Source organism: Lampetra planeri, chromosome 47, assembly GCF_965212315.1.
Source record: "Lampetra planeri chromosome 47, kcLamPlan1.2.h2, whole genome shotgun sequence".
NCBI lineage: Eukaryota > Metazoa > Chordata > Hyperoartia > Petromyzontiformes > Petromyzontidae > Lampetra > Lampetra planeri.
Window position 1 is genome coordinate 9,316,991 of NC_136153.1, and position 72,089 is coordinate 9,389,079.

The window sequence follows — 72,089 nt, forward strand, 5'->3', positions numbered from 1 at the left end:
ATTCTAAATGTGGAGGGAAAAACTGGAGGACCTGGAGAAAAATCCACGCGACCACCGAGAAAGAGAGACACACAAACTCCAAATATACAGCAGCAGGTGTCAGGGTGGGTATCGAACCCACGACCTCCTGTAGACCAGGCGAGGTAGTCAACATCTCATAGCCACCGTGATGGTGATGAGAGAGAGAGACACAAACTCCAAATATACAGCAGCAGGTGTCAGGGTGGGTATCGAACCCACGACCTCCTGTAGACCAGGCGAGGTAGTCAACATGTCATAGCCACCGTGATGGTGATGAGAGAGAGAGAGAGACACACACTCTAAATATACAGCAGCAGGTGTCAGGGTGGGTATCGAACCCACGACCTCCTGTAGGCCAGGCGAAGTGGTCAACATCTCATAGCCACCGTGGCGCCCTTTAGAGTGGACCATAAGCTTCGTGGAATATCAAACCCAGGGGAGTTGAGCAGTTACATAAGTTATATATTTTACTCTTTGGTTCTTTCGGTAAAGTCACGTAGGTAGAAAAATAAAATACAAATAAATCACGACGTTTCGATCGCAACACAAGCGATCGTCCTCATGCGAAACAAAACTACATAGAACTGCTGAACAGCAACCCCTTGTTGTAGCAGCTCTCCCACTATGCTGTCCAGCAGTTATACTGCTGGATTTTTGTTTCGCCTTGTGTTGCGATCGAAACGTCGTGATTTATTTGTATTTTGTTTTATTTTTCTACCTACGTGACTTTACCGAAATAACCAAAGAGTATTGATTCCTGCAGTCACGAAAGCTTCAAATCAAGATTGAAGTTATATATATGTTATATAAGTTATATAACTGCTATACGGGGGATATTTAATACACCGTATTAAGTAACGTGGCAGCTCAACTCGTTATGGGGGCGTGGACGGTGAAGTGGCCCCGCCCAGGGACCGCAGGGGGAGGGGCGCGAGGCAGGGTGAGGGGGGGTAGTTGGCATGGCGACCCCGAGTCACAGCGAGAGGGAAGCAGCGGCAGGTGACGCACGCAGCCCCACACAGACACTCTCCTCTCTACACAGACACACAGACAGACACACAGACACACACACAGACAATCTCTACACACACACATACACTCTCCTCTCTACACAGACACACAGACAGACACACACACAGACAATCTCTACACACACACATACGCTCTCCTCTCTACACAGACACACACACAGACAATCTCTACACACACACAGACATTCTCCTCTTTACATACACAGCGCACACATACAACACTGCACACACACACACATAGCACGCGTTATATACACACAGCATACACAAACAGCACGCTATACACACACACACACAGCGCACACATAAAACACTGCACACACACACATAGCACGCGTTATAAACTCGGGACCAGGGCCCGATTCAGGCCTAAGCAGCGGTGAGGAGACAATGTTAACTCCCTTGCCAGGTCTACAGGAGGTCGTGGGTTCGATCCCGACCCTGACGCCTGCTGCTGCTGTGTATTTAGAGTTTGCGTGTCTCTCTCTCCGTGGTCGAGTGGATTTTTCTCCGGGTCCTCCGGGTTTTCCCACCACGTTTAGAATCAGGCATTTAGAGTATTTGGCTGCTGGCTTACATGATAAGCCACTTCGTTGAGCTATCATTTGTTACCAGGTCGCTTCTGAAAAAGAGCTGTATAGCTCAGTGGGCCTTACCTGGTAAAATAAAAATATACTTTCGTTTTAAAGTTCCTGTTCACCATTGTGCATCTGTACACGTGTAGAGTTCGTACAGGTACACGGTTAGGATTGAGTGATGTGGGGGGATCACGAAGGGGGGCAAGGGAACACGTCCATAGATATTATTAGAGAGGGTTGCTGTCAAGGAAGGCGATACATAGAGGGGATAGGGGATTGGGGGAAACCCCCAGACAGAAACAACATTAATTCCCCAGGTGGCGTTTCAGATGCGCTTCTGCGGCCGTCTGGAACGCTCTTCCATCTGATATGAAGCAACCACTGGAAGCTATGCACTTTTAAATCATCCAGATTGGAAACTCATTGGTATAGAACTTTTTTGTGTTTAGTTTGTTGTCCTTCCACTCCCCCCACCCTCGCACCTCAGATTAGTATGGTTGGCTACGTACGGTGCGAAAAAAGTTCAACATACATACGAGAGGGCGCGACGTAAATCAAAGCGATTTACGATGGGGTAGGTGGAGGCGAGTGGTGAGAGGCGACGGATAACGAGGAAGGACGGGCGATGCTGTCAGCGACGTGAGTGTGGGGTGGAGGCTGACGGCTGCATGAAAAACGAAGCGACGACGTCTATCTGCGAAACGACGTCAACGAGGGAGACGTAAATCGGATGAGAGAAGAGGAGAGAGGGTACAGAAGGGGGTGGGATACAAAGCGAAGCGGCTCCAGGGAAGACAAAGGTTAGTCGCTACCAACAGTGCCCTGCGCAGTGCCCGTGTGGGTGCTATTTGAAACAATAACGTTGCCTTCCCGGCTGGGCGACTCGCGTGTACTCATGGGTATAACGTCGTGCAGGCCAACGACTGATCAACTCCATATACAGCAGTGTGGTATACAGTAGGGTGGGTAGAATAATACATAGTGTAATATTACAATGTATAGTCTAAGGTGGTGTATAGTAATGCAGTATATAATTTTATGTTGGGTTTGTCTATGGCAGTGTATAGTACGGGGTAGATCCGTGTGATGTAAGGAGAAAGTTTAGCTGGAGGCATTTTATATTTTTGCGACGTAGAATTGTAATGTATGACTTACTGTTAGTAGCTCAGCTTATTGGAGAGTATATTTAGTATATTGACGATATTGATGTAGTTTATATTTTAGTTTTTTTTTTTACGTGGTGATTTGGCTGCTGCAATCTCCTTACTATTAAAATTCCTTCCCTTTATTACTGCTAACCCTACTTCCTCCCTTTGTTGCTGCTAATCCTACATAATGCACGGGCATAATATGACTTTGAGACCCGCCCACCTCCTACGCATTTCACAAGTAGTGACTAATCCCATATTTGCATTTTCCATAAATATGCTAAATTCCTGTTGATATGCGAATTCCTTTGTCAAGGCTCCCTCCTCTAACCCAGCTTAAATATACGCTGCCAAGCTTGGTGGTGTTCATTCAGACGCTGTCTTTCCGACAGACCTGTTCTTCACCTGAGGACGGCTGCTTGCGTTGTGGCCGAAACGTCGTGAGAATTGTATTTTATTGTTTTATTTTTATTATTTTATTATTTCCCTTCTACGTGACTTTACCGAAAGAACCAAGAAGATGAATCCCTGCAGTCACGAAAGCTTTACATCGCAATTTTTTATTTAATACATATTTTTTTCAAGTTGCGCATTTTGATGTGACGTCACATTTCTCAAACCCCCCCTCCCCCCCTCGTCACACATCGTCACAGATGTCTAACCCCCCTTCCCCCCCTAGGTGCGTGACGTCATTTATGGACGGCCCCTTATGAAAACACGTGCTAAGGGGGAACAGACTGTACGCGTACAACAATATAGCGTGAGTGTTGAGGTGCACACACTTGCAGCCCTTAGTCGAGCCATTGCCTTCCCAATGCCGTGCAGCTCATGGGTGTTATTTGACCATACTTCACCTCGCTGGCCATCACGTCATTGTTGATGTCTGTATAATACACTAGCGGGAAGTACCCGGCATTGCCCGGGTCTTAAAAACATTTCAAAACTACTATTAAAAATCTAACAGCAGTGCGTACTGACTGTGGTGGCACCTGCTATGATTACAGCAGTGCATACTGTGGTGGTACCTGCTATGATTACAGCAGTGCATACTGTGGTGGTACCTGCGTCACTGCAGCAGTGCATACTGTGGTGGTACCTGCTATGATTACAGCAGTGCATACCGACTGTGGTGGTACCTGCTATCACTACAGTAGTACATGCTGACTCTATAGCAGTATTTATCGACTGTATAGCACGAAGTACTCACCTGACAAAGTGGCGTGGTGAGGCCTAGTCTCGTGCAGAGCCTCCGGCCTCGCCTAGATTGTCCAGCCGGCCGAGGTGGCACCTTGGCAGGCTGGGCTGCTATCCCTGACCCGCCCCCCCTCAGCCACGATTTCCCTGGCCGCTGTGCAGTAATATCTATGGCCTATAGTGGTAGCATCTAGCGACTATATAGTAGTAATAACTGCACGCATCGGTTGGGGGGGGGGGGCATCACACAGTGAAGAATTAACGTCAGTGTTTAGTGTATTTTTATAGCATTTTTTACGCGAAAGAAAATGTCTCCCACCGAGGGCGTGCGACTTGGCATGGGCCGTCCACCCCACCAAAGGCGCGTGAGTTGTTATGGTCGTGCACGCTTCACAAATAAATAAATAAAAGGGAAGCGCACAAAAATCGCACAAAATCGCTAATTAAACAAATTTAAAGTTGACGGATGTGAAAAAGGAATAGCGCTTGCTTACGACGGGGCTTACGGCGTGGTACCTGGCTATTTTTATTTACGTCAACCCCACCGTTGGAGAGCCAAGCACATGACCACACACAAACCCACACACAAACCCCGACACAAACCTACACGCAAATTTTGACTTATATATATAGAAAATAGCGTGCACCACTCCATGTGCACTGCAGAGTGCGTGACCATACATGTATACTATAGAGCAGTGGTTCTCAACCTGAGACCTTTTTGCCAGTATCAAAGTCTGGTCTGACACTGGTGTGACTAGGCCCTAAAGAAGGCTGTCTCTAGTGTAGGCCAATCAGTTTCAAAGACAATGCATATGTAGTCCCATTGTTAGGCTGTATGTATATTCACCATTGACCCTTACCTGCAGTAGCAGACATATGTCAACAGGGGGTGGTAGACAGGCTAGGTGGGATGAGTCGGGCCCTTGGGCCACCAGGGACCCCAGACCCCAAGAGGGGGGCTGGGGGGATGCCGTCATGTTCCAGGGCTCCCCAGAGAGTTCCAGAAGGAAGGTGTGGCTAGGGGCGGAGAGATTCTGGAGTGAGTATAAAAGCCGGACCCCTGAACGGGTCCGGCAGTCCTCGTCCACCTGAAGACCCGAAGAGCCCAGTGGGCAGAACCCGAACCCCTGGCTAGGGTCGGGTTCAGAACATAACCAGTGTAGGGTTACCGCTATAACCAGAGTGAGGGCACGTTAGTCCAGAGGGGCTACTTCCTTAGGGTGTAAGGGGCCGTTACCCCTTTGTGTTATGTACCTGTAGTTACAATAAACGTGTTGCCTCTAAAGAACCGTCTCTCCTCGTATTGGACCCACTACACATGTATTATGATCAGAGCATGTTTGTTTGTGTGTTCACCGCAAGTACGTGTGGTTAATGCAGACATGATTCCTTGCAAAGGTTTATATATTTTTTTAACATTTTTAACACCTGTTTTATTGCCAGAAAGTGTAAAACCTATTCTTATTTTATCATGGTTCTCAACCTGTTTCGGCTACTAATGTGTTACCCCTCTTTTCGATTTAAAGCTTTCGTGACTGCAGGGATTCATCTTCTTGGTTCTTTCGGCAAAGTCACGTAGAAGGGAAGTAATAAAATAATAAAAATAAAACATAATAAAATACTTCTTACGACGTTTCGGCCACTTCCCTTCTACGTGACTTTACCAAAAGAACCAATAAGATGTTACCCCTCTTGTTAAATATTGTTTGAACCGAGTAACCCCCCTTGCCTGACCCAACGTGGTTCTGAGAAATAAATATATGAATAATGAACATCAATATTTTAACCAATTGTCCATTTTGTGAGGTATCCTAACTAGCTGCTAGTAACTGCAAGGTAATAAACAAAAAATACACGCTTGCTGGTTACTTGAATAGAGGGTTATTTTTGCTGGTTACTCTTAGAAACTGAATTGTTTACGATCACTGAGTTCAGAAAGGTATTCTATATCGTTCTAGGTTATCATGTAGTTATTTTATATCGAAAGATTCGTACATGATTATTCACCAAGGACTCATGATATTAATTTCACGCATGTACAAATCACCTCACCTACCCCCTGGGACATTGCTACGTACCTCCAGGGGTCCGCGTTACCCCCGGTTGAGAACCACCGTTTTAGTGCGTATGACGAATAAACGAAAGTCTCCATAGATGTACATTCCACTACATCTATAACAACCTCCTTGCTCTCTCCTAGGTCGACTCAGCCACACAACAAACCCTCTCTTTGTGGGTTTCAGATGCACGGACGGGCGCCGCGCGTGACGTCACTCCCCGCGGGGGGCACGGCCCCCACCCTCGGGCCCGGCAGCTATGACATCACAAAGGGGTGCCCTTCACGTGGTGAGGATGTGTGGGGGGGGTGGCGACGTTCGTCAAGTTGCTGTTCCTACGATCGATCGGCGGTGTCTGCTTCGTGTTTTCTTTTCAAGCCCCCGAAATCGTGGCTCTGAGTTGCCTCATAGCAGGCAGCTGTGTCCGTTGGTTGATGTCGTCCAGACATGACTATTTTGGCGGTTGTTGTGAAGTGTGTTTTGTAGAAGTGATTGAAATACACAACTTGAAACGTTAAGCTATAAATTAAATAAAAACATGTTTAATTGTAGTTTAATAGAATGTGTGGTGGCCGATCTAGTTGGCCGTTATAGTTGTTGATTTGTCCTCGAATCAAGAGTCCCAGTTCTGTAGTTGTGAGTGATTAGAGTGATTGTTGTTTTGTCTGTGGGGCAATGTGGTTGTGCCCACGTTTCTCGTTTTCTGTCTCACAGGGGAAGAGAGAAAGGAAAATTGGGGCAATTCAGAGAATGGCTGAACCTCGCTAAGGCTCTTATCTATAGAAATTGATTCTAAGCGTAGCCACGGTTAACGAGGTGACCTGACACGCATCATTTAAATTGGACCCAAGGTGAAAAGCAGAGTCTGTTTTACAGCGACTGTGCTACGAACCTTGCAACCCGAGTTCGATTCCCGCCCGCGGCCACCAATGCCCGTGATTATTATCTGAACCGGTCCTGGTCCTCTCCTAGGTTTAATCAGCCACAAATGAGTATCCTGGGCAGTGTGCAAACATCACCGCTAGGGAGACAAAGGTGGCCGGGCGTGGTGCTTGCCGCCCACCTCCTCGTGTGCCCTTCCGACCTTCATAGGTGCTCGCTAACAGTACTTGCCCCAATAGTTTGTGAAGGCTATATGGGGGATCTTTGTATTTGTTTGTTGTAGAGGGTGTATTTGTTGTTGTAAAGGTGTGGTTATTGTTGAAGAAGGTGTAGCCGTTTTTTGTTGTTTTCTTATCAGATCCGGGATTTGCTCCATTCCTGTCTCTGACATCACGTGACCCCTTGACCCCACGTGATCTGCTCTCCCGACCTGGGCCTGGACACTACGACCTCCACTGTGCTCAGGTCGTGCGGTTAAGGTTTTAAGGTTTAATCCAACAATTCATGGGTAGAGACGAATGTTATACTGTACTTGGAATTAAACTGCCATGTGTGATATGTTGCAGTATGGTTTGTTTGATGCTCAGATAGAGCCAGTGCCGTTTGTGTTGGGTAGTACAATGCCACATTGGTAGTTTTTAAGTTATCTCCGACATTGACTCCCTATGTGTTTGTCATCACGCGGTAATTAAGTAAAAGTTAGCAGAGTTCCAGACTGTTAACACATGACAATGGGTTCTTTTTTAGATTAAATAAAGTTACGAATTCATGACTTGCACGGGACTCAGGTCACAAACATGCTCACGAGCACAAAAGTGGTTGTGGAAATGCAGCACCATAGAGGATGCATGGACTGCCATAGTACCAATGTACCTACCCAGGTACCATAGATTCAATCATTGAGGACACTATCATTAGGTCACTAATAAGGCTGTTTCAAAAAATGTCAGCGTGATATGATCATTGTCATGGTGTCTTTAGTTTTTACATTTACATTGCCACACATTGTCTGGACAGGGCAGGTCATGAATCCGCAGATGGTAAATATTAATAGGTGAATCGATCAGGGCATTCATGAGTTCAATGGATCATGTGTGTGTGTGCAGAAGTGGCAGGGTCGGGGAGACGGAGCCTTCGGGAGCCATTCAGAGCGCTTTATTCATCAAGTCAGCGATGGACCTGGGCCAGGACAATATGAGGTCACGACCCAAGATCCTGATCACGTGACCAAGCCGGTGAGGAGGAGGGAGACGTGGGGAGGAGGAGGAAAACACACGGGGGAGAAAGATGGAGACATAAGCAGGACAGAAACATTGGGTGGAGGGAAACAAAGAGGAGGACAGAAATACAGGGATAAGGGAGACATGGAGTGGAGGACATGACACAGGAGGAAGAGGAGTGGGAGAAGGATAGAAGCACAGACATGGTGCGGTGGAGGGGGGTGAGGGGGGAGGAGACACAGGGAGGAGGCACGAAGACATGGGGGACTGGAAGGGGAGGGAGGCATTGTTCATGTTGTGTGATCGGTGATGTACGTATGTGTGGTGAACTTCTTTCGCACAGTACGTAGCCAACCATGCTAATTGGAGGCGATGTCGTTATGGTTGTAGGTGGTGGGTGCAGCCCCCCATCCCCCCCGCCCCCCTGCCCCTCCCTCCATTCCCTGCCCCTTTCAGAGTCACGGCTACCGGGAGTCAAACACTGGCAGGGGACTCAAAGCGATTGCGGCACCAGAGACCGATAGCAGTCTGGGACCGGCCTTCTACTGCCCTCAAGTAAACAGCAACAACAAAAACAATGACAAGTATCTCTCAAAAGCCAAACTTCACGTCCAGCTATTCTGATATTACTTTGGTCCCTTTCCTCTTACCCACTCATCATTGCTAATGATATTATTAGCTTCTGTATTTACCTTTTCCTGTTTCTTCAGAAAAATTTAACAAAATATAAAATAAAATCCGAGGCTCCCACAAAGCCATGCAGGAGGGCTTGTGGCACAGTTTGGTGCCAGCTATATTCGCGTGCGGTCGTGTCACTGCTGTTCTATTCCACGAGTACAATGTCTTTAAAAACAACGGCACTATGCCTCTCTAAATTAAATTAATGCTGAGCCGCTTGCCCGTTCCGAGACTCAGCGATGAAGGGAACACCCACCCAGCAACTTGCAGACGTCTTGGGATGGGAAAAATGTAAGAATCCATTGATTCTCCTCTTCTCGATTCTCCAATCACTGCTCCATTCATTGTTTCATCACCCACCCCTTTGGTGACAAAAATGTAAGAATCCATTGAATTTCCTCTTCTCGATTCTCCAATCACTGCTCCATTCATTGTTTCATCAACCACCCCTTTGGTAACAGACAATATCCAATTCATCACTCTCAACACCATTTTACCTGCCACTTTTAGCACCCATCATCTCTCATAATTCCGTTTCTCCCTACCAACCCAACTCCTTCCAGGTCCCCACACCTCCTTCGTATGTATGGATGTTAAACTTCTTTCGCACCGTATGTAGCCAACAGTGTTAATTTTCCCCGTGGTCGGGTTTATTTTTTTCCGGGTCCCCTGTTTTTTTCTGTCCACAATTAGAATGAACATGTATTTAAATATATTTCCACGTGATAAACAACTTCGTTGAGCTAGCATTTGTGGCCAGGTTGCTTCTGATAAAGAGCTACGTAGCTCAGTGGGCCTTACCTCGTGAAAAAAAAAATAGTTTAACAGTTTCTGGAAAACTTTTCAACCAACTTACTGTCAATAGGAGTACATTCCTGCCGCTGCCCTTGTGCCCCGGAATTCCTTCTTCCCACGAATGTTAAACTGTTGTTGTTGCTGCTGCTCCATAATATAGTTTTTTGGGTTAGAGTATGTAGCTGTCTGCCTGATGATGCTGGTTGTAATTACTGCTGAAACGTCATACTTGAATTGTAAATGTTGTGGGTTTAATCTCCAACACCACCGGTGTGGTGAATTAGTAACGAACTGGCATGTTCTTTTAAGTGAAAAACCTTACTAATTGGCTGTGTCGGGTGCTGGTGGGCTTAACGGTACATTTATATTTACACGATCTAACCCAAAAACCTATATTATGTATAATATTGGTCGCGACAGCCTACGTGTTGCCGCTGATGCTGTTTTTGTTATTGCAGGTAGTGGAGGCCATTCGTGGTTGTGCCCCATTTGCCCGGTCTTGTTCGGCACGATTCTCTTTCAAGGCAAGGGAAGGGCCTGGGCCTGGACAATATGAGCCCCACAGGTGCCACCAAACTTACAGTCATTCAGAACGAACCGGTCAAACCAGCAATCACAATGGCAAAAAACACACCATAAAAAAACACAAAAAATATACGCATTCGACTTACAAACTCGAACATTCGATTTACAAACTTTCAGAGATACAAACAAACCTGTCCGTATGGTCCAGTTGCCTGTTCGGACTGAGAGTCATAAGTTGAACCACCGTGCAATAGATGGCGGTGGTGGAATCTACATCTGCAGAATGCACATAACCAGTGGCATCTACATCTACAGGAGATTATACAACTTTTACAGCAATTCCCTGTGTTTAGTATACATGCTGTACAACATATTTGGAATCGACAAGAGTAAAGTTGGACTTACGAACATATCGACTTACGACCAGACCTCTGGAACTGAACTCGTTCGTAAGTAGAGGAGTCCTATATTCACAACTTACAAAAACAATTACAACAACGAAACAACCACAACAATTAACACCACAGCTAAATAACGTAAACATAAATGTATGTTGAACTTTTTTCGCACCGTACGTAGCCAACTGTGATAATCAGAAGTGTGGGAAATAAATATGACCTTATGACTTGCAATAGGTATCTATTTGGTGTTTGAACCTCTTTGCACCTCCTGTTTGATTTCCGGAAGGGGTAAAGCCGATTAAATTTTTTCAGCATTTGCTACTAGTAAAAAGGGTACCATATATCGTATAAATTAGAAATGCATGTAAAGTAAAACCCCAGCTAGCTGGACGTGGCATACCAGAAATCTGCATTGAGCTGCACTGGGATTGGTTAATCAAAAATATTCACCGCTGAATCTCGGAACTCGAACGCGGTTAGGGTTAATTTGATTTAGAGAGGCATCACGCCGTTGTTTTAAAAGACGTTGTAGTCACCGCAGAGAACCGTAGCGACACGACCGCCACACTCTATGATAGCTGGCACCAAACTGTGCTACACACCCTCCTGCATGGCCTTGTGGGAGCCTGGGTACCAATGAAGTTATTTCATTTCAGTGTACGTACACGTACGTACACGTACGTCATCTGAATTGGAAAGGGTTAAGCTGCCTGATGTGATTCTGGCTGCCACCTGATGATGCTGGTTGTACTTATTGGTGAAACGTCATATTCGGATAGTAAATATTGTGGGTTTACTCTCCAACACCCCGGCGTGCTGAACTAGTAACGAACTGGCATGTCTTTGTTTAAGTGACAAATCTTACTAATTGGTTGTGTCGGGTGCTGGCGGGTTTAACGACACATTTATATTTACGCGATCTAACCCCAAAAATAAACCTGTTATGCCTTACGTGACTCCGCTGGTCCCAGGGTGCAGGTGCCAAGGCCTCTGAACGTGAATGTCATAAATCAGGTGGGCGAAGGGAGACGAGTTCTCTTTGTGAATCAGCAGCAGCAGAAGAGTCTGCAGCAAGTCATGCAGGTAAGGAACTCTATTTGGGTTCATGTTGGCCAGGTGGCGCTTTCCTCTGTACTGTGATTGTGTCTCTTTTTTGTTTCACTTATATGGTTTTCTAATGTATTTTGTCTCATGTTTCTGTCTCAGTTATACTTTTTTTGTATGTTTTTAGGTCTTGTGTGTAATATCATGAGTTATGTCCCTTGCTGTACTGTCTTTATTGTTCTGTTTTGTTTGTGTTTCTAGGTCTTAATGGTTTTATTACCTTGTTTCTCACTGATTCTGTATCATTTGTACCATCTCTTGCTTCCACTATGAATCATATTTGCTGTAAAATACTACGTGTTAAGTGTTCACAACGAATGCGAGTTTATCTTTATTTGCACCCTCCCACCTCCGATTAGCACGGTTGGCTACGTATGGTGCGAAAGAAGTTCAACATACATATATTTGTACTATAAGACTGATTCATAATGTTCGACTCTTTGTTTACTTAATGTGCATGGGCCTGAGTACAGGAAAAGCAAATTAAACCTATGTAGCGGGCTGCCTGCTCAACCACTGGACCCTAATAACCAAGCATTTATTTTTTGGTTTGGACGTGAAGTTCGGGTGAGAACTCATTTCTTGAGAAGTGCTTTTTGTGTTTAGTTTGTTGTCCTTCCCCCGCACCTCCGATTAGCGCGGATGGCTACGTACGGTGCGAAAGAACTTCGACATATGTACACAGAAACCTCCCACACGCAGAAACTCATTTTAAAACGTTATTTTTAATTAAAAAGTTAACAAAAATGTAACCTCACCAATAATATAACCTAACGCTGTGCTATTAATGCATGTGCTCGCCAGAGGACATGATGTTACCATACATCAGTGGTTCTTTACAAATGTTCAGAGGGGGGCCACTTTCGTCTATAAGACATCATCAGTGTGAGGGCCGCCACACATTTTAAGCCATTGGGGGTTTGACAGCACGATGATGGTGGGGGGTGTTCTCACCATTTGTGTATTGTTGAGTGTCCGCACGTCAGGAGCCGCACTTAAGGCCACCAGGGGCCGCTAGTGGCCCGCGGGGCCTTGCAATGAAGAACGCCGATTTGATGAGGGGAATTTGATCTCGTGTGGGAGAGAGGTAGGGATATCTTGAGCGAGTTTTGCACAGGTGGCTGGCTACCAGCTTTGAGTAAGTCGTTCAGCACACGGGCCCCAAGGTTGTGCGTATGACGGACAGGCCTTAATCGTGACCGCTGCGCTTCGGTTAATCGTGGATGTTGTTTTGTGCGCTTACGCAGCGGCATTCCCCAGGACCCGGAAGCTATGACATATGCGAGGATTTCTATCGGAGCAGATCTAGTGGTGGGACGGCATCTTTCCTCTCTCACACCAAGGTGAGGACAGAAAAAAAAAATATTCGTGACCAAACAACGACTTTGTAAAAATACCTTCAACGGGTAACACTTGCGCAGTTAAAACTACAACCACACCGGGTGAAGTAAGACGATGGAAAACGTACGGTTTCTGTTGAGTTGTGTTGTTGAGCTGTGCTTTGGTGTTTCTTTCGGTAGTTGTAGTCGTGCAGCGCTTGGCGGTGGTGGTTGTTCAAGTTGTGGTTGTGGTTCTAATGGTTGTGCTGGAATACCTCGATATGTGAAGTTTAAGTATAATGAACTTTGGATTTATTACCGTTATTTTAATGGGAAAAAAGGTAAAATAATAAATAACTTTCATCAATAAATATTCAATTTGTCAGTCTCTAGTGGAATATAAATGAGAATAAAAGTACGTTTTTTTTACTAAGTTTATTTTATCAATGTCTGTTTTTTATTTGATACCATACAGTATAAAAAACATGTTATTTTCAATCTAAATTGTCTTTGTTTTCAATATGAATGGTAAGTTCTAAAATGTTTATTCGTGTAGTTTTAAATATAAATGTATGAAGGCTGGGAACACATCATCATCCTACTAATGTTATACATTACTCAATATATGTATATGAATTTCGATTTAAAGCTTTCGTGACTGCAGGGATTCATCTTCTTGGTTCTTTCGGTAAAGTCACGTAGAAGGGAAGTAATAAAATAATAAAAATAAAACATAATAAAACAATTCTCACGACGTTTCGGCCACAACGCAAGCAGCCGTCCTCAGGCGAAGAATGAGACATTATCAAGCTAGGAGCTTATATAGGTGTAGCGAGGAGGAGCGCCTTAACAAATGAATGTGCATATGAAGAGGAATTTAGCATACCAATGGGCAATGCGTAGGAGGTGGGCGGAGGGGTTTCAAAGTCCCATTATGCCCATGCATTATGCAGGATCAACAGCACCACGGGGGGGCGCAAGGAACAGCGTTAATAAAGGAAAGGAATGTTAATGATATGTAGCTGCATCTACGTGGTTGTTTGGTAAATGCAGCTACATATCATTAACATTCCTTTCCTTTATTAACGCTGTTCCTTGCGCCCCCCCGTGGTGCTGTTGATCCTGCATAATGCATGGGCATAATGGGACTTTGAAACCCCTCCGCCCACCTCCTACGCATTGCCCATTGGTATGCTAAATTCCTCTTCATATGCACATTCTTTTGTTAAGGCGCTTCTCCTCGCTACACCTATATAAGCTCCTAGCTTGATAATGTCTCATTCTTCGCCTGAGGACGGCTGCTTGCGTTGTGGCCGAAACGTCGTGAGAATTGTTTTATTATGTTTTATTTGTATTATTTTATTACTTCCCGTCTACGTGACTTTACCGAAAGAACCAAGAATATGTATATGAAGTTTCAAAATACGAATGAAGCTCCAGGAACGCATTTACTTCATATATCGAGGTATTACTGTCATTGTTGTGGTTGTGGCTTTTGTTGTAATTGATGTCTGTGTAATGACAGGGTGCCACCTATTGGCCAGGAGGGGTAATCAAGGGTATAGGCGTGTTATATAATGACCAACTAGAAGGGGGCGTATCTGGGTTAAAGATAAAAGGAAGGGTCAGTCAGGAAGCTCTGGGAACCTCCAAGGTTCTAGAAGGGGGCGTGGCCGGAGGCGGGGCCTGGCCACGCCGGTAAGTGTATAGGGGGGACGGAACCGAAGGTTCGGGGCTGTTGCGGGGTCCCGGGTCGTGGCTGCGTCGCTGCTCGCCGTCATCTCTCTTCGTCGTCCGGTCGCATGGCCGATCTTCTGCACGGCTCCCATCGTCGTCATTGCTACATCGTCAGCCAGCTATGTAGTTAGACGCCGACGATGGGGCTGTGTAGAAAGGTCGGCTGTGTGTAGCTATGTAGATACGTTTCTATATATTGCCCAGTGTTGGTGCTCAAGTGTGAGAAATAAATAAGAAGCCCTTTACACGTTGTGTCTAGGAAGTCGCTCCTTATATATGTATGTACAGTATGTTGAACTTTTTTCGCACCGTACGTAGAAAACCGTGCTAATCGGAGGTGCGGGGGAAGGACAACAAACTAAGCACAAAAAGCAGTTCCAAGCAAATGCGTTTTCAATCTCGATGATGTCAAAGTGCACAGGTCCAGTGGCTCCCTAATATCGGAAAGGAAGAGCATTCCAGACAAGCGTAGATGCTCATCTGAAAGCGCGCGATGCAGTGACCATCTTTGTTCGATGGTTGGCCAAAAGTCACCTCTGCGTGGATGACGGGAGTTCACACGATGGTTGTTGAGGTAGTTGTGGTTAATGCCGTAGGGGTTGATGTCATGTTAGTTGTTCGAGGTTGTTGCTGTCGTTTTTATAAATGGTCCTTGTCATGTTTGTAGCTGTGGTAGTAGGCATGGTTGTGGTTGATGTTGTTGCGATAGTTGTCATGTCAGTTGTTTTAATTGTAGGTCTTGTAGAAGTTGTGGTAGTTGCTACAAGTAGTGATTGCTTTTGTTGTAGTCATTGTGGTTGTAGGGAAAGGGAGGTCTGTACCGCCCTACTCAACACACTGCCGCCGCGACCCTCACCAGGACAAGCTGAGAAACGAACGAACAAAATTGTCGTCGTGTTTATTGGAGTTGCTGTGGTTGTTGTAGTTATCACCATTATAGTTGTTGCGCTTGTATTTGCAGTAGCAATGGTTGTTGCAGTTGTTACAGTGGTTGTGGTGCTGTGGTTGTGGATGTAGTAGTTGCTGTAGTTGTGATCGCTGGTGTGGGTGCTGTAGGTGTTGTTGTTGTAGTAGTGGTAGTTATCATTGCAGTGGTAGTTGTCGTAATAGTGTTTGTACTTGTCGCAGCTATTGTTGCAGTGGTGTGGGTAGTTGTTGGAGTTGTGTTTATGTTGTGGTTTTTGTGGATGCATAAATATGTATTGCAGCGGTTGTGGTAGTTGTTATGGTTGTAATCGTGGTTGTTTGTTGTGGTTATGGTAGTTTTAGTCAAGGTTGCATTGTGGTCAGAGTAAATTGTAATGGTTGTGGCAGTTGTTCTGGTAGTTGTGCTTGTATGAGTTGTGGATGTTGGGTTAAAATCCCGCTCACAGCCAACACCAGTGACGATTTTCTGAACTGGTCCTGGGCCTCCCCCAGGTCGACTCAGTCTCAAATGAGTGCGCTGAGTAAACATCACCACTCGGGAGACAAAGGCGGCCGGGGTGGTTTTGGCCACCCACCCCTCGTTTGCTGTGCTGGCCTTCATCGGTGCCCCCTAACAGTACTTGCCCCAACAGTCTGTTAAAGCTATATGGGGGATTTTTTGTCTTTGTCTTGTAGTGGTTGTGGGGAGCGGTGGTGTAGCGGTTATCACGTTGCGCTACGAACCAGGCGACTCGAGTTCGATTCCCGCTCATGGCCAACACCAGTGACTATTATCTGAACTGGTTCTAGGCCTCCCCTAGGTCGACTCAGGCTGAAATAAGTACCTGGTGTGGTGTGTAAACATCGCCACTGGGGAGACAAAGGCGGTCGGGGGTGGTGCTCGCCATCCATCCCCTCGTGTGCCATGCAGGCCTTCATTGGTGCTCGTGAACAGCACTGGGCTATACTGCAGATCTTTGTCTCTTGTTGTTGCAGTTGCTGTGGTTATAATTGTTATAGAAATGTCTGTAGTAATTGTAACGGTCGCAGTAGTTGTAGTAGTTGTAGTAGTGGTGTATATTGTTATTGTTGTTGCAGTGGTTGTGGTTGTTGTGGTTGTTGTAGAGGTTCACAAGTCGCATGAGCTCCACCCCCAGCCCTGCCTCCTACTCCGTCATCACGGAAACCAGAGCTGTCACTGCAGCAACCAAGTCGGCCCCGTTTAGCCAATCGGGGGCGAGGTTCCAACAACCACAGCAACAAACACCAGGTAACAAAAACGACCAGACAGCCACAACAATACCGAATCAAAACACTAAAACGCCACAACTGTAACACTCAAACATGAATGATGCCACAGCAGCAACACGCAACACCATGACACTGCAAGCACAACAGAGACCAAACAGCAACATTCGTTCAGTCGTGGCCTTTAAAATAGAGGTATCAATCTTGACTTAAAGCTTTCATGATTGCAGGAATTCATATTCTTTGGGTCTTTTGGTAAAGTCACGTAGATAGTTTTTTTTACCTATTTACGTGACTTTACCGAAAGACCCAAAGAATAGAGGTATCACTCAATGACACATTTAGGAACCACCTCGACGTTAATTATGCAGAAACAAAATCCTCAGACACCTGCTCAATGCAATTCACCCACAATAACAAGAGGCACTAACCCATGCAGGCACCAACCCATGCAATCGGCGAAGATGCAACATGCATACCTTCACTTCAACCGATACACAGATCAAAACGTCCATCTTATGTGACGCACCATATGTACGTATGTTGAACTTCTTTCGCACCGTACATAGCCAACAGTGCTAATCGGAGGTACGGCGAAAGGACAACAAACTAAACACAACCCCCACCTCCGCCTCTGATCTCGAATCCTGATGGGGTTCAACAATGATGACGCCATCCTGCACGGGAGCTGGTGGATGCCTTCACTAGTCTGGCAAATCGCCCGTAGATGCTGAATGTAATTACTAGCGAAACGTCGTACTCAAATTGTAAATGTTGTGGATCCAGTCTTCAACACACCGGTGGGCTAAAGTAGTGAACTATTTGTCTTTTGTCAACGTGACACATTTTTTACTGATTGGCCGTGTCGGGTCGTGGAGGGTTCCGACACATTGATGAACAACGCGATCTAACCCAAAAACCTTTATTATGAATAAACGCAAACAACTATAGGTCTATTTGAACCTCCACAAATCTGGTTTATTGCAGTGCGTGCCTCGGCGCTAGATTTGTCTAACATTTTTCTGTCAACTCTGCGGCGTAAATTATGTCCAAATCAGTGGCTCGTCACTTCAAGAGCGTCGGCCATAGCCCCAGTGGATGTTGGCGAGTGACCTTGGTAATGTTCCATGGAATGATGTGGTTCGAGAGGATACAGAGCTGAGTGGACTTGGCAATGATGACCAGTACCAGCAGTGTCAAGATCGGCCTCTGGATAGTCGCCTCATGAAGGATGCTCCTAGGCATTTGGAGGCAGTCTCCCTCCAGCAACAATGGAAGGCAGAGGAGCAACGCTCACTACAACGAGTGGAGCGCCGGGCGGCTAAAACACAGAAAGTTGGCACAGTAGAGGGCACAGGTGGTGCATTTGTCAGTCATCTCAGTTAGTCAACCCATGGCACCTGGGTCTGTCCCGTGACCTGCCAGCAGGCATTCGATGCTTCACGTGGCCTTAAAGTGCACATAGCCTGGCACAAGCGCCGTGGTCGTGTCACTGCCACGTAGTGGCGAATTACAGTTGTTAGTAATGTACGACTGGTGGCAGGTGTGTATATATCTAACCGTGTGTGTTATGACAAGCGTGTATGTAGCCCATACGATGCTCGTGACGTCACTCCACATCGACCAGCCCCCCTCATTAATATTCATGAGCAGGTGACGTCCTCCAAATGGACACCCCCCCACCCCTCATTAATAATCATGAGTGGGTAACGCCACTCAATATGGAGTACTCCCCCCCCAGTGGGGTGATGGCTTAGCGGTCGTTGCACACTTGAAAATTAAAGAACTCTATCTACCGATGGCTCCCGCCACCTTCGAGGTCCAGTCCGTATCCCTCACTACTAACAACGAGTGCTTTTCCATCATTTCCATCTATCGCCCTCCAGATGGCAGCATCAATACCTTCTTAAACGAGCTTCGGAATTCCTATATCTGATTCCTAACCCATCTCACAGGCTCGTGCTTACAGGTGAATTTAATTGCTGGTTCTGGAACTTGACCAGCATCGACGCATCACTGCACTGGGAGTTTTCCAAACTGGTTACTCCGACCACCGCCTCATACTTTGTTCCCTCCAAATTCTCAAGCCAATCACCATCAAATTCACCCGCAACTCACGTAATTTCAAAGGTATCGAGTTTTCTGCTTTACGCCACCTCCTTGCAAACTCGCCTTCAATGTTATCCCCATCATCGGATCCAACCGTCTGCGCTCTCCAACTAGAAGCTGACATGAGGGCGGTGCTGGACAAACTAGCTCCATTAAAATCACAAACCGCTAGGCAGTCTTCCCACGACACTCACTGGCTCTCAAGAGACGCCATCATTGCTAAGCGAACCAGGAGGCGCCTTGAAAGTATCGCATCCCGCAGTGGTCTACCTGCTGACCGACTTGCTTACAGAGTCAACTGCAGGAAAACTAACAAACTGATCCTAGTCTCACGTTCCTCCTACATTGAAGAACGCATCAAAAAAGCAACCGGAAAACCGGGCATTCTATTGAAAACCCTCAAAGATCTTCTACATCCTGGTAGCACCATGGTCACTCACCTTAGCGATCCCCTTGCCTCACTGAAACTTGCCACCTCTTTTAATACTTACTTCACTAACAAGCTAATCACCGTCGCAAACTCGTGCATGTCTATTCACACATCCATTGTACCCCGCTAAAGTTACCTAAAATTGTAAGCACTCACTCAGTCACTCTTCTAATTACGCTAAAGCCGGTGTCTACAAAAGACGTTTTCTGTTTAATTGAATCACTTCAATTGAAGTCATCTCCACTCGACGTGCTCCCAGGTTCCTTGTTCAAGCAATGTGCTCCGGAACTCGCCATCATGATCAGGAACATCGCAAATGCCTCATTATCTATGGGGTGTTTTCCATCCAACCTCAAATCTGGCCTGGTTTCTCCCTTGTTAAAGAAACCAAGTCTCGACCCGGATGACCCATCTAGTTATCGTCCCATCACTAATCTCTTGAACCTCTCTAAACTCCTTGAACGACTAGCCCTCGCCCAGCTAAAACCACACATCACCTCCTCCGCAAACTACTGCTGCTTCCAGTCAGCTTACGGTCAAAACTACTCCACAGAAACAGCACTCACTAGAGTGCTCGATGACATTTTAACGATCATTGATTCCAGCTCAACTGTTGCACTTGTAAGTCTGGACATTTCGTCAGCCTTCGACACCATCAACCACTCGCTCCTTACTTCTCTTCTGAAATCCGACTTCGGTATTTGTGGCTCAGCAGTCAAGTGGATAGCTTCGTACCTTTTTGACCGGCAATCTTCAGTCAGGGTGGGCATGTCCACATCGCCTGAAACAATAGCATTATGTGGGGTTCCCCAGGGCTCTGTACTAGGTCCCCTGCTCTTCACAGCCTACACTTCCCCGATTGGCCGGCTCATCGCAAGCTTCGGTGTTAAGCATCACTCATATGCAGATGACACTATTCTATTCACCGCCATCGATTCTAGCAATGCATCTGGATTCGAGAGGCTCTCAGAATGTACCACCGCCTTGCAACAATGGTTCACTGCACACAACCTAGCCCTTAATCCAAAAAGTCAGTGGCCATCATGTTAGGTACCAAGCAACGTCTCAACTCAGCAGCACTCCCAACACACATACACATCTTCGGTCACAGCATCAGGTTCACCGACCACTTCAGCTACCTCGGTGTCATCCTAGATTCAACTTTATCCTTCGACCGTCAAACCAACCATATCATCGGTTCATGTAACTTTCACCTGAAGGCTCTCAGATACCTACGTCCTCTCATCTCCACTGAAATTGCCAACACATTGGCATGTTGCATAGTTGGGTCTCGCCTTGACTATTGCAACTCCGTCCTAGTCCGGACCTCCGCTGGCAACCTAAATAAACTTCAAAGACTACAAAACAACCTAGCACGCGTCGTCATTGGCCACACTCATCCCCGTCTCGACTCACTAGCCTATCTCCGTGCTCTCAACTGGCTACCCATCGCCAGTAGGGTCATATCAGAGGTCGCAATCGGGTACTCGATACCCATACCCTACCCGATACCCGGCTACCCGTACCCGACTGGGTACGGGTAGCCAGGTACCCGTTTGCGACCCTGGTGCGGCCGGGTATGGGTACGGGTAGACCGTGAGTCACTGGTGAGTAACCGTTTGTCACTCATTTCTCAACGTCTTGTCTCTTCTCACAATTCAAGTTCCTAGAATCAACCCACCCGCGCCTGTGTAGTGGGTTCGAATTAGGTGCACACACACGCAGCTTGGAGGCAACACTATTTATTAAACGGTAGGTAACATAACGCTGTACATGAGGTGGTGACCACCTTCCTCAACTCACTAACACTCTGGAACGCGACACAGACTGGACCAGGCAGGCAACGGCCTGCCTGGCCCAGGACGACGACCCATGATGTCTTCACTTCGGAGTACAGTACAACAGTCTCGCTCTGCGTTCACACCACGCTTATATCTGGTTTGGCGTGGCTGGCTCCGCCCCGGCATGGCTGGCTCTCTTCAGGCCACGCCTCCCTTCCCAGGACACGCCTCACTTCCCCCACCTCTGGGAAGGTCCGGATCCCTCCACCACGTGACCCCCAGGCACCCCCTTGGGGCCCCCAGCCTTCGTACAGGCCGACACAGTAGTGACCATTCTATGTCACTACATCACCCCCCCCTGTATAAACACACAGCCATCCCCGGCTGTAACACAACTGTGAAACATCGAAAAGGTGTGCCTCCGAACCAGCAACATCAATAAATGACCGGCGACCGATAAGAAATACAATCACGTAATATATACAGAATCGACGAGGGTAAAAGGGAACCGCACAGAAAACGGGGAATCAACAACAAATATACATGAAAACTGGCTAACCCACTTATGCTCCAGCACAGCCCCCCCCGTGAGAATCACGCATGCACTGACATGTGAATGTGGCCATTGGAACGACGGCGTAGGCAATGAGCAAGGAGTCTGAGAGGCATGTAGAGCAGCCAGTCTTCAACGAGTCCATGTGGCCAGGCCTGGGGAACCAGAAGTGGCCCAAAGGGCACAGCCCCTACCCCCAGGAGGAGCAGGAGTAGCTGACGCATGCTCCACTCCCCCCCCCAGTCCATAGCCGGTCGGCATAACCGGCGACTCCAAGGTGCCAGGTAGATACTGCCTCCTGTGACGAGAACCAAACCCTCCTGAGGCATCACTCAACGAACACTCGCCTTCGCTCTTCGGACATGACAGTCACCCGTTAGCACCCCCCCGCCTTTCCGACGTGGCGTCACAACCAGTAGCACGCGTCGGCCATATCGGGGGGGGAATTTCCATCTTACCACCCCACCGCCTTTCCGACGCGGCATCACAACCAGTAGCACGCGTCGGCCATATCGGGGGGATTTTAACCCAGTCTCTCTCCAAGACTCGCATCGCAGCATATAGCTGTACCGACCGAGCTGAGACGACCCAGTCTCTCTCCAAGACTCGCATCGCAGCATATAGCTGTACCGACCGAGCTGAGACGACCCAGTCTCTCTCCAAGACTCGCATCGCAGCATATAGCTGTACTGACCGAGCTGAGACGACCCATCGTTCACTCACTGCACAACATGCACCCTAACAACTGAGGGATACAGTCCCAACGTAACAAGACAACTCCACCTGAACCTTACGAATCCCCAGCCCACTGTTTCAACGCGCCTCGGAGGGTCTCAACCTCCGGGCCGTCAGGTCAAGCCATCAGACACAGCATGATGGGACCACACTCTCTGAGCCATGTGAGCGCACAGCCCACTAGGCTAGACAAGCCACGGAGTGTCTCAATCTCCGGGCTGTCAGGTCAAGCTGTCAGACACAGCATGACGGGACCACACTCTCTGAGCCATGTGAGCGCACAGCCCACTAGGCTAGACAAACCACGGAGTGTCTCGATCTCCGGGCTGTCAGGTCAAGCCGTCAGACACAGCATGACGGGACCACAATGTTCGTGTTAGACACGCAACTCTCACTGGGCCATCTTGGTCAGGATCTGCGCCCCAAGATAAGTGACAGCCAGCACCACAATTCCAAATCCCTGGCAGCATGTCACCATCGCAATTTAACACCATCACAACACATACAATTTGAATTATGATCCCCCACAGAACTGATCCAATGCCGAACAGGTACGCACAATTTGTGACGATCCCGAATATTCAATGGTCACAACAATACACCTCACATCCCGTATCCGTACACATCATCTCCGAGACTCGCATTGCAGCATGCAGCTGTACCAAGCAAGTGGAGAGAGCAACGCAATTTGACAGCAATTAACGGAAACGCACCCCCGATCGTTGTAGAACACAAGGGGCATTCCCGCACAAAAGACATCATCTGTGCAACAACGGACAGGAGCCAACCAGTGAGGTAGAAACACACCGAACCTGTCATTTCAAAAACCCCTTCAACATTAACCATGGGACTCAGGGCATTCGAATTTTGAGAGCAAAAAAACTATACACAAACCCCAAGAATCGCCGAATTGATTAATACAGTATATGCAGTATATGAAATTCGTACAGTCAATCATTTGCTCCATCCAGTCCCCACATGGCAACACACACAATCAATACTCCAGACAATCCGTACATAGTAAATAATCACAAGCAAGTACCCAACAGTCCATACACTGTTAACAATTCCAAGCAAAGCTCCATACGGTCTGTACCTTGGCAACAATGACGATCAAAGTTTCTTACAGTTACACGTGACAATCACGAGCGAAACTCCATACAGTATACACAATAACAATGGCAATTTCGCAACAAAACGATGTAACAACACGAGTCATTAACACGGCAACCTACAGGATATCAACAGAGCTCGGGACACCCGACAACGAATTAATCATTAACTACACCCAGAAGATACCGATCTCGATGCAGTAATTAACAACAACACTTGTTACAAGCAGACACCCGCATGGAAGCTGCGTCAATTTATCACGCACACAACCGGACGAACACGCTCCGCAAACCAGCGAGTAAAAAAAAAACCCGCGATCGCAACCCGGCACACGCAAGATGGGTGAAGTTATTATTATTTTTCTTGGGGACGGGTGCTTGTCATGTCACGACTCGCCTGGCAAACTGTGAATAGCGGAGGGCGGCAAGGTGGAGCACTGGGACGGCCCGAAGAATCTTGCATGGTGAATATGGCCTGCTCTTGCGAACCCATCCACCCTCGCGCTCGAGCAGAAGACGGGGGCGCCACCCGAACGTGTGGAACTCCACCTCCGCAGGCGTTGATGTCGGTGGGAGCGGCATTTTGGCAGCAGGAGCGGCGTTTTGGCGGGAACAGCGCCCCGACCCGCCGCCGAAATGGCGGGAGCGGCGTTTTGGCGGGAACCGCGCCCCGACCAGCCGCCGAAATGGCGGGCCCACCGCGTGGTCCGCATGCCCGGGCCTCCCCCGCCAGCCCCCGCAGAGACGACGGTGTCCTCTCCCCGCGGCTCCATCGCTCCGTTCCCGATGGCGGCGAAGCAGCGGTGCGATGCCAGTCCCGCCGCTCCGCGTGCAGCGCCATCTCTCTCTCTCTGTCACCGGGGCTGCCATCCCCGGGGCTGTCCGAAGGATGGTCGTCACACCATCCCCGTCGTACGAAGGCGTCCAGATGAGTTTTGTATTTGTTTTTCGTGTGCCCATTTTGCTTCCCTAGGATAACACCTAGCAATATTTATATTTCCACAACTTCTGACGCCAAATGTAGTGGGTTCGAATTAGGTGCACACACACGCAGCTTGGAGGCAACACTATTTATTAAACGGTAGGTAACATAACGCTGTACATGAGGTGGTGACCACCTTCCTCAACTCACTAACACTCTGGAACGCGACACAGACTGGACCAGGCAGGCAACGGCCTGCCTGGCCCAGGATGACGACCCATGATGTCTTCACTTCGGAGTACAGTACAACAGCCTCGCTCTGCGTTCACACCACGCTTATATCTGGTTTGGCGTGGCTGGCTCCGCCCCGGCATGGCTGGCTCTCTTCAGGCCACGCCTCCCTTCCCAGGACACGCCTCACTTCCCCCACCTCTGGGAAGGTCCGGATCCCTCCACCACGTGACCCCCAGGCACCCCCTTGGGGCCCCCAGCCTTCGTACAGGCCGACACAGTAGTGACCATTCTATGTCACTACACCTGCAACATCGCTTCATCCCAGAGGTCGCAATCGGGTACCTGATACCCGTACCCTTCCCGATACCCGGCTACCCGTAACCGGCCGGGTATCGGGTACTAGTACCTGTACCCGATACCCAGCCAGGTACGGGTAGCCGTTTGCAACCCTGGTGCGGCCGGGTACGGGTAAGGAATCAAAACCCGTTTGCGACCTCTCGGTCATATACAAGATCGCCTGCCTCTGCCACAATACCTTCATATCTGCCTGTCCGCCGTACCTTTCTTCATTATTGACAACTTGCAGCTCAGCACACGGCAGATGCCTACGCAGCGCGACTCACGACCTCCTCTTGATACCAAGATCCAGGATGGTCATGTCTATGCGCCGCTTCTCGGTGGCAGCTCCAACAGTCTGGAACGATATCCCGCTGCACATTCACAGCATCACCTCAATCGCCTCCTTCAAGAGAGACTTAAAAACTCACCTCTACAATCATGCTTTCGAGCGACTCTGAGTTTGGCTCAGCGCCTCTGAGTTGCGGCCATTACGTCTGCAAATTTGCTCACGTTATAAATGTAATTATTATTATTAAAGATCTACATTTTTTTCAAGATATCATAGTTACTAAAAGTTAATTTTAAATGTTGAAAAAAAATCCTAAAAAAATATTTTGTTAAATCTATGAAGGATTCTACAAATATCCAAAAATATAGCTAATAGATCACGATACATATATGGAAAGATTTGGAAAACATAACTGTGAATGTGCAAACGATCTAGTTAAATTTCGATTTAAAGCTTACGTGACTGCAGGGCTTCATCTTCTTGTTTTTTTTCGGTAAAGTCACGTAGAAGGGAAGTAATAAAATAATAAAAATAAAATAAAACATAATAAAATAATTCTCACGATGTTTCGGCTACAACGCAAGCAGCCATCTTCAGGTGAAGAATGAGACACTGCCAAGCTAGGAGCTTATATATAAGCTGAGTTGGGGGTGTAAGAAGAGCGCCTTAACAAAAGAATGTGCATATCAAGAGGAATTTAGCATATTCATGGGAAATGCGTAGGAGGTGGGTGGGGGGGTTTCAAAGTCATATTATGCCCATGCATTATGCAGGATCAGCAGCACCAAAGGGAGGGGGCAGGGGGTAGCATTAACAAAGGGAGGGAATGTTAATAGTATGTAGAAGCAATGAAACATGTGAATGGGAGAGCGGTGGTAGGAGACCCGCAGCGGAGCAAATAATGCATTCCCTGTGGAGAACACAAGATACACAGTTAATGCCAGTGAGTGGACTGCGGTCTGAAAGTCACCGTAAACGTGAACAACAATCAGTTAAGATCCGAAATGGTTTATTACGTCCTTCCAATGATTGCTGAGCCAGAATCCATCTTCTTGGTTGAAATTGTCTCTGTGTTTGTATATGTGGATCGCCTCATGAACGAATCTCTCATGGTAGCCAGATGGCTTGCAGAGAACCTCTGTCTTGGAGAAGTCAATGTCATGTGAGCCCACTGCATTGTAACAGTGATCTGCCACGGCTGAGGTGTTTGTCCTACCGTGTTTCAGGTCTGATATGTTCACGGATGCGGTCTGAGACATGTCGTTTGGTTTCTCCAATGTAACTGCTACCACAGAGGCAACTTAGTTTGTAGACGCCAGGGTACTGTATGTCTGGAACCACGTCTTTTACAGACAGGACCAGATCACGGATTTTATGTACTGTGTTGAATCGGACCTGAATCTTGTGTTTAATCAGGATTTTGGAGATCTTTTTTTGTGACCCCAGCAATGTAGGGTAAGGTGATGGTTTTGAAAGGCTCCTCAACAGGATCCTTCTTGATGGTTGGAGTGATGGCTTTACGGATTGTGTAGTCGGAGTAACCATTAGCCTTAAGAGCTTGGCGTACGTGTTTGAGTTCACTGGCAATGTGTTCCTAGTCGGAGATGCATTGGGCTCTATGGTATAGAGTCTTGATGAGGGAGTTCTTCTGGGATGGATGGTGGTGGGAATCCGGTTTTAGGTAGGCATCCATATGGGTGGCTTTCCTGTAGACAGAATGGCTCATTGAACCATTAGGTCTCCTTTTAATTAGGACATCCAAAAAGGGTAGCTTGCCATCTTTTTCGACTTCCATGGTGAATCTGATGGCTGGGTGTATGGAATTGATGTGGTCGAGAAATTGGTCTAGAGCAGGCCGGCCATGTGGCCAGAGGTACGTAGACGACACTTTTGTCATCTGGCCACATGGCCGGCCTGCTCTAGACCAATTTCTCGACCACATCAATTCCATACACCCAGCCATCAGATTCACCATGGAAGTCGAAAAAGATGGCAAGCTACCCTTTTTGGATGTCCTAATTAAAAGGAGACCTGATGGTTCAATGAGCCATTCTGTCTACAGGAAAGCCACCCATACGGATGCCTACCTAAAACCGGATTGCAACCACCATCCATCCCAGAAGAACTCCCTCATCAAGACTCTATACCATAGAGCCCAATGCATCTCCGACCAGGAACACATTGCCAGTGAACTCAAACACGTACGCCAAGCTCTTAAGGCTAATGGTTACTCCGACTACACAATCCGTAAAGCCATCACTCCAACCATCAAGAAGGATCCTGTTGAGGAGCCTTTCAAAACCATCACCTTACCCTACATTGCTGGGGTCACAAAAAAGATCTCCAAAATTCTGATTAAACACAAGATTCAGGTCCGATTCAACACAGTACATAAAATCCGTGATCTGGTCCCGTCTGTAAAATACGTGGTTCCAGACATACAATACCCTGGTGTCTACAAACTAAGTTGCCTCTGTGGTAGCAGTTACATTGGAGAAACCAAACGACATGTCTCGGACCGCATCCGTGAACATAAAGCAGACCTGAAACACGGTAGGACAAACACCTCAGCCGTGGAAGATCACTGTTACAATTCAGTGGGCTCACATGACATTGACTTCTCCAAGACAGAGGTTCTCTGCAAGCCATCTGGCTACCATGAGAGATTCGTTCATGAGGCGATCCACATATACAAACACAGAGACAATTTCAACCGAGAAGATGGATTCTGGCTCAGCAATCATTGGAAGGACGTAATAAACCATTTCGGATCTTAACTGATTGTTGTTCACGTTTACGGTGACTTTCAGACCGCAGTCCACTCACTGGCATTAACTGTGTATCTTGTGTTCTCCACAGGGAGTGCATTATTTGCTCCGCTGCAGGTCTCCTACCACCGCTCTCCCATTCACATGTTTCATTGCTTCTACATACTATTAACATTCCCTCCCTTTGTTAATGCTACCCCCTGCCCCCTCCCTTTGGTGCTGCTGATCCTGCATAATGCATGGGCATAATATGACTTTGAAACCCCCCCGCCCACCTCCTACGCATTTCCCATGAATATGCTAAATTCCTCTTGATATGCACATTCTTTTGTTAAGGCGCTTTTCTTACACCCCCAACTCAGCTTATATATAAGCTCCTAGCTTGGCAGTGTCTCATTCTTCACCTGAAGACGGCTGCTTGCGTTGTAGCCGAAACGTCGTGAGAATTATTTTATTATGTTTTATTTTATTTGTATTATTTTATTACTTCCCTTCTACGTGACTTTACCGAAAAAAACAAGAAAACGATCTAGTTGTTCCAGCAGTAGTTGTTCCTCTGCAGTTGTTCCTGCAGAGGAACAACTGCAGAGGAACAACTACAATTTCACATTCAGGTGGTCAAGCCAGATAACCGCGTCAGGAGTAGCGGAGTGTATATTGAGGCATTGCATCGTTATACGTTGTACGGTGTGTTCTAGATGACCACAGTCGCACACTACTGGAGAGTTTTTAATTTTAAATTTGTGCATCAGGTGACTGCATCTGTTGCTGTTGCAGTCACTGATCCATTGAGTTCATGGGTTGTTTCAAAATCACAATATTTACTTAAGACGGAAGGAATCCGATGAGCTATGAAGCAATTTTTCACAGATGTCCAGTAGGGGGCGGGTCAGAAAGTTATAACAACAAACAATATAAACACCGATAGGAGTGCAAAATATAGCAAATGTTTGGAAATATGTTGACGTATCGTTGTATTTGTTGTTGTTATTGTTCATGCTCTTTTCGTTTTGTTGTTGCCAGGCCCCGGCTCGTACCAGTTATCACCATCGCCGGGGTCAAGCGTGGTTTCCATGGCGACAGCCTTCGGCTCCTCGGCCCCTCGACCAATGAGAGAGCAGTCACAGTCACATGACCCTGGTCCAGCACACTATCACGTGACTAACCCCACCCCACACAGAAGCTCCTCAGTTTGGGGCATTCATTGCGTACCCTGTAGAGAGTCTCAGTTGGGACGCAAGGGACCTGCTGCCTCGTGATTAATACAAATACTGGACATCTATGAAAAAGAGCTTCATATCTCATCGGATATAAATCCTCATCGGATATAAATAAAGATCTTGATTCAGAATAATGTATGTATGTTGAACTACTTTCGCACTGTCCGTAGTGAACTGCGCTAATTGGAGGTGCATCAAACAGAAACTTCGGAAGCAGACTACAGCTTACCGGAAATTCAGAACATGCCGGAAATGCACCCGACGTAATTAGATAAACAGAACGCAACAAATAAAACTCCAACCGCAATATGGTCCACGCTAAAGAAGCTGCATCAGGTCGTGTGCGGTGTAGAGCTCTGCTAATCTTGTGTAACAATTCTAAACGCGCGTATTTGGCCGAGGAAGTGTAAGGGCGCTAGAAGTGGTCCTTTATATGAACCCTATTTTTTTAGTGTAAAACTCGTTATTGTTATACTTGTTATAATGAAACTCGATTTAAGATTTCCACTCTGCAGTTGAGCGACGGCACGGGTGGCCTTCCATTAAACTAGCGGCGATCACGTGATGCAACAACAGTTCTGCCGTTAGACACAGCAGTGGAAGCCTCCTATTGTTCGAGAGCCGAACATGTGACTGCATAACGGCTTTACCGTTAGCCACCGTGCTGGAGACATCCCATTGGTGTGTCACTGAGCACGTGGTATGACAAGCTCTAATTGACTGTACGGCGGTTGCCTATTGGCTGTTTGTAGAGCAGATTTGGTTATGTGGAAGTGTTAACAAGAGTGGCGGCTGCTGTTGGGGTGCAGATCCGCGGGACGTCTAGGCCAACTCTGGGGCCTTGGGCTGCTTCAACTCCCTGCGGCGGTTCGTGTATTGTGTTAAGAAAACCTAACCGGGTGCCGAAGGATTGTCTTCAATTGCATTGTGTGTGGTGGCAGTCAGAGCCGTCCCTAGGGTGTACAGCGAATTGAGGCAATGGCCCCATGCTTTGGGGGGCCCGCTGCGCTGCGACGTCACAGTGTCAGGTGTAATACAGTCTGTTCTCCTATTATGCGTGTTTTCATAACGCAAATTGGATATAACGTGGTGAATGTGTTCAGGGAACAATTTTTTTTATAACGGGGATGCAAATTGGCTATAACGCGATCGAGTGAATGGAACTACGTCGCGCGAGAAGGAACAAGCGGTTGTGTGGCTGCCTCGGCGTAGCAGCATCCCACAAGGCGGGATGCTACTGGATGCTTCTCGATGCTACCCACACGCCTCAAGTCTTTGTTCAGCCTGTGTATGCATCTCACTCGTTATTGTAGACTGTTTTAATTTATATTATTTATTTTCACGCGATTTTCCCATAATGCGGTGTTTTTCAAGAACGCAACTACTACCGTGTTATCGGAGGATAGACTGTGTGTAGTTCTGTTTTAGTTGAAAGGCATTAGGGGCAGCCCACACGGTGTGTAATTTTCCCTGGGACCCACACACCCCCGAAGGATTGCCCTGGTTTTACGAACCCATGGGCCCTGTGCTTCAAAGCATCCACGTGATCTGTCTCATCGCTGTCCATGCCCCCTTTAGTTTATTTCACATTTATCTTACCTTCCGTTTACCACGTAGGCTTTTGCAACCAATATTACTCTCCAACACACCGGTGTGTAATTCTTTGTAATTCTTGAGTTTATTGTTTTGTAACGTGTGACATGTTCATGGAGTGTGCGAGCTGTTAATTAAGCGTAAATACAATTCACCTTATAGTAACGGATTGTACTTTAATTATAAAAATAACAATGTTTATTGGAGGATTTGCAGAAATCCAGACATTCCTCATAAGCAAAAAGGCTTTTCCAAATTAGTTAGGCACAGGGAGGTTTAACTTTTGTAATAATACTTTCTCTAGAATATTATCCGACCTCATGAATATGAATGCTTAAACATAGAACCTCATAATAAGATGCATACTCTCTTTGTGGTTGACATGCTTTCAAAAAAGGCCCACTGAGCTACATAGCTCTTTTTCCGAAGTGACCTGGCCACAACGGATAGCTCAACGAGAAGTGGAGTATCACGTGGACATTTATTGCACCAAAATACTCTTAAATACATGTTTCTAAATGTGGAGGGAAAAACCGGAGGACCTGGAGAAAAATCCCAGTGGCATTGATCAAATTGAGATCAATATCTTGCAACTGATGTCCTATACCTAAGTCTAAACTGAATGTTTCATGTCTATTTCCTTGTCTCCCCGTCGTGTCTGTGTAGGTGTCTGTACTTGACTCGGGAACTCACAATGGCTCCTGCTCCGTTTTTCTGTCCAAATCTCCACGACTTTTGACATTGAATCAGGTGAGTTGGGGTTAGAGTCATGGGGCTGGTGCTAGAGGAAGGGCTAGTGTTAGGGGTAAGGGTAGTGGTAGCATTATCGGTTAAGATGTTTTTCTTTATTTGCCCTTAAATATAAATAGTATCTCCCAGGGCTTAAAAGGTAGGAGTTAAGCAAAAATGAAACTAAACTTTTTAATTTGCCAGGTAAGGCCCACTGGGCTATACAGCTCTTTTTCACAAGTGACCTGGCCACAAATGATAGCTCAACGAAGTGGCTTTTGACGTGGAAATTTATAGCAGCCAAACACTCTAAATGCACGTTTCTGAATATGGAGGGAAAACTGGACGACCCGGAGAAAAATCCACATGACTATTGGGAAAACATGCAAACTCGAAAGACCAGATGTCAGAGTCAGGATTGAACCCACGACCTCCTGTATACCAGCCAAGATAGTTAACATTTCGCCACCGTGACACCCATAGAGGGTAGGGCTATGACTTTTAATGGTAGTAGAGTGAGTGTTTGAGGTGTTGCCATCTCCAAAACATCTCTCCACCTCCCCTCGCAGGACATCCCTGGCCCCGATTACTATGATGTGAGCGAGGTGGTGAGGAGAAAGAAATGGGCACCCCATCGTACTCGGACTTCAATGCCTGTGCCCAGCTCATTGCTCTACAGGTCTCCAGTGCCCAGACAGCAGGGCACTCCAGGTGGGAGTTCACTTACTAGACACCAACTCGTTTCATTCACACACCCGCACACTCACGCACTTGCTTGCTCACTCACCTATTTAATAACTAATTCAGTTAAGTGTATCAACGACCTACTCATTCCCTCACTCAACCAGTAAATGGCTTGCTTACCCACCCACCCACAACTCACTTATCCACTCATAAACTCACTGAATGATAAGTCATTGACACAACCACTCAATCACACACTCATTACCCACTCATACACCGACTTACTGTTTTTTATAATGAACTTCTAATGGTATATGTATTATCGTGTGATATTGTCCACCTCTTACCATTTGCCCAGGCCCTGGCCATTATGAACTGAGGCCTCAGGCTTGCCCTCGCCTGTCTCTGCTGGTGTCCCGTGAGGACCGCTTTACTGAGCGATCAACCCCGGGCCCAGGGCCTGGAGAATACGAGGTACAAACATTAGCACATCACCTGACTCTCAACCGTGTTATATATACACACACACACACGGAACGTATTGCATTCACCTATAGCATAGCTTATTACGTGATTATAAATAACATATCTTCTTCCCTGCATCCATCTACCGCCCTGTGCCTTCTTATCCCACATGTCTGCCTTCTCCCCGACTCCTTCCTTATCTTGTACCCCTCCTATTCCCCATGTCTCCCTCCTCCCCGTGTCTCCACTTGTCTGCACTCTCCTCCCCTGTCATCCCTTCTCGCTGTGTCCTCTCATCACTACGTCTCCTCATTCTCACTCCCTTGTCTCCCTCCTTCCCTGCCTCGAGTCATCCGTCTCCCCTCTCCTCCCTGTGCCTCTGCCTGTCTCAGTGTGCCCCCCTTCCTCGTTCTCAGTCCTTTAATGTGACCCTGGGAGCAAAGATTCCACTGAAAATGAACACTCGGTGAGGAAAACTCATTCACCTGCTCACCGTACTCACTCACTTGCCCATTCACTCACCAGTTTACTGATTCACTCCATCACTCACGCACTCACTCATCCACTCACTCAATTGGCCACTCATCCTACTCATCTTATCACCCAACTGCTTATCGACCAACTCAGTAGTAAACACAATCACTTGTGTTTACTCCATCATGTCATTAATTTAGCACATTGCTTGTTTGTCTTTTTATTAACAAACTCATGCACACCACTCACTACCCAGTCATTCAAACACTTCCTCACTCGCCATACTCACTCAGTTAATTTATAATTTTAGTCACTCACACCGTTCCATCAATCGCTCACTCATCCAAAAACCCATCCACCCCACATGCATTAAATTACTGACCGACTCAATCACACAATCACCCAGTAACCTGACTTGACCACACAGTTACTCAATTATGAAAACTCCACAATCGTCCATAACACTGTGGCCTAGAAAAATAGAAATAGGGAACGTTTCAGGCGATGACTCATCTTCATAGCACATAGAGAGACTATAGATGCTAAGTGGATATTTATACTGTGGAACTTTGGGTAGTAAATGTTATTTTCTAATTGCTTATGCCTTAAAAGTACAGAACATGGCTATTAATCCCCACAAACTTTGCTTTTGTGACCAGGACACAAAAGCAAAGTTAATCATCCACTCCATTAATAACACTGTGGAACACATTTATAAAAAAAATAGTTCCTGGGTAGTAAGTGTTATTTCCCAATTAGGTACGCCTCAAAAGTACAGAACATGGCTATTATTATTCCCCACAAACTTTGCTTTTGTGACTGGGACACTGACATTTATAAATTTACCTATTTTCAATGAGAAAAAAACGTGTGCATTTGTGTCATTCCTTCACATAAAGTCCTGGTCACTAAAGCAAAGTTTGTGGGGAATAATATCCATTTTTTAAACTTTGAGAAATAAGCAATTATAAAATAACACTTACTACCCAGGAACAAAAAACGTGTTACATAGTATAATCAGAGTTGGAGGCTGCAATTGTTCACACCATGGGGCATGATGAGAATTCAATGTAAATATTCTCCCTGATGAGCAGTTGTAATTTGGCATCTGAATTGTTACCTAATAATAGCTCCCGAGTAACCAATAAACCCTTTAATAATCGCAAATGTATTCCTAAATGATCTCATTTATGTAAAAAAAGTAAATATAAAAAATACTGCTGGTACATGGCATGATGGGTAGAACTGTTAATGTGTAATTCACTTCGGGATTCTCGGCCCAATTCTCATCAAGAGGGTTAGAAATGAAATGGTCAAAGGAATCAGAGGGCTGAGCCTTGCACCTGTGTTAGGTGCATGCACTGGCGGTTCACGCCAGGGAACACGAGGGGATGGGTGGCAAGTGTCACACCCGGCCACCTTTGTCTCCCCATTGGTGATGTTTAGACATCATACCAGGTCTTCATTTGAGGCTGAGTCAACCCTGGGGGAGGCCCAGGACCGATTCAGATAATCGTCATTGGTGCTTGTGCCAGGCTATGTGCACTTTAAGGTCACGTTAAGTATTGAACGTCCGCTGGCAGGAGACTGACAAATGCACCACCTGTGCCCCCTAATGTGCTAACTTGCTGTGTTTTAGCCGCCCGGCGCTCCACTCGTTGTAGCGAGCGTAGCCCCTCTGCCTTCCATTGTTGCTGGAAGGCAGCTGGTTACAACTGCCCAGTAGCATCCATCAAACACCAACTGAAACACATACAGTATATGCTTACCAATACACCACTCACACATTTACACACATTCTCAATAAACGACCACATTTGTAGATACATAAAAACTCTGGATGTATACACGCACTCACACTTGATCTTTCTGTGCATCTCAGATCTCCAGGGCACGCGATTGAGCATTGAAATCAGGCGTCTTGAAGGTCATTAAGTCCCGATGCAACATGAACCACAACAGTAATCAACATGAGCTTTTGTTATCCTACCAATCAAACAATTGGAATATAACTCTTTTCAGCATGTGATGATCATAATAATAATTAATCATTGTTTAACCAATCTAATTTTACATAATAACGTAATTTTACTGGAAAAATATGTATAATTGGCTGTGTGTGTATCGTGTGTAGTGTGTATGCATGTCTGCATATCGTGGGGAGGGGTGGGACAGTAGTTAGCGCATTGTGCTATAAGCCCAGTAATTTGAGTTTGATTCCTGGCTAAGTCGAACTTCACTGGAAAGCTAAATCTAATCCGGTTCTGAGCCTCCCCTAAGTCGACTCAGCCTCAAATGAGTACCTGGTGGCAGTGTAAATCTCACCACTAGGGAGACAAAGGTGGCCGGATGTGGGGCCTGTCACCCACAGCCTCCATGTGCCTTGCCGGTCTTCATAATTCCTCAGAACAGGGCTACACGGGGGATCTTTGTGACTGTGTCTGTGCAGCACCACGATGTGTGGCAGTCTTCTTCTTCTGCATTGCAACGTCCCGCGGGCCACTCGCGGGCTCTGGCGTTTGACCCCGACAATACGCCAAAGTTAAAACACCTTCCACCATCAAATGTGTGGCAGCCCTCAATACTGATGATGTCTCATCAGCGAAAGTGCCCCCCTCTGAAAATGAGTGAAGAACACTGATATATGGTGACGTCATCTCCTCTGGTGTGCACATGCATTGGGTTACGGGTGCGATCACAGTTTTCTTAACTAAAACAAATTCTGCACTTGCGAGTTTTCTGTGTGTGTATGTGGAACTTATTTCGCTCTGTACGTAGCCAACCGTGCTAATCAGAGGTGAGGGGGAAGGACAACAAACTAAAAACAAAAAGCAGCTCTAAAAATATTAGTTATCACCTGAACACAACGTCAAAACCCAAAAACATAAACTTGCACTCCCTAAGAAAGTTTTGCAATTGGATAAGTTCTGGGAAAGCTCATACCACATTTAACATATGTTGTTGGTGGTATAGGTGTGTGAGTTTGTAATCAGAAGATAGATATAACAGATCAGAATCTTAATTTATCCCGGAGGATTCCGATGAGCCGGCCACGATAGGCGCAGCGCACGCCCCGGCAATATTCGTGGTCTCTGCGGGGTTGGTTGGCGGGGGTCGTGACACCACGGGAGGTGCCACCCTGGGCAGGCTGATCACGAGAGAGGTCGCGGGTGTCAGACGGTCTGCGTGTAGGTGACCCAGCAGGCACTTTGGGGGCTGTTGTATGTGTTGGGTTATGAAATTTAGATAAAAATAATAGAAATTAATAATTTTCCGAAAAATGCGCAAATCGCATTAATTATGTTAATGTGTGTATTAATATGCATAAATTATGCTAATGGTGGTAATTATATGCATAAATTATGATAATCACGGAGATAATCGTAGTAATTTATGCGGATGCTTGCGATTATGTTAATGTGTGCAGTTATGATAATTAAGCTTTTTTTCGTTTATCCAGAGTTATATCAATCAGTATAACACGATTATCATTGATTAAACATTTACTGATTATCTTAGTGTGTGTTATGTTATTTTAGGTCTCCAGTTTCATATCTCATCACAGGATACAGTTCTAAGGAATAAGACAGTTTTGCATGGACTTGGAAAGAAGCACTCGAACAGTTGGTGTTAAGCAATTTTAATTCTAAACAAACACATGACACTCTAGTATGCAAAAGCAAGTATACGTCAATAATTTCATGGGCAAGATTATGCAATTAACGAAAATGAATGACTAAAACATTTCTTATTCATGTAACTCGACGGCAGCAACTGCTTTGCACGATCAGTTGATATTGAACGCACCACCTTGAATTGGCAACCCTTTTTGAAACGCAAAGACATTTTTTTTTAAAGTCTTATTCGTGTGCGTGTTGTGTGTGCGTTGTCCCTTGTAAAATTAATCTAATTTCTTAGAGCCGGGAGTTGTGTCGTTAGCTTGTGTGGTGTGGGAGGGAATATACAAACAGCGGCCAGGTTCTCTCTGGGTTGGGCGTGGCCGCAGCGAGCCGTGCTGCCTTCCTCTCTCCACTGCTCGATTGAGTTTGCACGACGCTCGCCGTCGTGGTGCGCGATGATTCCGTCGTCGGATAGCGCGCAGCTACTCCACGAGTCGGCACGACGCTCGGTGACGTCCGAGTCGTGCTGCTCTTGCGCTCTCTCTCCCTCTACTGCTAGATGACGAGTTGGCACGACGCTCGGTGACGCCCGGGTCGTGCTGCTGCTGTCGCTCTCTCCTTGATCGCTGCCAACTTCACACGGACACTCGCCCTTCAGGCGGTGTTGGCTCGAGCTCTGGACCACGCGGCTGTGCGCGCTCACTGGCTTGGAGCGCTCCGGCGATGAATGATGGCCTTTGTTGCTCATACGCTGCTGCTCGTCCTTTCCGATGCTCGCTTGGTCGACGCTTGGCGATTTCCGCCCTTTTACAGGTTGATTGCTTGTCGTCACTCGTCACCCTCTCTTCTCCGTGCTTCCTTTGTTCGTGCAGCTGCCAGCTTCACTCGCACTTAACTTCGTTCTGCGAGAAGCGACACCTGCTATCGGCATCGGTGTTTGCTCCCTCACGACGCTCCGCCAGCCGGAGCACGGCTGAAACCCAGCCTCGACCCAGGTTGAACTCAGACTTCTGCGACTCGAACGACCCCTCCTCGTTCCATCACTTCTAGAGGCACGACGTGCCCTAGCTCCCTTGCGAGTCCCGTCGCAACGCTGCGTCGCAAGCCGAGTCGCGAGACTGAGCGCGACTTGTAACAGACTGCACTCAGGCGGTCACTCTACGACCCCTCGTCGTCCCATCTTTCCTCGAGGCACGATCTGTCCCAGCTCCCTTGCGAGCCCCGTCGCAACTCCGCGTCGCAAGCCGAGTTGCGAGACTGAGCACGACTCGAACCAGACTGCTTATTCGTGATGTGCGCTTGTGCTTAACTCAAAACGTGACTCCCCTCTCTGCGCTTTTCTTGCGAGAGAAAACAACAGAAAAAAAACAGATGTCTTTGGAATGTCAGGCACCGACTCCCCCCTGTGACCTTTTTGCTCCCTCCTTGCTTGCCCCACGTGGTTCATTCCGAGGTCAGACCCCGCTGGAAGACAAAGGTGGTCGAGGAGATTTATGCAATACCTTATGTGGTCCTGTGTGTTACATTTATTCTTGATATTTCTTATGAGTTCCTTCGGTCTTAGTATCGTGGTTATCATTCGTCTATGTTTAATGAATATTCGTAATGATCCTCGTTACATCATTATTTTGAGGGCTTTGCCAAGTTTAGTTCTCCAGAGATTGGTGTTTATTCTGAGTTATATTTTAATGTCCTGAGGTTAAGTGTAACTAAGTTTCCACTTAAGCTTTCTAGAAATCGTACTCTTTAGTTTTTAGGAGGGTCATGTAGATAAAAAAAAAACATAATTCTAAATAATATGTATGCGGTGAATACGAGTAATATAAGGGAATTACTAATAAAAGGCCCCTATTGTTTGTTGGTTAATTCTTTTTGTTAAGTTTCTACTTTTCGGTACGGAAAACGTTTAAGGAAAACGCGAGTTGCAAAAGTTGTTTTTCTCTGCTCTGCACCCCCTCCGTGCATCTCAAGATGTTTTGGGAGGTCAGGCCATCGATCTTTGTCCATCTGGATGTCTCTGACCTCTCTATGACCGAATTGTTATCGTTTTAATGGCCCTCCATGTTTCATAGATTCCTGGTGTGCTTGTGAGGTGTAGTGGGTTTTTTTCATTATGTAATTAAAAAAATATATATAGATATAATAAAAAAAATATATATATATATACATTTTTTTTTGAATTGTTCTTAATAAAAACAAGGGTATAGACACAACAGGGCCTTGGGACGTTAATCAAGTGACCGCGTTGGCGAGATGTTGACTACCTTCCCTGGTATGCACGAGGTCGTGGTTCCGATCCCGACCCTGACGCCGTATGTTTGGAGTTGGCATGTCTCTTTCCCCATGGTTGCATGGATTGTTCTCCGGGTCCTCCGTTTATTCCTTCCACATTTATAATCAACATGCAGTTAGAGTATTTGGCTACTGCTATCCATTTCCACACGATAAACCACTTGGTTGAGCTATCATTTGTCCAGGACGCTTCTGACGAAGAGCTGTTTCGCTCAGTGGGGCCTTACCTGATGATGATGAAAAAAATAGTTTTAGACTGGTCCCAACCACAGCCAGAGCGGCTTTGGTGATGCACTCGGCGGGGCTTGCTAGCGGTGAAATCCCGGGCCAGAATTGAAGGCCTTGGCCAGGTCAATGATGTAGAGATGTTAGGGAGTTGTGGACCCCTTGTGTCAAGGTTGTAACAGTCCAGAGTTACGTGCCTGGCACTGTAGTAAGTTCCTTCATGTCGTGGATTGCATCCAGGGAGTGCAGGACTTGTATGGAGTGTGCGAGATTGTTGGTCCAACCCTCCCATCTAAAACTATTAAAACTAAACCATTACCAGGAGCAGACTTACCAGGGAACGCACCTCCTTACGTGATACACGTGCGTAATGGATATGTAGTTACACGTGTTCATTATTCACCGAAATCATGATGTCACTCTCTGGCACAATGTCACCCACCTTACGTAATCGTTTGGTCAGCCAACTCAATGCGATGTGAGCGTTGGCGATCGGGTTGAGTGCTCGCTAACAGCACTCTCCCCAAAAGTATGTGAAGGCTACGTACGGTGCGAAAGAAGTTCAACACACATCACATGCCACTATTATATTCTTAAGTTATTGTTTGTTAATTGTTTTTTTACCCTTTTATCTGGCAACAAAACTGACACCTTTTTACAAGGAGTCATGTTTGCATAGACCGCAATACCTGCAGTCATAATACAAACAAAAGAACTTAACTCTGATAATGTGCACTGTCCTTGAAGTTGATTGGTCCACACCCGAGACAGCTTTCCTTAGAGCCTAGTCTCACATGGGTTGGACCAGATGACGCCAAAAGGCGCACAACTCAAAGACAATGCACCATCAGAGTATGAGAGCTCGGGGCAAGCATCTACAGTATGGGAACCTCATTTGCCAGTAAAAATATGATAATTGGTTTTTATACCCTTCTATCTGGCAACAAAACTGACACCTTTTTACAAGGAGTCATGTTTGCATAGACCGCAATACCTTCAGTCATAATGTAATGCGGGCGTAAGCGACCTTCCGGATGTGACGTCACGGGGAGGCGGAGCCAGGTGACGTGGGTGAAAGGTTGGGGTCCTTAAGTGGGTAAACCGGAAAGAGAAGTCAGTCGGGGTGTGAATGGAAAAGAGTGGGGCCACGCGGGCGAACGAGAGGAGGGGGGCACGGACAGCCAGGAAGGCTGTGTGTCAGAGGCAGCGGTGTGGCTGCAGAGAGTCGCAGGAGCGACGAAGAGAGAGACAGCACGAGGCTGTCAGAGCTGCGGAGAGAGCAAGAGAGAGAGAGGAGCTGCAGCGGTGTGTGTGGGGAGACAGCACGAGGCTGTCAGAGCTGCGGAGAGAGCAAGAGAGAGAGGGGAGCTGCAGCGGTGAGAGCTGTTGTATATGTTGGGTATGAAAATTTTGATGTGTTGTATGCGTGCGTGGGTGAAATTATTATGTTGTATATGTGGGCTATGAATATTCAGTGAAAATAATAATAATCAAATGAAATTTGGCCAAATGTGTAATTATCCGGAAATATGTTAATTTATGTAATTGTGCACATTTAATTATGCCAATTCGAGAGGTAATCGTAGTAATTATGCGAGTGGGTGTAATTATGATAATGCAAGTCGTTGTGATAACCAGACCCCGCCTCGGTGACGAGGGTGGGTTATCGATCTGAATACGGCAATTAATCGTATGCAGTTATGCAGGTGTGGTGTAAGTATGCAAGATTAACTTAGATTAACTCGGCATCGTTGTCTAGGTTCGTCTCATTCTCGCTTCTATTTTAGGTCCCCGGTTCGCCCCGTTATCGCTTTAACATTTACTGAGTATGTGTTAGTGTGTTTATTAAGGTCACCAAGTTCAGATCTCAACGCAGAAGCAGATCTTATGCATAGACTTCAGGAAAGAATCACACAACCACTTCTGTATTAATCAATTTATTACTAATTCAACCTCAACTATGATATAGTATGCGAACTCTCAATCCCGGAACGTCAACACGGCATCAATACAGTATCATCAATGATTGTCTGATTTCACTTGACAACGGCACATGGATCCCGCATAACGCGATGGTTGTTAGTGAGAGAGAGAGTCGTTAAAACATGCAAATACTATGCTAAGAAAACCTTAACGTTAATGAATGATTATACTGGAAAGATTATACGGCGATAAAAACACAATCAAAAACAGTTCTTATTCTTAAAGGCACCAATCTCAACAGATACATCGGCAGGTTATCTGACAACAGAATGGCTCGGAGTAAGGGCCTGCGACGGTTCTCCTTTTCCGAAGATCGTTATCTTATCAAGTTTACTAATTGGGGACCAGATCACCTGATAAGGATTTGGTGGGCCACCACTCCCCACGTGAGCGTGGCTCGGCGGAAGGAGGTGCCAAGAATCAATTCGTATTGATGGATCTGTTGGGAATTTATGCGATTAAGAGTACAGCCCACTAAATATTAAAGATAAAAATTACGAATACTCTTATAAACGACGGATGGCCATCACTCGGTCTCGAGTGTTTCTTCACAGCCACGGATGGCTTATGGGTTCGAGTGTGTTTGAGTGGCAAGAGTGGTCTTGAATAGTCAATGTTCGGAGTCGGTTCTTTATGTCAAACAGACGCCTGGTGGTCGTGTGGTGAGGGGGCGGTGCGCGTCATACGTATTAGTCGCTCCTCTGTCACCGTGGTGAATTGGTTGGATGCCTGTTGATACGCTGTCGTAGTTCGGAACCCGGTCGGTAGGTGGCGCCCACAGCTCGCTCGCAGCGCGCAGTGCTGGGTCGTCGCCTCGTCGCCAAACCGCGACCTTCAGCTGCAGAGAGACCTTCGACTCGGCAGAGGTTGGCCCACGCAGGCCGAGTTGAGCTGTCAAGCGGGTCTTGCCCGCCTGCAGAGGAGATGGGGAGCCGCTTGAGTCGAGCCCCGAGAGCCGGCTGAACTCGGCTGAGTCCCAGAAGCTGAAGAGTCGAGCCGACCCGTTGGTCGCAGCTCGCTCCTGAGTCGACCCTGTTGGTCGAGCTGGTTATGAGCCGAGCCGACCCGCTGGTCGCAGCTCGCTCCTGAGTCGACCCGCTGGTCGAACTCCTGAGCCGACCCACTGGTCGAACTCGGCTGATGAGTTGACACTCCTGGTCGAACTGATTTCCAATGCTCAGGGTCCTTTCTTTTATGCCGAAAAATCCCTTTGGGTCCTGCCCACAAGGCGGGGTTTCTTTCGATTTTTGCTGTGTCAGGATCTGTCCGTAGGTAGGTGTGTCCATGTGTGTGTCCGTACGTCCGTGTCCTTGTGTGCATCACCCACGGTATTTTCCGTTGTCATACTCCCTCCATAAAATCCATGAGCAAACAATCAGATGTTACAAATTGCCTCGAAATCGTCTCTCTGTCTGGGTGCAATATTATCTCTTGTCTGGCCTTCTTCATGAACCAAAACACAGACGTTACAAATCGTCTCACAGGCGCCTCTGTCCGTGTTGCACGACCTGGAGGGAGGGGCACACTCCCTCCGACCCTCACAGACGCACACAGACATGGTTAAAAAGTTTTAAATTAACATTTGTCCCTTACCATTTCCCAGTTATGATTCTGTATGTAACCTCAGGTGTGTCGTTTCCCATCGTGGTGCTTGACCCAAGTGGAGGTGCCTCCCCGAGCACATACACACTCCCATCCCGCGCTGCGGGGATACAAAGACGGCCGGGATCTCCCTTTCTCTTCGACCCTGGGTTTAACATCGCTCTTTTATTATGTAATTTATTTCGACCTGGTGGTGATTTATCCCGCTATCCTGGCTTTTCATAAGTTTTACTTTTGTCTTTCATGCATAGGCTTATTATTATTAATTTATTTCCGATATCTTAGGTTAAGGGGTAAGTTTCTTGATCCTAGGAATTCGTATTCCTTGGTGTCTGCATGGTTATATAAGCGGAATATAGTTGACGGTGAATAGCGTTAACATTGATGTTATGTACGATATTATGTATTGTGATGTCTTTAACTTAACTTGTTGGTCGGCTTTACTGACATGAAGTTGCATTTCATAGCCTCGCAGTCTTTGCCTCACTCTGTCTCTGCTCGCCGTTGTTGTTGTCCAGCTGACGCCGTTAACTCAAGGCCTCATTAATTTCCGTCACTCCTTGTAGGTGAGGGCGGTTGAACCTTGGAGTCAGTTCTGGTTTTTGTCTGCTTGCTTTTTCTGATGTCCCCTGACCCCGGGAGTTATTATTTCTACTTTTATGGCCTGTCGAAGCCCGACTCGCTGTTGCTGGCTGGTGGGTCGCTGGGTTGGTGTGTTGTTCCCGGCTTTTTTGCTTACGTTTGCAGTTCGCCGTGCTCTTAATTTCCTTCCCTCTTCAACCTTATATCGACTATTCGCTCCTGTCTGGGTGCGATTCAATTTTGACTTAGGAAGGTTCTGATTGTCATATGCTTCGGGTCGAGTTGTATAAAAAGTATTGAAATAACATTTCATATTGACTTAATGATGGTGATGGTTCAGTAGGCGTAACTTGTGGCCTGGTTTAATTGGAGTGGGTGTGAATATCAATAACTTTAGCCTACCCTGTTGTTAAATTCTGACTTTAACGTTACTTTAATAGCAATACAGAATAATTGAGCTTTTCGTCTTAACTAGGCGAACGCGAACTTCTGGTGACCCTTGCAGCCTTGCTATTCAGCTGAGTCTGCATCCTTGATATACAACGCTCTTATTCGTCTCACTGTGGCCATCCAACCTTCTGCTCTGGGAGTGTTATTCTTAATTTCAGGTCAAAGGCCCCTCACGTTCAGACGCGCAGGGTTGTTAATCAGCTCCCCCCCCTGTGCAACACAACCTTGAGCTGACCCACTTCGTTTGACCACTCACCCTGGATTTCTTTCCTTGAGGCAAGGTTGCAAATTCTGTCATCCCAGCCCTCCTCCAGTTCATCACTTAACAACACCTGGTGTTTTGCAGTTTGCTGCGCTTTGGGGTGTTTTCATTCATTATATATCAATGATGGAAGAAGGCTAGAATACAACAGAGCCAGGGGGGCTGGGAGAGAGTAACAGCAGCGGAGCTGCTGTGGGGGCTACAAGAGCGACAGAGGCCAACAGAGGGGCTGCTGGTGGAGACTGGAGAGACATCGGAGTCAGCACTGTGGGGACTGAGCAAAGAGGAGACAGCCGTGTGGGTAATACAGTACGGACCAAATAAAGGACACTGAGCCAGAGATCGTGGTCAAGTCTTTTATTACAATAATACAAACAAAAGAACATAACTCTGATAATGTGCACTGTCCTTGAAGTTGATTGATTGGTCCACACCCGAGACAGCTTTCCTTAGAGCCTAGTCTCACATGGGTTGGACCAGATGACGCCAAAAGGCGCACAACTCAAAGACAATGCACCATCAGAGTATGAGAGCTCGGGGCAAGCATCTACAGTATGGGAACCTCATTTGCCAGTAAAAATATGATAATTGGTTTTTTACCCTTCTATCTGGCAACAAAACTGACATCTTTTTTACAAGGAGTCATGTTTGCATAGACCGCAATACCTGCAGTCATAATACAAACAAAATAACATAACTCTGATAATGTGCACTGTCCTTGAAGTTGATTGGTCCACACCCGAGACAGCTTTCCTTAGAGCCTAGTCTCACATGGGTTGGACCAGATGACGCCAAAAGGCGCACAACTCAAAGACAATGCACCATCAGAGTATGAGAGCTCGGGGCAAGCATTTACAGTATGTGAACCTCATTTGCCAGTAAAAATATGATAATTGTTTTTTTACCCTTCTATCTGGCAACAAAACTGACACCTTTTTACAAGGAGTCATGTTTGCATAGACCGCAATACCTGCAGTCATAATACAAACAAAAGAACATAACTCTGATAATGTGCACTGTCCTTGAAGTTGATTGGTCCACACCCGAGACAGCTTTCCTTAGAGCCTAGTCTCACATGGGTTGGACCAGATGACGCCAAAAGGCGCACAACTCAAAGACAATGCACCATCAGAGTATGAGAGCTCGGGGCAAGCATCTACAGTATGGGAACCTCATTTGCCAGTAAAAATATGATAATTGGTTTTTTACCCTTCTATCTGGCAACAAAACTGACACCTTTTTACAAGGAGTCATGTTTGCATAGACCGCAATACCTGCAGTCATAATACAAACAAAAGAACATAACTCTGATAATGTGCATTGTCCTTGAAGTTGATTGGTCCACACCCGAGACAGCTTTCCTTAGAGCCTAGTCTCACATGGGTTGGACCAGATGACGCCAAAAGGCGCACAACTCAAAGACAATGCACCATCAGAGTATGAGAGCTCGGGGCAAGCATCTACAGTATGGGAACCTCATTTGCCAGTAAAAATATGATAATTGTTTTTTTACCCTTCTATCTGGCAACAAAACTGACACCTTTTTACAAGGAGTCATGTTTGCATAGACCGCAATACCTGCAGTCATAATACAAACAAAAGAACATAACTCTGATAATGTGTACTGTCCTTGAAGTTGATTGGTCCACACCCGAGACAGCTTTCCTTAGAGCCTAGTCTCACATGGGTTGGACCAGATGACGCCAAAAGGCGCACAACTCAAAGACAATGCACCATCAGAGTATGAGAGCTCGGGGCAAGCATCTACAGTATGGGAACCTCATTTGCCAGTAAAAATATGATAATTGTTTTTTTACCCTTCTATCTGGCAACAAAACTGACACCTTTTTACGAGGAGTCATGTTTGCATAGACCGCAATACCTGCAGTCATAATACAAACAAAAGAACATAACTCTGATAATGTGCACTGTCCTTGTGTTGCGATCGAAACATAGTTTTTTGTTATTTTCTTTGAACCTATCTACGTGACTTTACCGAAAGACCCAAAGAATACGAATTCCTGCAGTCACGAAAGCTTTAAGTCAAGATTTTCAAAACGGTTTATATGAGCAAAAATGCTCATACACACTACTGTATACGGCATCCATAAGAGGTTTTTTTTGGGTTAGATCGCGTCAATATAAATGTGTCGTTAAACCCGACACCGCCCGACACAGCCAATTATTATTAAGGTTTGTCACGTAATCAAAACATGCCAGTTCCTTACGCGTACAGCACATCGGTTTGTTGGAGAGTAAATCTACCACATTTACAATTCAAGTACGACGTTTCGCCAGTAATTACAACTATCATCATCAGCGACAGCCAGATTTGTGACACATCGCGGTCACTCAAAACTCCACCCTTGCACGCCCTGCCATCCGTCTATCTTGTCAAGGTTGCTTCGACTATGTGAAGCACCTTGAGTGCGAGCTCCCGATCAATATAAAATAAGACAGCTCGAGTACGATGAGAAAATATATATTCACATTTTAGAAGACGTGTAAGAGAAATAGATCGCACTCATTCAGAAGGATGCCATGAAAGAGACGGTAGAGAGATGTACAGGAGTCAATTCTCCTATAACGCCGCGTGTCTTATGAACGCGAATTGGATATAACGCGATAATTAAGTGAACATAAATTATGTTGCACGAGTAGGAATAAGCGGTGATATGGCTGCCTCGATGTAGCACCACACCAGGCAGGATGCTGCTGCTGGATGCTGCTGGATGCTTTAGATGCATACACATCTCACGTGGTATCGCGGACTGTGCTTTACCCTATATTATATACTCGCTTGTTTGCCCATCCTAGGACGGAAGCAGTAATATTTACGAAAAAATTGGCAGAGTATAATTGTATCTTGTGTAAATTTAATGACAGTGAATCTTGCGCAAAAGTGTGTCATCAAACACTTTACTGCATTTCACTGTAGCACTGTATATAACTGACCTTCACTTTCTTCAAATTCACTGCTCTGATACTTTATTCTCTTCTGCTTTCGGACGCTGGGATTGAAATAAATTGGAAATCGATACAATATCTGCAAAATCACTGAGAAATGTCTATTTTACCATAACGTAGAAGCATAAATTAGACTTACCTTTTGTCTCAAGTGCTGAAGAAATCAATAAAGACACCAAATCCATTTTGTTGCTGCATATAATTATTTATTAGATTCACTTTCAATAAAGAAATCTCAAACTTAAAGCGAATTTGCAAAAAATAATTATTTCCGCTCGACCTTCTGCGTGAGTGTAAAAATCCACCCGCTCATGAATATTAATGACCGGGGGGGGTGCGGCATGTGAAGTGACGTCACGCGCGAGACACACAAACAGACATTCTTGGCACATTAGTAATTATGTATCATAGCGTGATTTTTCCATAACACGGTGTTCTTCAGGAATGCAACTACTAAAGCATTACTCTTTGGTTCTTTCGGTAAAGTCACGTAGGTAAAAAAATAATAGATCACGACGTTTCGATCGTAACACAGGCAATCGCCATCAGGTGGGACAACCACAGCAAGAAAAAACTGATGAAGCAGGCGAGAGATCTGCCGTGGCATGAGTTTATATAGGTCTCGGCAGTAGGGGGGAGAGAGGAGGTGGGGGCGAATGAATCGGGGCAGAAAGTGGACCCCGCAGCAGCACCTGGGTCACTGGAGTACTGGAGGAGAGATCGGAGGTTGAATTTGGAAATCAGGTTAGCTTTGCATTTGGCTAAGAAGAAACCAGAGCCACACATCGCAAAGCTGGATGTTAACAAGACCGTGATTAATCAGAGTAACATCCCAATTTCTGACACTCTAAAAACGGTACTGGCCAAAGGACTAAATTTCGCCGTCACCCCTAAATATATACCAGTAGAGGATATGATTTCCCAGATTGATGTAGCCCTCAGAGGCATAGGACACATCCATGCGGATGTAGCAAGAGCTGAAATAGCTACTATTCTTAAGAATGCCAAGAAACCCACTAGTAACATCAGCAAAAACAAACGCTCTGAACTCGCGGACCTAAAAAAGAGAGATGATATAGTCATCCTCTCGGCAGACAAGGGCAATGCTACGGTCATCATGGATAAAGATTCATACAACAACAAAATCCTGGACCTTCTTAATGATGGGAGTTACTCCAAAATTAAAAACGATCCCACTAAAAGCCTAACGACGAAAACCAACAGTATCATCACGAGTTCGGCTTCCCTAATCGAACCAAGCAAACGTCCCTCTCTAAAACCATCGGCTGCAAGACCTCCCAGACTCTATGGTCTTCCCAAAATCCATAAGGAAGGCACCCCGCTACGACCCATTGTGTCGACGATAAACTCTCCTACGTACAAACTAGCCCGTTTTCTATCAGATACTCTGCTCCCTTTCACAGGCAAGACCTCTTCGGCAGTACTCAACTCAACCCAATTAGTCTCTATGGTTAAGGACATGGTACACTCTCCTGATGACATCCTCGTCAGCTTTGATGTAGTATCTTTGTTTACCAAAGTCCCAGTACCGGACACCCTATCAATAATTGAGGACTTAGTCCAACATGGATTGAATTCTGATGCACCTGCGCTGGTTAGGCATTGCCTCACCAACACCTACTTTACCTGGAATGGCACCTTCTACAAACAGAATGAGGGTACCCCTATGGGCTCCCCTTTGTCACCAGTTATAGCCAACATGTTCATGGAAAAGTTTGAATCAGACGCCATCCAGACATCCACCCTACGTCCTTCCCTGTGGAAGAGGTATGTGGATGACACTTTCGTCATCTGGCCACATGGCCTCCCAGCATTGAACCACTTCTTGGACCACATCAATTCCAGACACCCATCCATCAGATTCACCATGGAAGTGGAGAAAGACGGTAAACTACCATTCTTGGATATTCTGTTTGAGAGGAGGCCTGACGGATCCTTGGGACATTCTGTCTACAGAAAAACCACCCACACAGATTCCTACTTGAAACCGGATTCCCACCACCACCCATCTCAAAATAATTTTCTCATCAAAACGCTATACCACAGAGCCCATGGCATTTCTGACAAACACCACCTGACCGGTGAATTAAGACATGTACATCGGGCCCTCGGGATGAACGGATACTCTGACCGTACTATCCGCCAAGTTGTCTCTCCCACCACACAGAAACAGCCACATGAAACTCCGACCAAAACCATCACGTTACCATACATAGCTGGCGTGACCAAAAAGATCTCCAAAATTCTAAACAAACATAAGATCCAAGTCCGATTCAGTACAGTGCATAAAATCCGTGATCTGATTCCATCTGTGAAGGATGTCGTTCCTGACTTACAGTATCCTGGAGTCTACAAATTGAGTTGCATTTGTGGTGATTGCTACATTGGAGAAACGAAACGTCATGTTTCTGATCGTGTCCGCGAGCACAAGTCAGATCTGAAACACGGCAGAACTGATTCTTCTGCCGTTGCCGATCATTGCTACAACTCGGTGGGCTCTCATGAAATTGTCTTTTCCGAGACCAAGGTTCTCTGCAAACCTCCCGGCTACCATCAAAGGTTTGTACACGAAGCCATACAAATATACAAACACAGACATAATTTCAACCGTGATGATGGGTACAAACTTAGTAATCATTGGAAAGATGTTATCAACCACGCAAAAAAGACTTAATTACAATTTTTTGGACTATCTTATCTGACAGGCACTATTTTACTTTACTTTACCGAGTGTTAACATCCCCAGTTATTTTTTAACAGTACTCTCTTCATTGTTCAGCCAGCATTGGTATAAACATGGGCATTTTCGTTCTTTTGTCTATCATGTGTATTAGAGCTTCCCTCCCCCTCTCTGTCCATTGTGTTGGCGTGTGCGGCAGTTGGCCGCTTGCGCATAATCGCTCCATTGTGTTGGCGTGTGCAGTAATTAGCCGCTTGCGCACAATCGCTTGCACGCCGTCGCCCACCCTTTTGGCCTCGCCCCCCCTCCCTCCCGATACGTTCCATTCATTGGCTACCATAGTCTGATGAGCTCCCCCCTCCCTCTCCTCCCCCCCTCAACTCGCTTTTAAGGGATTACATCTTGAATCATTGCCTCACTTGATGCAGCTAATCTGGCTGTGACGGTCCCACCTGATGACGGAGACTTGTGTTGCCTCCGAAACGTCGTGATTTTTGTTTTTATTTTATTTTCATTCATTTTGATGTTTTACCTACGTGACTTTACCGAAAAAACCTAAGAAGATGATTCCTTGCAGTCACGAAAGCTTCAAATCTAAAAGGAAGCCAAACACACCAACACGGGCACCTTTGGCTAACATCAAAACCACATACCCTTTTGAGATGGTTTCCATTGATTTCTTGCACCTTGAAACATGTAAGCAGGGATATGAATATATCCTGGTTGTGATGGATCATTTTACACGGTTTGCTCAAGCTTATGCTACAACCAACAAAACAGCAAAAACAGTGGCTGACAAGCTATTCAATGACTATGCCCTTAAATTTGGTTTCCCCACAAAAATACACCATTATCAAGGAAGAGAATTTGAGAATCAACTAATGGCCCAATTAAAGAAAAATTGTGGAATAAGAGGCTCCCACACTACCCCATACCACCCACAGGGGAACGGACAGGTAGAGCGATTCAACAGGACCCTGCTGTCCATGCTAAGGACTCTGACTGAAAAGCAGAAGACAGATTGGAAGAGCTCCCTGGCCAAGGTAGTGCATGCCTACAACTGTACTCGTAGTGAAGCCACAGGATTCTCGCCTTTTTATCTCCTGTTTGGGAGGTCTCCAAAACTACCAGTGGATCTGATTTTTGGTTTTGAACACCAGGGAGAGGAAGGATCCTATACGCAATATGTGGAGAAGTGGAGACAGCGGATGGTGGAAGCCTACAGGATAGCATCCGACTGTGCAACAAAAGGAGCCACTAAAGGGAAGGACCAGTATGACAAGAAAATTCATGGGGCAGAGCTACAACAAGGCAATCGTGTCCTGGTGAGAAATATGAATGAGAAAGGAGGACCAGGCAAAATTCGCTCGTACTGGGAGGACAAGGTGTATGTTGTCATTGGAAGAAAAAGTAATGACAGCCCAGTTTACGAGGTGAAACCTGAGAGCGGTGAGGGGAGAACCAAAGTGATTCATCGGAATTTGCTGCTACCTTGTGACTTCCTCCCAACTGAGCAGCCATCAAAAAACCAACGGAGTAAGAAAGCAACAAAGAAAACTCACCAAACAAGGACGAGAGGCCCATGGAAAGACATGAAGGAACCAACAGACAGTGAGTCGGAAGCAGAGAATGGATTTGACAGAGGTTACTTCAGTTGGCCAAAAACTGTTCAGCAAGCTACAGTAATACATGACACGGAGTCACCATTGAACCCAGAAACTGAAGAATTCCACCCGCACAACACAGAAGGTGAACAACAGTTATCGGCAGCAGCCGAGGAACATTTATCACCAACTGGTACAGAGAGCGGGGAGACAGATTCAGAGAGTGAATATCAGTTAACTGAAGCAACTGAGGGACGGTTGTCGCCGACGGGATCAGAATATAGTGAGACCGATTTGGCTATAACTAATGAAGGAGAGCAGTTGAGTCCAGCAGGTGAATCTGCAAGGGATCTGGAACAGAGTGATGAAGAGGATGAGAGTAGTCATCACGATAGGAGACTCCACCCTCAACGAGAGAGAAGACAGCCAAAAACATTCACCTATGACAAGTTAGGTGAACCGACCATCGTGAGAAGGAGCCCGAGAGCACAAGGGATAACTGTTGGTTGCTACTGGAGGCCATGGTGAAACAAGGAACTTTTGACTACAAGATGGGTGACCAAGACAAACTGTAAACTGTGGTCATATAGTTGTAGTTGTTTAAGATGTTTTTGTTTGTTAGTGTTATGTTTAATATGTTAATAAGGGGTCATTGTCTAAGAAAAAAAAAATGGTGAGGAAAAGGTTTCAAGTATGTTGGTAGGCTGATAAGTAAGTACCTAAGAGGTAAATTCCACATGGCATTGACAAGCTGTAAAGGATTTTATCTTGACAGGTACTAGGAAAAGAATCCTAACCATTTCTGGTCAGTAAAATGTGAAGCATGGTTTAATAATACCAGATTGTCTGGAAATTCCAAAAGCATAATATAATGCTTGGGCTCCTATCTCTTGGTGCACAAAGAGTTGGAGCTCACCCCAAAATAGAGAGCTTTTGGAGTGGCACTATCTTGGAAGGGATATGATCCCTAGAGAAATTGTGTTCACGATTTCATAAACTCCTTTCATGACCAGTTTAAGGAAAAAGACTGCAAAATGTTTGCAAGGAGAAAGGTGGAGTGTCGAGACGACACTAATTCTGTGGGGGAGAGTGTGGCACATTAGGAATGGATCACTCTTTTAAGTGTGTCCTTGTACAGCAAGGGAGTAAAGTGTGGTCCTGTGAAAGTCCTGATGTGCTGTGCAATGCATCAAGGCATGTGTGTACAGCAGCATGTAATGTCTGAGTCGGGCCTGTAGGTGGCTGGCAGGGTTAATGAATAACCGCACGTGTGAACCAGCCACATGGCTAATGGCGTCTCGGAAAGATTGCTGCGTGTAACACAGGTAAAGTACCCAAAGGTTGTTTTTGATCGTTATATAAATGTTCTAGATTTGTTCTAGACTTGTTTTAGACTTTAAGCTTGGCTTTGAATTGTTCGTTTGTGATATATGCAATTAGAGGCGTTTTAGCACTGTGCATTGTAAAGGGATGACGCACTGTAATTAGTTACTGTCATTGTAATTCTCTAACTCTAATACTGTTTAGTCTATAACCATGCCCATGTACCCAGAGTATGACTACTTGCAATGCTATTGAGCATAGAACACATGTTAAGTAGTAAGCTGTACAATGGTGATATACAGTACGTATACTGTACGCATACAGTACATATAATGGGTGTAAGATACCGATAGAAGTGGATGGTATAGATAGACATACAGCTTAGGATTAAAGTAATATTCGAATAGTGATGTGCAAATGTGATTGTCAAAGATAAGGATGGTTTATCAGTAGTAGAATTAGGTTTAAGAGAAAGGGTTAATGAATAACCACACGTGACCAGCCACATGGCTAATGGCGTCTCGGAAAGATTGCTGCGTGTAACACGCGCTGTTGCATTTTACAGAGTGACGGTGCTGTTCTTCCCAAGATTCATATGAACCACAATAAATAAATGTGCTTGCCCTCGATTTGGAGCACCTGCCCACGTTCCTTCATCTCGAGTGTGCAACACGTAGTTAATGTGGCGCTGCACTCTGATGTCGTAGGAGACAACATTTATTAAAGTCTATTTAATTGGGTAGAACGTGTTGTCTATATTTATTTAAAGTTGCACATTTTGATGTGACGTCACATTTCTCAAACCCCCCCCCCCCTCGTCACACATTGTCACAAATGTCTGACCCCCCCCCCCACCTAGGTGTGTGACATTTATGGATGGCCCCTTAGGGGTTAAGGGTTAGAGTTCGGGGTTAGGAATAGGTTTAGGTCTCGATTATTCCGACTCGCTACTCTCCGGAACATCTGGCAAAAACATTACCAAGCTGCAGCGAGTACATTATCTGGCAGGCGTCATGACGGGTCCTGCAAAACCCGACCATGTCTGTCCAGTGCTCACCGAACTGCATTGGCTTCCTGTTGCCGAACTCATACAGTACTGCTAAAGGTTGCACTCATTACATACAAAGCGCTTGCCACAAGTGAACCCCAATACCTTGCTGGTATCATCAAAGAGCATAAACCATAACGCAAACTCTGGTCATCTTCGCTTTTGGCAAGTCATCGAATAAAGACGGCCACTGCATTTCACGCTTTCAGATGCACTTCTGCAGCTGTCTGGAATATTTTCCCTCCGATATTAGGAAGTCACTGGAGGTACGCATTTTTAAAATCCTGATTGAAAATAAACTTTCTTTAGAACTGTTTTTTGTGCTTAGTTTGTTGTCCTTCCCTGCACCTCCGATGCGCATGGTTGGCTATCTACGGTGTGAAAGAAGTTCAACATACACACCATCATGGACACTCGCTAAATAACCTAACCATCATGGACACTCGCTAAATAACCTAACCAGCATGGACACTCTCTAAATAACCTAACCAACATGGACACTCGCTAAATAACCTAACCAACATGGACACTCGCTAAATAACCTAACCATCATGAACACTCGCTAAATAACCTAACCATCATTGACACTCGCTAAATAACCTAACCATCATGGACACTCGCTAAATAACCTAACCATCATGGACACTCGCTAAATAACCTAACCAACAAGGACACTCGCTAAATAACCTAACCAACAAGGACACTCGCTAAATAACCTAACCATCATGGACACTCGCTAAATAACCTAACCAACATGGACACTCGCTAAATACCCTAACCAACATGGACACTCGCTAAATACCCTAACCAACATGGACACTCGCTAAATAACCTAACCAACATGGACACTCGCTAAATAACCTAACCAACATGGACACTCGCTAAATAACCTAACCAGCATGGACACTCGCTAAATAACCTAACCAACATGGACACTCGCTAAATAATCTAACCAACATGGACACTCGCTAAATAACCTAACCATCATGGACACTCGCTAAATACCCTAACCAACATGGACACTCGCTAAATAACCTAACCAACATGGACACTCGCTAAATAATCTAACCAACATGGACACTCGCTAAATAACCTAACCAACATGGATACTCGCTAAATAATCTAACCAACATGGATACTCGCTAAATAACCTAAGCATCATAGACACTCACTAAATAACCTAACCAACATGGACACTCGCTAAATAACCTAACCATCATGAACACTCGCTAAATAACCTAACCATCTTCATGGAGAAATTTGAGACGGACGCCATCCAGACTGCCACTCTACGCCCGACCTTATGGAAGAGGTACGTAGACGACACTTTTGTCATCTGGCCACATGGCCGGCCTGCTCTAGACCAATTTCTCGACCACATCAATTCCATACACCCAGCCATCAGATTCACCATGGAAGTCGAAAATGATGGCAAGCTACCCTTTTTGGATGTCCTAATCAAAAGGAGACCTGATGGTTCAATGAGCCACTCTGTCTACAGGAAAGCCACCCACACGGATGCTTATCTAAAACCGGATTCCCACCACCATCCATCCCAGAAGAATTCCCTCATCAAGACTCTATATCATAGAGCCCAATGCATCTCCGACCATGAACACATTTCCAGTGAACTCAAACACGTACGCCAAGCTCTTAAGGCTAATGGTTACTCCGACTACACAATCCGCAAAGCCATCACTCCAACCATCAAGAAGGATCCTGTTGAGGAGCCTTTCAAGACCATCACCTTACCCTACATTGCTGGGGTCACAAAAAAGATCTCCAAAATCCTGATTAAACACAAGATCCAGGTCCGATTCAACACAGTACATAAAATCCGTGATCTGGTACCGTCTGTAAAAGATGTGGTTCCAGACATACAGTACCCTGGTGTCTACAAACTAAGTTGCCTCTGTGGTAGCAGTTACATTGGGGAAACCAAACGACATGTCTCAGACCGCATCCGTGAACATAAAGCTGACCTGAAACACGGTAGGACAAACACCTCAGCCGTGGCAGATCACTGTTACAACTCAGTGGGCTCACATGACATTGACTTCTCCAAGACAGAGGTTCTCTGCAAGCCATCTGGCTATCATGAGAGATTCGTTCATGAGGCGATCCACATATACAAACACAGAGACAATTTTAACCGAGAAGATGGATTCTGGCTTAGCAATCATTGGAAGGACGTAATAAACCATTTCGATACACATTAGGGTGGGTAGAATAATACATAGTGTTATATTAAAATGTATAAGGTATAGGGTGGTTTATAGCAATACAGTATGTAATTTAATGTTGGATTTGCCTATGGCAGTATATAGTACGGTATAGACGCGTGTGATGTAAGAGAATAAAGTTTAGATGGAAGCATATTATATAATTTTTTACAACGTAGAATTTTTTATGTATTACTTACTGTTAGTAACTCAGCTTATTGTAGAGTATAGTAAGTATACTGATGATGCTATGTAGTTTATACTTTAGTTTGTTATGCAGTTTTTACTTTAGTTTTTTACTTGGTTGTTTAGTAACTGCAGCTACATACTATTAACATTCCTTTCCTTTGTTAATGATACCCCCCCCCCCCCTTTGATGCTGCTAATCCTGCATAATGCACGGGCATAGTATTGATTTGGAACCCCCCCCCGCCCACCTCCTACGCATTTTCCATATGCTGAATTCCTCTTGATATGCAAATTATTTTGTTTAGGCGCTCTTCTTCCCACCTCCCCCCCCCTCTAACCCAGCTTAAATATACGTTCCAAGCTTGGAGGTGCTTCATTCTTCGCCTGAGGACGGCTGCTTGCGTTGTGGCCGAAACGTCGTGAGAATTGTTTTATTATGATTTATTTTTATTATTTTATTACTTCCCTTCTACGTGACTTTACCGAAAGAACCAAGAAGATGAATCCCTGCAGTCACGAAAGCTTTAAATCGAAATATAATTATTGCGATTTGCGCTTTTTTCGGAAAATTATTAATTTTTATTATTTTTATCAAAATTTCATAACCCAACATATACAACAACTAAGCGAGAGAATTGAAGCGAACGCGATCAGGCGAGGGCAGGAGGCAAGGCCCCGCGTTGTAAAGTTCCAACGTGGACATCGCTTCCATGCTCGCTGCTACTCAATTGACATCCCTACGAGAGAGAGCGAGGCTCAACTTTGGTACACAACAACAACCACCTGTGGCACAGGAATGGATCACTCTTTTAATTATGTCCTTGTGCAGCAAGTGAGTAAAGTGTGGTTCTGTGAAGGTCCTGATGTGCTGTACCGAGTTGTAGCAATGATCGGCAACGGCAGAAGAATCAGTTCTGAAACACGGCAGAACTGATTCTTCTGCCGTTGCCGATCATTGCTACAACTCGGTGGGCTCTCATGAAATTGTCTTTTCCGAGACCAAGGTTCTCTGCAAACCTCCCGGCTACCATCAAAGGTTTGTACACGAAGCCATACAAATATACAAACACAGACATAATTTCAACCGTGATGATGGGTACAAACTTAGTAATCATTGGAAAGATGTTATCAACCACGCAAAAAAAAGACTTAATTACACTTTTTTGGACCATCTTATCTGACAGGCACTATTTTACTTTACTTTACCGAGTGTTAACATCCCCAGTTATTTTTTGGCAGTGCTCTCTTCATTGTTCAGCCAGCATTGGTATAAACATGGACATTTTCGTTCTTTTGTCTATCATGTGTATCAGACCTCCCCTCCCCCCCTCTCTGTCCATTGTGTTGGCGTGTACAGCAGCAACCTCGTCCAAGCCGTAGTCCATTGTTTTTCATTGGCTACCACATTCTGATGAGCCCCCCCCCCCTCTCCTCCCCCCATCAACTTGCTTATAAGGGATTACTTCTTGAATCATTGCCTCACTTGATGCAGCTAATTCGGCTGTGACGGTCCCACCTGATGACGGAGACTTGTGTTGCCTCCGAAACGTCGTGATTTTTTTTATTTTTTTATTTTATTTTCATTAATTTTGATGTTTTACCTACGTGACTTTACCGAAAAAACCTAAAAAAGGATTGGCATTGGAAGATATCGGTTGCGGCCGAGCGGAAGTGACGTCAGGAGGTGGGCGAATACCTTGGTGACATGACGTCACTAGCGAAGCACACCTCCCCCTGACGTTTGACGTCGATGAGGTCACGCTGAGCGGTGACGTCAGAGAGCGGGGTCAGAGTTCAAGTTTGTTGACAACAGTGAAGCGGCAGTGTCGTGGTGAGCGCTGCGCTCCGCACCGACCAGCCGAGTTCCATTCCCGCTCGTGGCCAACACCGCCAGTGACGACTTTCTGAACCGGTCCTGAGCCTCCCCTACGTCGACTCAGCCTCGAACGAGTACCCGGTGCAGTGTGTCAACATCGCCACTGGGGAGACAAAGGCGGCCGGGCGTGGTGCTGGCCACCCACCCCCTCGTGTGCCGTCCCACCCTTAATAGGTGCTCGCTAACAGCACTTGCCCCTGCAGTCTGTTAAGGCTGTACGGGGGATCTTTGTCTTTGTGTGTTGGGAGCAAGTTTGAGTGGCGTGTAGCCGTGGGAGTTGAACGGGCGCCTGCTGCTACTGACAGTCGTTGACTGCGGTTGGACAGACGCTGATAGACAGACACACACAGACAAAACAGGCGGATAGACACAGACAAGAGGAACACAGAGACGACATAGTCAGAGACAGGCAGAGAGAGACACACATAGAGGCGAACAGAGACACAGACGGACAGAGAGATGTTGAATCGAACTCATTGAACTCGCTCCATTGAAAGAGATTCCTCGATATTTGCCCATCCCCGGAAGTCGTTCTAGTTTCTATTTATTTCATTGTGTGTGGTGTGTAGTGTAAGCAATGTGGGATATCGATGTACACGGACATGAACAACATCAGCAGACAAGACGTCTTTCATACTCTTTGGTTCTTTCAGTAAAGTCACGTAGGTAGAACAAGTAAAATAATAATAAATAAATCACGACGTTTGGATCGCAACACGAGCGGTCGTCCTCAGGCGAAAACATCCAGACATTGTCGCGGCAGAAGTCACGTGAGCTACAGCTGAGCATTGTTTTAATGCGGTGGGCTCACGCGAAAATGATTTCTGTAAGACGAAGGTACTTTGAAAACCCATTGGCGATGCTCTTTTATATAAGCGCACAACTTCATCTGTGATGAATGCTGCACTTTCCGTCGTTTTCATGCAGGGGGCGCTATAACCCTATGCGCCCCCTGCATGAACGACGGAGGCACAGGGACAGACGTTCGATCACGTTGGAATCGATCTGCAGACGGCGGTCTTCTCGCACGGCCAGCTCTGTGTCGCCTCATCTCAATCCCGCGATCCCAACCAGGTGAAAGTCCGCATCGAACCGAATCCCCGGCAAGGCCACCTACTTAACGACGAGAGAAAATTCACACGAAATGTCGTTTTCAATTAAGTCTTCCCGATGTAAAATGATATAAGCTTTTATTGAAGAAACACAATTCAAAACATAATACAATTCAAAGTTGTTTCATTTTCAAACTTCAAAACGGAGCATTGGGAGTTGGCGTGGATGCGTCATTCATGTGCAATTTTCTTCGTGACTTTCCTGGCCCAAGGCCGTAAATGGTTGAGGGGCACCGCAGGCGGTCAAGGCTTGCTTCAATCCATGGTTGTCAACATCCAGACGTTAATCAGTAAGGAGCATTTCTTGTCCTAGTTCGCCAACATATAAGACATCATGCAACGTTCTAATGAGTGTTGTTGTGGAGAATGTATCTACTAGATGTGCTCTGCCTTGTAACCGAATACATATCTGTACCAAAAATGCATTCCAAATGTGCTCTTAAAATGACCTTGCTATGAAGCAGATCAGCAGACACGACATGTTTCATTTATCGATCTCTCCACGAAACAAAGGAATGTTTAAACAAACTATAACTAGCACAGACTTCTGGGAGCGCGTCATTGATTCAGTGCAAACCACATGTGGACCCTTATTGGTGCACAGCGTCTCAACAGCAGCCGGGCTTGTTTCAACCGATAGTTACGGACATCCAGACGTTAATCAGCCAGGCGCATTTCTAGTCCGAGTTAGACAAAATCTACGTCAACACGTAATACAAATTTTTAATTCGTGTTGTTGAGAATGTATCTCCTCTACGTGTAACTTTAAGTGGTTTGCCTTGTAACAGATGAATGATCCGAGTGTGCTCCCTATTTCAAAGACAATGAGTTGCTCCAGAGGGAGATGCTTCCTGAACACACAAAAATACCCTTTGACCTGTACCACAAGAACAATGAGTGTCCACCAGATAGCAGACGTCACCACGCATTGAATACTTGTCCACCAGAGGGCACGCGTAACACGTCAAGCGCCGGTAAAAAACAAACCTAAACTCTGCAGCCGATTTGCGCTGCAATTCTTTATTTCTTCACGGATTAAAAAAAAAGTGGTTGGAGCGCCGTTGCATGGTGACGTCTTCGCGCTCAGGTTGATTGGCTCCCCCCTGCGTGGTGACGCCATCGCGCTCACGTTGGTTGGCGCGCCCCCGTGCGTGGTGACGTCATCGCGCTCGGTGTCGTGGGCGCGCCCCCGGGCGTGGTGACGTCATCGCGCTCGGGTTCGTGGGCCCCCCCTTTCGTGGTGACGTCATCGCGCTCGGGTTCGTGGGCGCCCTCGTGCGTGGTGACGTCATCGCGCTCGGGTTGGCGGGCGCCCCCGTGCGTGGTGACGTCATCGCGCTCCGGTTGGCGGGCGCCCCCGTTCGTGGTGACGTCATCGCGCTCGGGTTCGTGGGCGCGCCCCCATTCGTGGTGACGTCATCGCGCTCGGGTTGATTGGGGCACCTCCCTGCGTGGTCACGTCATCGTGTGGGCGGGGGGGCTGGTCACGTGGGCGGGGGGGCTGGTCAGAATGTATCTCACATAATACAAAATTATAATTCGTGTTGTAGAGAATGTATCTCCTCTACGTGTAACTTTTGAGTGGTTTGCCTTGTAACTGATGAATGATCCGAGTGTGCTCCCTATTTCAAAGACAATGAGTTACTCCAGAGGGAGATGCTTCCTGAACACACAAAAAAAACCCTTTGACCTGTATCACAAGAACAATGAGCCTCACCTGAGTGATCTGTACAGGTTACTTGCAAAACACACACTGTGTCCTAACATCACTTATTCAATGTTTGACCCTTATAGACAAAATGGTACATGTACGCACACAATCAGATAAGTATTCATTCAAAATTAGTGACAGGCATATTAACACAATTGAATTACTGCACTGAAATATACTGCATTAGGTTACATTGCATTAACAAGAAGCTAATTTAAAAAAATACGCACCGTCTGCTTAACAGTGTATGTACAACATACTAATGCACCATTCAAAACGAGTCGGCCATTGCATGCTGGTGTCTGGGTCAAAATTGATAAAAATTCTAAACATTACCTACAAACTCCACAACTGAGATGCCACATCAACCATCGCCCCCTACTGACAGGCTCTTGTCCACATGCAGGCCGGTGCAGGGCCACCACCTTGTGCCACACAGGGGCAGCTGCTACTTGGGGATGCTGTTCGAGTGTTTGAGACGAGAAACGATACAAAACTCCGAATTGCCGAGGCAATTAAGCAAGCACAATATAAATGCAATTGATAACATTGAATGTTTGGGAGCTTATTGGCATTCGCTCCTGGTTAAAGGTCTACCCAACACACAGGTCCACAAAGACTGGCCGCTCTTACCCTGCAGGTTGAACCTAGGAACTGAGTGTTCAACTTCACATTCTTGTCATTAGAGGCCTGTGACAAAGGTGCATCTATTGGAGCGGCATCGTCTAAGGCAGTGGTTCTTAACCTTGTTGGAGGTACTGAACCCCACCAGTTTCATATGCGCATTCACAGAACCCTTCTTAATTGGAAAAATAAAATATTTTTTCAAATTGAAAACATAGGTACATGTTTTACTGGTGCACAATCATGAGTCAGGTGTGTGTCTTAACCTCCGCCGAACCCCTGAGACTGACTCATCGAACCCCTGGGGTTCGATCGAACCCAGGTTAAGAACCACTGGTCTAAGGCTTACGCATCTACCGGGTCTCCATTTGACTTTGTATTGTCTCGGAGGAAGTCCACCCACACCTCCACTTCCACAAACTGCTGGGAGTCGCCTCGCTCTGCCTCACAGTCAGAATTCTCCTCCTGCTTCACGTTGCCTCCATCGATGCGAAGGTCCCATTTGGGAGTTGAATCTTCATCTTCACATTTTACCTTCACTTCTTTGCTCTTCACCATCACGTCTTCACATTTCACATTCACCTCTTCATATTTCACCTCGTTACCTTTAAAAGTGTCCAAGCTGGGATTTTCTTCCGGTTCTTGTTTGATGAGCGATGGGCTCATTGCAGCACTTTGACTTTCACAAGCTGATTTCACACTCCACTCCTGGTGGATCTTCTGATGCTTGTGTGTTCTCTGGTGTCGTTGAAGATTTGGTGAAAGTGTAAACGCCTTCTCACACACACCGCACTTGAAGGGTTCTCTCCCGTGTGTGTTCTCTGGTGTGCTACAAGATGAGCTGAACATGCAAACACCCTCCCACACACACTGCACTTGAAGGGTTTCTCTCCCGTGTGTGTTCTCTTGTGTGTTACAAGAGCAGATGACTGTGCAAACGCCTTCCCACACACACTGCACTTGAAGGGTTTCTCTCCCGTGTGTATTCTCGTGTGTTACAAGAGTAGCTGAACGTGCAAACGCCCTCCCACACACACTGCACTTGAAGGGTTTCTCTCCTGTGTGAGTTCTCTGGTGCCGTGTCAAAGTGCAGGACAATCCGTGCTGTATGCACACCGGTCGCATTGTTGCCTTTTTGCACCGAGCTGCACCGACTGCCTTTGCTCCATGAGACCAATTCTGCAGAGGCAGCGACAGCTGCAGACAGAAACAAAGAATATCCACACCATCTACACATCAGTATCGAGGCACAGAGGAATGCATATATACACAGTCACACGTCACTTACACGTCTATAGTTATTCATATATTTATGATATAGTAAAAAAAAAGTGTCCCAAATTCATCACACGGGCTGTTATGGCACACAATGAGAGGAAAACTAAAATAAACTACTGTTTTGATATAACCTCTGTGCTCAATAGAGTTAATAGACTTTACTGCAAATACAAACTTGACACTGTCACACACTCAGAGGTGGAGCCAGGATTTTCAGGTAGGGGGGGGAAACCCCTCCAGCAATGAAAAATTACAGGAGTTGTTAGTAAGTAAGGAGTTGTTAGTGAGAAAGGAGTTGTTAGTAAGAAAGGACTTGTCCCTTGCTTTTCATTCGACGCGTGTGATCGTCATCGCGCTCGCTGAACGTGTTGATGCCTTCAGGAAAGAAAAATAGACTTTTGTATTTGGGGGGGGGGGGGGGGGGGAATGACCATGACGTATGTGGCATCAACCCGCATCACACCTGAGCTAAGCGCTCTGCAATGCTTACCCCCCTACCACATGGCTCTTCGCGCGCCGTACTTCTACAGCTGTTCACAGCGTGCCGGGAGATTTTAGGTGGCGCTTCGCTCCTGGCCGATAAAGTCATTGGCTTCTCGGCGTTTCAATACAAATCCGTGTGAAGAACGGGTACAACTGCCATCTTAAATATAAAGCAGAACTTACACCTGTTTGTTTGTGTGCAGCAGCAAAAACTCTCCAACGCTGAGCTCTGGCGTCATGAAATTTTCACAGCTTATGCTGTCTGGAATTTCTAAGCGAACGCCACGTCATTCCCTTCCCGAGTGGCAAAAATCGACCTGACGTAGCAGTGGGTTCAGGTTGAATTTCCTTGAGTGAAAACATCCGATTTAGGTAAATTGAAGTGTTTCGGCTTCCTTCTTGCAAGCATCAATTTTTTCAGGGTTTTTCAGTGAATTATGAGGGAATATTAAATTAATCCAAGACAAGAATCCAAGTCCCGGGCAAGGCCGGGTAGTGAAGCTAGTTACTAATAAACCCCAATGATCCTATCGAAATTAGGGATTTCTATCGGATCGTTGGGGGGGCACGTGCCACCCCACCCCCACTGGCTCCACCACTGTCACGGTTCACAGGTGGTGGTGTGTCCAGACCCATGCCTTGCCACCTTCACCTGCTCAGTATTAATGCTTCCTCACTCCACCAAGTAATTCATTGAGGATCAACCAACACAGCCGAGGCTGCGTGTCTCTCTGTGGTGAGATGTTCACTACCTGTCCTTGCATACAGGAAGTCGTGGGTTCGATCCCGACCCTGACGCCTGCTGTATATTTGTAGTTTACGTGTCTCTCTCTCTCCCCGTGGTCGCATGGATTTCCTTCCCGATCCCCGGGTTTCCCCTCCACATGTAGAGAGTGAACACCGCCACGCGTCTAGAGTGAACACCGCCACGCGTCTAGAGTGAACACCACCACGCGTCTAGAGTGAACACCACCACGCGTCCAGAGCGAACACCGCCACGCGTCTAGAGTGAACACCACCACGCGTCCAGAGCGAACACCGCCACGTGTCTAGAGTGAACACCGCCACGCGTCTAGAGTGAACACCGCCACACATCTAGAGTGAACACCGCCACACGTCTAGAGCGAACACCGCCACGCGTCTAGAGCGAACACCGCCACGTGTCCAGAGTGAACACCGCCACACGTCTAGAGCGAACACCGCCACACGTCTAGAGCGAACACCGCCACGCGTCTAGAGCGAACACCGCCACGTGTCTAGAGTGAACACCGCCACGCGTCCAGAGTGAACACCGCCACGCGTCTAGAGTGAACACCGCCACGCGTCCAGAGTGAACACCGCCACGCATCTAGAGTGAACACCGCTACGCGTCCAGAGTGAACACCGCCACGCGTCTAGAGTGAACACCGCCACGCGTCTAGAATGAACACCGCCACGCGTCTAGAGTGAACACCACCACACGTCTAGAGTGAACACCACCACGCATCTAGAGTGAACACCACCACGCGTCTAGAGTGAACACCGCCACGCGTCTAGAGTGAACACCGCCACGTGTCTAGAGTGAACACCACCACGTGTCTAGAGTGAACACCGCCACGCGTCCAGAGTGAACACCGCCACGCATCTAGAGTGAACACCACCACGCGTCTAGAGTGAACACCACCACGCGTCTAGAGTGAACACCGCCACGCATCTAGAGTGAACACCGCCACGCGTCTAGAGTGAACACCGCCACGCGTCCAGAGTGACCACCGCCACGCGTTCAGAGTGAACACCGCCACGCGTCCAGAGTGAACACCGCCACGCGTCTAGAGTGAACACCGCCATGTGTCTAGAGTGAACACTACCACGCGTCTAGAGTGAACACCGCCACACGTCTAGAGCGAACACCGCCACGCGTCTAGAGCGAACACCGCCACGTGTCCAGAGTGAACACCGCCACACGTCTAGAGCGAACACCGCCACACGTCTAGAGCGAACACCGCCACGCGTCTAGAGCGAACACCGCCACGTGTCTAGAGTGAACACCGCCACGCGTCCAGAGTGAACACCGCCACGCGTCTAGAGTGAACACCGCCACGCGTCCAGAGTGAACACCGCCACGCATCTAGAGTGAACACCGCTACGCGTCCAGAGTGAACACCGCCACGCGTCTAGAGTGAACACCGCCACGCGTCTAGAATGAACACCGCCACGCGTCTAGAGTGAACACCACCACACGTCTAGAGTGAACACCACCACGCATCTAGAGTGAACACCACCACGCGTCTAGAGTGAACACCGCCACGCGTCTAGAGTGAACACCGCCACGTGTCTAGAGTGAACACCACCACGTGTCTAGAGTGAACACCGCCACGCGTCCAGAGTGAACACCGCCACGCATCTAGAGTGAACACCACCACGCGTCTAGAGTGAACACCACCACGCGTCTAGAGTGAACACCGCCACGCATCTAGAGTGAACACCGCCACGCGTCTAGAGTGAACACCGCCACGCGTCCAGAGTGACCACCGCCACGCGTTCAGAGTGAACACCGCCACGCGTCCAGAGTGAACACCGCCACGCGTCTAGAGTGAACACCGCCATGTGTCTAGAGTGAACACTACCACGCGTCTAGAGTGAACACCACCACGCGTCTAGAGTGAACACCGCCACGCGTCTAGAGTGAACACCACCACGCGTCTAGAGTGAACACCGCCACGCGTCTAGAGTGAACACCACCTAACCTATGCCGTTACTGGCAAAATTGTCCCAATTTTTCTAGTTTTATTTTTAAACAAAAAGTGCATTTATTGGTTGTGTTTAGCCTGAGTAGCCTATATATTACGTAAAAAAGTGGGGAATTTGATACATTAAATTTTCGAATATAAAAAAATGAATCGGCATACTGTGCCGATTTTAGCCGAAATAAGCCCAACTTTCACAGCTTTATTTTTGGACAATAGTTCATTCCTCTATTGTATTTAGCCTTAGTATGCTATGTATTAGATTAAAAGTGGGAAATTTCACGATGAAATGTTCACGTCCCGTTTTTGGCCAATATTGGCCAAATTTTTCCAGCTTTATTTTTCAACAAAAGTGCAATCCTCGTGTGTTTAGCCTTAGTATCCTATATATAGCGTTAAAAAGTGCGAAATTTCACCATGAAATGTTTAAGTGAAAAAAGAAAATCGGCATACTATGCCGTTTTTGGCTAAAATTGGACACATTTTTACAGCTGTATTTTTAAACCAAACGTACATTCCTCGGTTGTGTTTAGCCTGAGTAGCCTATATATTACATTAAGAGGGAAATTTCACAATGAAATTTTCAGGTCCCATAAAGAAATCGGCACACTCACGTATGCCATTTTTGGCCAAAATTGGGCGAATTTTCATAGCTAAACTTTTCAAAGAAAAGTTAATTCCTCTTTTTTGATTAGCATTAGTATGCTGTATTATTACTATAAAGGTTTGATATTTCATGATGACATTTTCACGTCCTAAAAATTAAATTGACATAACATTTTTTGGCTAAAAAACAAATAGGCATACTAACCTATGCAGTTTTTGGACATAATTGGGTTAGAGTTAGGCTTAGCAATTAGGGTTGTGTTGGCGGGTGCAGTGGCTGGCCGCTTGCGCACAATCGCTCCATTGTGTTGGCGTGTGCAGTAATTGGCCGCTTGCGCACAAGCGCTTCCACGTCCATCTCCCACCCTTTTGGCCTCGCCCCCCCTCCCTCCCGATACGTTCCTTTCATTGGCTACCATAGTCTGATGAGCTCCCCCCTCCCTCTCCCTCCCCCCTCAACTCGCTTTTAAGGGATTACATCTTGAATCATTGCCTCACTTGATACAGCTAATCTGGCTGTGACGGTCCCACCTGATGACGGAGACTTGTGTTGCCTCCGAAACGTCGTGATTTTTGTTTTTATTTTATTTTACTTTCTACGTGACTTTACCGAAAAAAAACCGAAGAAGATTAGGGTTTAAGGTTAGGCGTTAGGGGTAGGGTTAGGGATAGGGTTAGGGCTCGATTATTCCAACTCACTACTCTCCGGGACATCTGGCAAAAACATTACCAAGCTGATGCGTGTACAAAATTATTTTACTGGCGTCATGACGGGTACTGCAAAATCCGACCATGTCTGTCCAGTGCTCACCGAACTGCATTGGCTTCCTGTTGCCGAACTCATACAGTATAAAATTGCACTCATTACATACAAAGCGCTGGCCACAAGTGAACCCCAATACCTTGCTGGTATCATCAAAGAGCATCAACCATCACGCAAACTCCGGTCATCCTCGTAGCAGCTTTTGGCTAGTCATCGAACAAAGACGGTCGCTGCATTGCACGCTTTCAGATGCACTTTTGCAGCCGTCTGGAATGTTCTTCCCTCCGAGATTAAGAAGTCACTGGAGCTACGCATTTTTAAAATCCAGTTTGAAAATATATTTTCTTTAGAACTGCTTTTCGTGCTTAGTTTGGTGTCCCTCCCCGGCACCTCCGATGACCATGGTTGGCTATGTACGGTGTGAAAGAAGTTCAACATACACACCAACATGGACATTCGCTAAATATACTAACCAACATGGACACTCACTAAAATAACTTAACCAACATGGACACTCGCTAAATAAGCTAACCATCATGGACACTCGCTAAATAACCTAACCATCATGGACACTCGCTAAATAACCTAACCAACATGGACACTCGCTAAATAACCTAACCAACATGGACACTCGCTAAATAACCTAACCATCATGAACACTCGCTAAATAACTTAACCAACATGGACACTCGCTAAATAACCTAACCATCATGGACACTCGCAAAATGACCTAACCAACATGGACACTCGCTAAATAACCTAACCAACATGGACACTCGCTAAATAACCTAACCATCATGGACACTCGCTAAATAACTTAACCAACATGGACACTCGCTAAATAACCTAACCATCATGGACACTCGCTAAATAACTTAACCAACATGGACACTCGCTAAATAACCTAACCATCATGGACACTCGCTAAATAACCTAACCAACATGGACACTCGCTAAATAACCTAACCATCATGGACACTCGCAAAATAACCTAACCAACATGGACACTCGCTAAATAACCTAACCATCATGGACACTCGCTAAATAACTTAACCAACATGGACACTCGCTAAATAACCTAACCATCATGGACACTCGCTAAATAACTTAACCAACATGGACACTCGCTAAATAACCTAACCATCATGGACACTCGCAAAATAACCTAACCAACATGGACACTCGCTAAATAACCTAACCAACATGGACACTCGCTAAATAACCTAACCATCATGGACACTCGCTAAATAACTTAACCAACATGGACACTCGCTAAATAACCTAACCATCATGGACACTCGCTAAATAACTTAACCAACATGGACACTCGCTAAATAACCTAACCATCATGGACACTCGCAAAATAACCTAACCAACATGGACACTCGCTAAATAACCTAACCATCATGGACACTCGCAAAATAACCTAACCAACATGGACACTCGCTAAATAACCTAACCATCATGGACACTCGCTAAATAACTTAACCAACATGGACACTCGCTAAATATACTAACCAACATGGACACTCGCTAAATAACCTAACCATCATGGACACTCGCAAAATAACCTAACCATCATGGACACTCGCTAAATAACCTAACCAACATGGACACTCGCTAAATAACCTAACCATCATGGACACTCGCAAAATAACCTAACCAACATGGACACTCGCTAAATAACCTAACCATCATGGACACTCGCTAAATAACTTAACCAACATGGACACTCGCTAAATATACTAACCAACATGGACACTCGCTAAATAACCTAACCATCATGGACACTCGCTAAATGACCTAACCAACATGGACACTCGCTAAATAACCTAACCAACATGGACACTCGCTAAACAACGTAACCAACATGGTGCTGTAGCGCCACCGTGTGGTCACGTGGTACCACTGCAGCGCCTGGCGCGGTGACAGCAGCAGTGGCACTGTGCGGCGTCTTCACGGCTTCATTGCAGCCAACCCGCTTGGGACTAACGCCAGCACGCAGCAGCAGCAGCAGCGACTCACAACTGCGGGAACGCGCGGGGTGACGCCTGACAGCGGCAACTGCTGGCGAACTGTGTTGGCCTGTACTGTACATGTCCACCAAGATGGCAGACGTAACGACGAATTAAATACCAGCCAAGTTTGGTGGCGATTGCTTTCACGGTGTGGATTTGTATTTGGAACATACTTTCATTTTCATACATGGAAGTGTCGGAGATTGAATAACAAAAATACACGTTACATGGAGTTACTATTTGTTTAATATGAAGAACACAGGTGCTGAGAGAAATTAGAAAGGGGAAGAGATAATTAAGGAAGTGGCACTGTCGATGTAATGAACGAGGGCGCAGCGAGCAGTAGAGGCCAGGTGGTGAACGAGAGTCGTGACAGGCGGCTAGAGGATGATTGATGGGAAGGCGCGTGCGGAGCGAGGCGTCACGTGGGGGGAGGTTGAGGGCGGGGCGGGGCGGGGATTCCCCACGCAGGGCGCCATCTCGGCTGGGCACCGCGTGGAGGACGCGTGGTTCTTGTGGCGTCGTTGAATTCGTCTTCAACTACCGATCACAGCTGCTCCATGTGGCTTAGCAGCTCCTCAAGGTGGATCACCAGCTCGACCATATGGCTTACCAGCTCGTCAAGGTGGATTCCCAGCTCCTCAAGGTGAGTTGCCAGCTCATTTAGTGGAATTTTTTTGTCAAACACAGTTACGAGGCCTGTCTTGTGTTTAGAGTTAGTAATAGCCTAGATTCGTAGACCGTCGCTTTTTAAGTGTAACATTTAAGCTATTTAAGTGCAAAATCCTCTCATTGTTTTTCATTGTAATGAGGCGAGGAGGAGACTGTAACACGTTCCCAAGAGGGATGAAGTTTTAAATCGTGCGTCAACACGTGTTTAGATTGCGGCCTGCGTGGTGATTATCGGCAGCCTGTATGTAATTCAGGCGAGTCCGTGCTGTGAATATTGAGTTTTGCGAGGTTTTTTCAAATATACTTCCCTACGATCGATTTGATAGTTGATAGATCGTTTATTGTCATTGTCACCAGTACAACGAAATTTAAAAATGCTCACCAGTCAGGGCATCATTCATAAATTTAAATTAAATAAAACAAGAAAATAAGATTAAATTAAAAATAATCAATTTATACTATATATAAAAACAGCCCAAGTATACCCACATACCCACATAAGGTTACATTTTGTCATTGCACATCTCTATTTTACAGTCAATTGTAAACACTATTACTTAATAATTAATTAGCATTATTGAGTGTGGTGATAGCTGTAGGATAAAAGCTCTGTTTGTCCTTGTTTTGACTGATCTGAATCGTCTGCCTGATGGCAACAGCTCAAACAGTGAGTGTCCAGGGTGAGAAGAGTCCTTTATAATGTTCTGTGCTTTTTTGATGCAACGTGAACTGTGTAGTTCTTCCAGTGTGGGGAGATGGCAGCCGGCGATCTTTTGGGCTGTGTTGATGACCCTCTGGAGCGCTTTCCTCTGAGCCACTGTGCAGCTGGTGTACCATACACAGATGCAGTATGTAAGAATGCTCTCGATGGAGGCTCGGTAAAAGGACACCAGCAGTTTCTGTGTGATGTTATTATTCCTGAGAATTCTCAGGAAGTAAAGTCTCTGCTGGGCCTTTTTCAGAAGCTCAGTGCTGTTGGCGCTCCAGGTCAGGCCCTCCCCAATGTGGACTCCCAGGAAGCAGAAGTCTGTCACCCTCTCCACACAGTCCCCGCTGATAATTAGTGGTGGAGTGTCCGTTTTCTTTCTCCTGTAGTCTATTATGAGCTCCTTGGTCTTTGCGGTGTTAAGGAGCAGGTTGTTGCCCCTGCAGTATGCTGTCAGCCGCTCCACCTCGTCCCTGTAGGCAGACTCATCCACCCCAGAGATGAGCCTCACCACTGTGGTGTCATCAGCAAACTTCACAATGGTGTTGCTATGGTGGACGGCGACGCAGTCATGTGTGTAGAGGGAGTCGAGCAGGGGGCTCAGTACACAGCCCTGGGGGGCGCCGGTACTGAGGCTCAGGGCTGTGGATGTTTGATGGCCCACTCTGACCCTCTGTCTGCGGCCCGTGTAATCTGACAGTGATTGTCAACTCCCCCCCCCCCCCCCGCAATCATTTCCCGAAATATATTTCAGAACAAACGTTAAGGTGCAAAGTTGACAATTTGTCAATACAAAAGAGGGTTGGGTTTGTTTAGGGTTAGCGGTTAAGGGTTAGGGTCAGGGGGGTTAGGGTTTAGGGATAGGGTTAGTATGATATATGTAGATTAAAAGTCAGACATTTCACGATGAAATGTTCAAGTAAATATTAAAATTGGTATACTGACTCATGCCGTTTTTAGCCAAAATTAGCAAAATTTTTACATCTTTATTTTTCAACAAAAGTTCATTCCTCTTTTGTATTTAGCCGTAGTATGCTATATATTACATTAAAAGTGACAAATTTAACGATTGCATTTTCACATCTCTAAAAGATATCAGCATACTAACCTATGCAGTTTATTTGCTAAAATGAGCCAAATTTTCACATCTTAATTTTCCA

At 46.3% G+C, this 72,089-nt stretch overlaps 1 protein-coding gene and 1 long non-coding RNA gene across 3 annotated transcripts; one reads left to right on the forward strand and one right to left on the reverse strand.

Moving 5' to 3' along the window:
* The first annotated feature begins 987 nt into the window (after nt 1-987).
* LOC144733431 (sperm-tail PG-rich repeat-containing protein 2-like) lies at nt 988-41,268 on the forward strand. Of its 2 annotated transcripts, XM_078615341.1 has the most exons (17): nt 988-1,020; nt 2,209-2,430; nt 3,458-3,538; nt 6,219-6,321; nt 7,273-7,379; nt 8,021-8,149; nt 8,525-8,689; nt 10,066-10,172; nt 11,505-11,616; nt 12,885-12,980; nt 16,725-16,869; nt 29,143-29,276; nt 31,599-31,682; nt 32,231-32,372; nt 32,704-32,819; nt 33,203-33,276; nt 35,167-41,268. In XM_078615341.1, exons 3-17 carry the CDS (start codon nt 3,488-3,490, stop codon nt 35,192-35,194), a joined length of 1,593 nt encoding a protein of 530 aa, XP_078471467.1. In that variant the 5' UTR covers nt 988-1,020; nt 2,209-2,430; nt 3,458-3,487; the 3' UTR covers nt 35,195-41,268. The 2 variants fall into 2 exon arrangements, with proteins under 2 accessions (XP_078471467.1, XP_078471468.1); XM_078615342.1 differs by lacking the exon at nt 2,209-2,430 and having other exon boundaries at nt 989-1,020.
* Nucleotides 41,269-59,403: 18,135 nt separating this feature from the next.
* Nucleotides 59,404-61,112, reverse strand: LOC144733432 (uncharacterized). The gene is made up of 2 exons (XR_013588360.1): nt 61,033-61,112; nt 59,404-60,219 (listed from the first exon to the last, which is right to left on the reverse strand). It is a non-coding gene; the product is annotated as an uncharacterized LOC144733432 (long non-coding RNA).
* Between the last annotated feature and the right edge of the window lie 10,977 nt (nt 61,113-72,089).

What these genes read in the sequence shown, in the direction of transcription:
- LOC144733431 (XM_078615341.1), top strand. Translation starts at nt 3,488, where the DNA reads ATGAAAACACGTGCTAAGGGGGAACAGACTGTACGCGTACAACAATAT. An exon ending in ACCACAGCAACAAACACCAG is followed by an intron (nt 16,870 to 29,142) that starts GTAACAAAAACG and finishes TGTTGTTGCCAG; the next exon opens with GCCCCGGCTCGTACCAGTTA. An exon ending in GACTTTTGACATTGAATCAG is followed by an intron (nt 31,683 to 32,230) that starts GTGAGTTGGGGT and finishes CTCCCCTCGCAG; the next exon opens with GACATCCCTGGCCCCGATTA.